The sequence below is a fragment of the Gossypium hirsutum genome, chromosome D04 (genome assembly GCF_007990345.1).
Source record: "Gossypium hirsutum isolate 1008001.06 chromosome D04, Gossypium_hirsutum_v2.1, whole genome shotgun sequence".
NCBI classification, from domain to species: Eukaryota; Viridiplantae; Streptophyta; class Magnoliopsida; order Malvales; family Malvaceae; genus Gossypium; species Gossypium hirsutum.
In genome coordinates, this window is record NC_053440.1 from 37,554,453 (window position 1) to 37,626,541 (window position 72,089).

General features: G+C 33.5%; 1 protein-coding gene, 1 long non-coding RNA gene and 2 other non-coding genes across 38 annotated transcripts; 2 read left to right on the forward strand and 2 right to left on the reverse strand.

Annotated features, from left to right (window-relative positions):
• Positions 1–7,114: 7,114 nt before the first annotated feature.
• On the reverse strand, positions 7,115–10,467 carry LOC121216170 (vacuolar protein sorting-associated protein 27). 21 transcript variants are annotated; one of them, XR_005912223.1, is made up of 6 exons: positions 10,135–10,466; positions 9,335–9,382; positions 8,670–8,770; positions 8,167–8,256; positions 7,902–7,930; positions 7,115–7,340 (listed from the first exon to the last, which is right to left on the reverse strand). XR_005912223.1 is itself a non-coding variant. In XM_041091518.1 (4 exons), exons 1-4 carry the CDS (start codon positions 10,402–10,404, stop codon positions 8,244–8,246), a joined length of 432 nt encoding a protein of 143 aa, XP_040947452.1. In that variant the 5' UTR covers positions 10,405–10,465; the 3' UTR covers positions 7,115–8,243. The 21 variants fall into 21 exon arrangements, 5 of the variants coding, with proteins under 5 accessions (XP_040947452.1, XP_040947448.1, XP_040947449.1 ...); XR_005912224.1 differs by having other exon boundaries at positions 7,115–7,337; positions 7,902–7,943; XR_005912226.1 differs by having other exon boundaries at positions 7,902–7,943.
• A 15,294-nt stretch (positions 10,468–25,761) lies between these two features.
• On the forward strand, positions 25,762–25,868 carry LOC121216444 (small nucleolar RNA R71). Its single transcript, XR_005912626.1, has one exon. It is a non-coding gene; the product is annotated as a small nucleolar RNA R71 (small nucleolar RNA).
• Positions 25,869–36,003: 10,135 nt separating this feature from the next.
• On the reverse strand, positions 36,004–36,106 carry LOC121216632 (small nucleolar RNA R71). Its single transcript, XR_005912812.1, has one exon. It is a non-coding gene; the product is annotated as a small nucleolar RNA R71 (small nucleolar RNA).
• A 14,254-nt stretch (positions 36,107–50,360) lies between these two features.
• On the forward strand, positions 50,361–54,648 carry LOC121216171 (uncharacterized). 15 transcript variants are annotated; one of them, XR_005912239.1, is made up of 12 exons: positions 50,377–50,545; positions 50,656–50,722; positions 50,802–50,863; positions 51,007–51,101; positions 51,257–51,292; positions 51,431–51,472; positions 51,575–51,619; positions 52,519–52,661; positions 52,862–53,248; positions 53,331–53,396; positions 54,120–54,258; positions 54,351–54,648. It is a non-coding gene; the product is annotated as an uncharacterized lncRNA (long non-coding RNA). The 15 variants fall into 15 exon arrangements; XR_005912231.1 differs by having other exon boundaries at positions 50,361–50,479; positions 51,575–52,661; XR_005912238.1 differs by having other exon boundaries at positions 50,372–50,545; positions 50,973–51,101; positions 51,575–52,661; positions 54,132–54,258.
• Positions 54,649–72,089: the final 17,441 nt, after the last annotated feature.

Here is a 72,089-nt window from a genome sequence, read left to right on the forward strand (position 1 = left end):
TTCCAAATAATTTAAGTCATAAAATATTTTGAAAAAAACCCAACAATGTGCATAAAATTATTTGAACACAAAATTAATACAAGATAGTAATACCTAGTTCTATCCTAAGTTTCCCAAATCTTTCTTTATTCAATGGTTTTGTACAAATGTCAACTAATTGATGCAAAGTGACTACATACTCTAGAACAATATCACCTCTTTGGACATGATCTCTAATGAAATGATGTCTAATTTCAATGTACTTAGTCCTAGAATGTTTGATGGGATTTTTAGTGAGATTAATAGCATTAATATTGTCACACTTGATAGGAATAATATTTATATACATTTCAAAGTTCTTAAGTTGTTGTTTCATCTACAAAACTTGACGACAACAACTACTAGTGAAAATGTATTATGCTTCGGTGGTGGAGAACACAGCACTATTTTTTTGAAAACCATAAAATAAGTATGTTGCCTAAAATTTGCCAAGTACCAGAGGTGCTCATCTTATCTAGCTTGCAACCTCCAAAATCTACATCCGAGAAAGCATGCAAGCAAAATGAAATGTCTTTAGGATGCCAAAGGCCTAAATTAGGAGTGTCTCTACGGTACCTAAAAATTCTCTTAATGGCTTGTAGATGTGATTCATTAAGACATGATTGATTTCTACCACACAAGCAAACACTAAACATAATATCTGGTCTATTTGCAGTAAGATAAATCAAGGAACCAATCATAGACTTATATAATTTTAAATCTACACATTTACCTTCTTCATATATGTTAAGTTTTGTAGAAGAGCTCATGGGTGTAGCTTGCGGTTTGAGATTGTCCATCCCATACTTCTTGAGTTTTTCCCTTGTGTACTTAGCTTGGTTGATGAAGATGTCATCTTTCATTTGCTTGATTTAGAGTCCTAAAATGAAATTAGTTCTCCAATTATGATCATCTCAAATTTACCTTGCATCAGCTTGAAAAATTCTTGACAAAGAAGATCATTAGTAGCACCAAAAATAATATCATCAACATATATTTGAACCACTAATCAATCTTTGTCTTTTCTTTTGATAAAAAGTGTTGTGTCAACCTTCCTTTTAGAAAAACCTTTTTCAACAAGAAAATTTGAAAGTCTTTCATACCAAGCTCTAGGAGCTTGTTTCAAACCCTGTAATGCTTTTGCTAATTCAAAAACATGGTTTAGAAATTTTGGATCTTCAAAACCATGTGGTTGTTCAACATAGACTTCTTCATTTATAAAACTAGTTAGAAAATCACTTTTTCCATCCATTTCATATAATTTAAAATCATTAAAGCATGCAAAATATAATAGCATTCTAATGACTTCCATTCTAGATACGAGAGCATAGATTTCATCGTAGTCTATTTCTTCTGGAACGACGTAAATGTGCAAGTGTACACAATCGCAACAAGTAATAAAGGGACAAGTAAATATCGAGTTATCGTACCCACATGGACTATGAAAAGAATTATTTATGAATGCTATTTAAAACACTTTGGTGAAAAAAATATTTTGTTTGAAGAAGGTGATTAAAAACTAAGATTTTAAACTAAGTGAACTAAATAAATAAATCTCAAATGCACGATTTCAAAATATGATTTTAATCAAGATGACATAATTGTGTTAGATTAATTACATTTCTTAACTTAGAATTATTAAACTCATGTTTATATTGTCACAAATAAGTTCACGGAAACTTGGTAATTTGCTAACTTATGAACACTCACTTACCAAAATCCATTTATCTCTTGACTATATCCCTATGTCAATTCAACCGATTAAACAAATCTTAATAGGCAAATATGTTATTACACATACATACTTATTAAATCGAAATAATCTCTTGAACATATCCTTATGTCAATTCAAACAATTAACTTGATTTAATGAGCACACAAAAGACTATGTAAGGTAACAAAGTATCATTACCTTGAAACAGTTTAATCACAATAATCTTGCAATTTATGCTAGGCAAATGTATTGTCAGATACCGTTGCTAATCTAACCCTTAGCTACCTTAGATGATTAAACATGCACTGATTAAATACTGTGTCCACTAATTACAATTCCAATCCATTTAAATAAGTAATTCATTAGTTACCTAACAATTGTAATGCAAGAATAACATAGTCATGATTTTTCTTAATCAAGCATCTTACCGAGGCCTATAACAACATAAACACAATTTCAATAATTTTAACAAACGAAATGCAATCAACCTAACATGAATTAAATTAAAGCTAAATTGATTAAATTAACCATTCCAACAAAATAAATATTCATAGATATGTTCAGCATAACAACAACAAAAATTAAAGAGATAGGGAACAAGAATCAAATCCGGTGTTTTTCCGTGGCTTGACTAGTTGCTCCGTTCTTCCTTCTCCATTGTCCTCATCTACCAAGGCTACTATGAACACTTAATTTCTGCTCCAAATAGCTGATGAATGCCCCTTTCCCAAGAGGAGAAATTGGCAAGAGAGCAAGTGAATTTTGGAATGGAAAAGAAGAGAGAAAGTGGAGAGAAGAGAGGAAAGATGTGAATGCTTGAGGTGTGTTTAAAATGACCAGCCTAAGGGGGTTTTTATAGCTGAGGAAGGCTACTAAAAATAGCTAAAATTATCAGCCAAAGAGCCCTCCCTTGGTCGACCACACATGTGGCAAGGTTGATAGTTTCAACTTTACTAATTTAGGCTTGGGGAAAATCTATAAAGCCACCAATTGTGGAGGGGTTTGTATGCAACTTGATCAAGTCTTCAAGGGCCTCTTTGCAAGCTCAAATAATCAGCTAATAATCTAATTTGGGTTAGCTCTTGGGACATATTTTTGGGCTGTCCATTTCTTGGTCGGTTCGGTTCACTCAGTTCAATTCAACTGACCACTTTTTCATAATTAAGTAATTTTATTAACCCAAATTAAATTGGATATAAATTAAAATTAATTATATTATGAATTAATACATATAATTTTGGACCGTCTTAGGCTGAAATTTAGTTCACCTCGATACTTCAAATTGCTTCTCAGTTTTACGCTTCTAGTAGTGTCTGCCGAGCCATTTTTTGCCCTTTGTGCAAATCTGTCGAAAATAACTAAAATTCATCAAAATTAATTATAAAATTAACTAAAATTCAACATGTTCATATTTTAAGTGCACTTTAATTATTTTGTAAAAATTAATTATTTTTTCTACAAGAATTTTATCGAAACTGTATGATTTTAAGTTAAAAAGGTATATAAAAATGTGTAAATTTCTATATTTCCACACCCCCAAACTTAATTCATTGCTCGTCCTGAGTAATGAAAAAATTAAAAAGAATTACTCAGAAAACAACTTTGAAAAATTCCTTCAGAATAACATTCTTCCCAGAATTATGAATTTAATATACTTATGCTCAAAAATAAGAAATTTGATAGTTATACTACTTAAGTATACATATCGTTCAAAATAATCTCAACAACTATTATGATAGCACAATTAGACTAAATGCTTCCTTAACAAGACATGTTAACCCTTACCAATTTGATTTTATTTCCTTATTCAAGATTAATGTAACGCCCCAAATTTTTAATTTTTGGTGTTGTGAATGTGTGACACAAAATATCTATCTACTTTAATGGTTATGTGTTTTGGGTGTGTTTGGGAGGTCCCAAGTTCAAGTCAGGACTTGGGAAAATTTTGGTATTTTTATGAATAAGCTCTATCTTTGATCAGTAGGCTTTTAAGTAAAATTTGGCAAATAATTAACAGAATGGGCTTGCTGGTCTAGTGGATAAGTAAAGTGTTGGTCTGAAGGAGGTCCTGTGTTCGAATCTTGGCATGGGCATTATTTTTGTTCGTGCGTCCACGAGACTTTGAGATGGACTAAAAATCGATGTTGTAACACCCCTAACCCATATCCATCGCCAAATTAGGGTTAAGAGACATTTTCGAACAAGACATAGTTCAACACAGTCATTTATCACCTTTCATACACCAAAGAATAACAAAACATTTATAACATTATCAAAATTGAATATCCTTAATTCACTTATTTTAAATTCAAATATATATATAAGTATTTCACAATTCAAATCAATCATACCTTACTAAGCATGTGTCACAAATAACACATTTCAAAATTCAAACTAATTCAATTCCAGCATACATCTAAATTCGAACCAAACTTGTATACATTAGAGTCATCTTCAATTAAATAATACTTTCAATATTTGATTCCCTAAATCCATCATATTAATGACATTTTCATAATTAAATCATATTAAAGCATATAACCTCACTTTTCAAATACAGAAAATAGGTTCGTACATAATTTCATTATATGAATATCAAACATTTCATTTTATAACTTCTTTATATGTACATAATTAAACAAATATGTATACAACTTAATGTACAATCACATATGCAACATTAGCAGCATTATAATATGGTCATACATACCTTTGATGTCATTATATTGTACACATATGACCATTTCAATAAAATCATACAATCATAAACTATACACACTCAATACAAATCAACTTGTCCTTTAATTGACTAATCCAATAAATTTATAGAGGCTAAATTCAAACTTGTATTACTCACTTAACTATCTTTACCCGAATTCGTCTACATCTTAATCATTAATTTTAAGCCTACTTTAAAGTCATTTATATATCATTTAAAAGACCAAAAACATGCATATTTATCTATTACAAGTTTGCGCATATGAATACACCACTTTAGCCATATCCAAATATCCATACAATTCGTATCATTTTACAAATACAAAATCAAATATTAAGTCCACTTGTATGAGCAAATCGTACTTTTATTAAATACTCCACATTACTAATTTATTTCATAACAAATTGGTATCCATAAATAACCTCATAAATTGTACAAGATTTAGCCATTAAATCATAAGTCAAAATATGCCACTTCCTAATCAAACCATATCAATTCAAATAATAAAATCATACCTATCACTTTACATTTTCCAAACCTATATCCATACACAAATTTATAGCATAAAACACACTTCCAAAACAGGTCTAGATCATGACCAAAGATACACATGTTCTTCCATACCTTATAACCGAACATACATATTCACATTACTAGTTTCTTTCAAATCAATTTATCAATATAAATATACTCTTACAAACCAAATTTAACTATCATTTCATCTATGATTTACTTAGCATTTCACTTATATGTCATAAATGAGTTCACTTAATTACTAAATTACATAATAATACCTTAACAAAGCATATCAAACATAATCACATAAATAAATATGCCATGGCCGAAATACAAAAATCAACATATCTATCACTTGATTAAAGCATAAAAACCATGCTTAACAAAATAAAAAAGCCATTTTCGCATGGCTCATATTTACATACCCAAAAATCAAACATATTAACTAGACTATACATGCCATAAATTCAAATTCAACTTAGTAAAATACCGAAATCAGTTGATAGTGCGATAGACTTCTCTGACGATCCCTGAGCTTGTAACCAACTTCCAATTCTATAAAACGGAAAGCAAATACACACAGTAAGCTATCAAAGCTTAGTAAGTCATAAGCAAATAAACATTTAATCATTTACATAAATTAAGCTAGACAATTAGTAATAAACCATTATAATTTCAGATAAAATTCAACTTATCAAAACTTATATAATTTGTAATAACTTTCCTCTTTGCCAAATAATCAATTGAACATTAATATAATTAATCATCAATTTCCTCAATACACATATACATCAAAGACCGAATACATTTATATTCAAATATGCAATCACATAATTCATATTTCACATAATTTTATATCATCAATTCATGTATACCACTTACCTTATTTTCACATAGGTAATCAACTATAACATACCTGGTCACTTAGCCTGATTTATACATCGTACATAACTTATCTTTGCCCGTTGAATCGTTCGGAATTAAAAAGGATACGCGGATAATTGGAATGCTTGTACAACACCAACGTCCCAGATGTGGTCTTACATCTAATCACAAATCGATGCCATTGTCCAGGAAGGGTCTTACACGTATACGAAATTCGAAGCCAACGTCCCAGACGTGGTCTTATACGAAAACACATATCGGAGATCCTATGTCATGACATATGTATCCTAACTATTTCTAGGGTTCGTACACTACACCAAAACGGGCTTTTAGTGGTGCTTTTTTAGGCCTTTAGCGGTGCTAAAAAGCGCCGCTAAAAGTATTTGCGGCGCTTTGAGAAGCGCCGGGAAAAACGCCGCTAAAGAACGCGTCGCTAACTTTAGCGGCGTTTTTTTTCTAAAAATGCCGCTAAAGATCAAGACCTTTAGCGGCGCTTTTCCCATAAACGCCGCTAAAGACCAAGACCTTTAACGGCGCTTTTCCCACAAACGCCGCTAAAGACCAAGACCTTTAGCAGCACTTTTCCCACAAATGCCGCTAAAAACCAAAACCTTTAGCGGCGCTTATACCACAAACGCCGCTAAAGACCAAGACCTTTAGCGGCGCTTATCCCACAAACGCCGCTAAAGACCACGACCTTTAGCGGCGCTTTTACCAAAAACGCTGCTAAAGACCAAGACCTTTAGCTGCGTTTTATCACAAACGCCGCTATAGACCGTGACCTTTAGCGGCGCTTTTATCGCAAACGCCGCTAAAGAACAAACCTTTAGCAGCGATTCTAGCAAAAACGCCGCCAAAAACATAATCTTTAAAAAACATTATTTTAATCAAATAATATTTATTTTTATGATAAATATTATATTATCTTTTATTTTTTATATTTGAACTTTAAATTTTTATGATAAATATACTTTTTAAGGATAAAAAATATTATTTAAATTAAATTTTCTATGAAAATTTTAACTTAAACTAATATATAAAAATTAATGAATTTAGTTTTAGAATTTAAAATAATAAATTAATAACACAATTAAAGTCAAAAAGTTAGAACTCAAGTTGTCGTAAATATTAAAGTAAAAATAAAAATTTAGAATCAAAACTAAAATAAAAAATGAAAAGATAGCTCAAATGTAGGTTTTTGCTGCAAGTTACACAGACAATAACGAAAAATTAAACACCACACATAAAATTTATCAAACAAGTTAAGAAATACATGGTGTAGCCATGCAGTATAAATACAATAAAATCATAGGGTAATTTTGCATAAATATCTTCAGAGTACCAAGAACAATTTGTCACAAAATTATAAAACATGATAAAAAAAATAAAGAACAGGTAGCAGACAAGCTATTTGTTACTTTTTGTTTTGCTTCCAAGGCTTCCTCAGCTGCCTTCATCTTGGCAACAGAATCATCTTCATCATCCCTGCTTAAGAAAACAAAGAACCTATTGTTAAACAATTTAGAACTTGAAAAAGAAAAGAACCATGTTACTCGAACTCAGGTATGAGTGTTAGGTGTCAGTATAAAGACATGTCAGATATGGGTATGAAGGCATGTCTGAGATGAGTATGTTCAATTTTTTTTCCAAGTTTTCCCACATCCATGGGTTTCGGACACTGGTACTTAAATCATAAAGAGTCGGAATAAAAAGCATAACCATAATAATAAAGTACGAACCTAAAAGAGCAAGTACATTCAACAACATATTTTTCTTGAAATCCCATAGAAGCAAGATAGCAAATCATGTGACAACTCTTATCATATAAAAAATAGAGGAACTAATAGATCATAAAACTATAAAGACAGCTAAAGGCAAAAGTGGACATTAGAACCAAAAAAACAAAATAAAGGCACTAATATAATAACTTAAACTTTTAGGTTCAATGATTCTTTGACATCAACAAAATTAATAATACAATTTCTATATGTTAAGAAACATCCTGGCTGAAGGTTAAATGAATAGGCTTAAACTTAAGAAGCAACTTACCTATGTTCGGCACCTCTTGAATTATTTACCTAAAACGAAAAGCTGTTTTTCAATAAATCATGTACACATCAACTCAAGATGAAGAAAAACAGAAAATATTAGTCCAATGTTATAACTGAAAATTGCATATCCTTGTACAGCTTAATGTGCTTGTTAGCATGAGAATTTAAAAAAAAAAAGAAACTCTTTATACTTGAAGGGACAATGGAAATTAGAACAGAATAAAACTAAACAGGCAAGAAATAAAACGGATATCAATGGACACCTCATCCCGAGATCTTGAATTTGAAGCAGGTGAGCGAGATCTATGCCTGCTCCTGTTGAGCGAGAACTTCAACAACATTACAACATAAGCCTAAGACAAATTATAATTTTAAGTGTCAGCTAACCTTGAGGTAGGCACAAATGTGTTACTAAAGACAAAAATAACAACATAAAGGCATAGAAAATAAATAAAAGTTCAAATAAAATAAGCAAGAAACAGAACTGTCTAAGTTAGAACTCTGAAGGACCAATCGGAATAAATAAAACGACTAAAATAGGCAAAAGAAAGAATACACAGAACGGGAAATATATAAAAATGTTTAGAAAAAAATAATTTATTCGAAAATAATAGCAATAAGAACTGATTTTAGACTGCCCCCCCCCCCAAAAAAAAATTCTACCCTTAGCATCCACAAAGGTAAAAGGAAAACGGATAAATAGTTCGAAACTAAATAGACGGATAAATAGTCAAACTAGTAGAGTTAGTATATTCATGTTTATTACGCTAAAAAAAATGTTCTGGGTATAGGTGTTGCAGAGAGTGTAAGAACATCAACTGAAGTCTTAAAAGATGCAATCTTCTCCTTTTGCTTGACACCGAGCCTCTGCATAAACAAACAAATAAGAAAATCAAGCATTTCTCTACCAAATGAGCACAACTTGTATTAGCTAAAAGTGCAAATCAACGGTTCAAGTTCATGTATTTACCAAAAACCGGACTAAATTCAGACTTACACAAATAAGAGGATGGAAGTCTAACAAATTAAAATTTCCAATTAAATTCAGACTTACACCATTAAATAAATAAGAGTTTTAAACTATCGGAGATCAAAACAAATTAGCAAAAACCAACTGTTCAAGTGCATGTATGCACCAAAAACAGGATGAAATTTCCAAATTTTGCAAATTAATATGATCAAATTCTAACAAATTAAAGGTTCCAATGAAATTCAAAATTACACCATTAAGTAAATAAGAGTTTTAAATTACTTGAGATCAAAAACCCATTTTGGGTATAAACTTTTGTAACTATTTATTAAATCTGCAACGTCGTTTTGATGCTTTTGTTCAATATTAGCTGATTCTCTAAGTTCCTTCCATGGATTTGTAGCGTTAGTAAGCTCATCTAAACTTAAAGCTAGCTTCTCTTTTAAAAGAACCCAGTACACCTTAAACAAATACTCCCAGCTAGTTTTATCATCAAAATCCACTTGAACCTGCATAGCATAAAGTAAAAGGCCTTTAAGGTAGAAAAAATCCTTACTCTTCAGTAATCTAAAAAGTGCCAATTATAGTAGTTATAAAAAAAAGCACAACTAATGAGGAGAAAAAGCTATGAGACATTCAAAAAGAAATCATCCATTGCATGAAGATAAGAATATCAAAGATAAGATAAGAATATCAACAGCCCTTTATGTGACAAAAATGAATGATAAGAATATCAAAGATACTCACCAACAAATTCAACAGGAAAGACAAAACATTTCTTAGCAATTGTAACATTTTTATCTGGTACCGACAAAATTGCATTTGGAATCATGTGCCGAGTTCTATGTTTTATCACAAAACGCACATTCGATTCCAAAAAAACAAATAATGAAAGAAAGATCGAAGAATAGTGAAAGGGTATTAAAAGCAACAAAGAAATAACAATTAAATTCAATTACATTTCATAGACTATAAATAAGGAAAAAAAACAGAGTGAAGATATTTCAGATAACCCAAAAAAAAAAATCAGAAACCCGCTCAAGGTTCATCATTAAGCGAAAACTATCAAATTCCCAACTAATTTCAAACCCAATTTTGTTATGAAATTGAGATCAACTTCCATACAGCAAAAATGAAAGCAATTTCGTAATCATCTTGTTTTGTAGGGTAAAAAAATAATAAAACCCTAGAAAATCAAACAAAATGAAACAATATAAGTGAATAGGGAGAGAAAAAATTTCGGTTTAGTGAAGGGACTAACATCTCTGGGGATCGGGGCCGCCGTCAGTGCCAAGGGACTCGAAGTCGCGGGAGGCGAGACAGGAGGGCGGTCAGCATCGCCCTCACGGAAGCCACGACCCTTGGTCTTCTTATGAGTAGAAAGAGAGGTGGAAGCGGTGCCAGTGATGGTGGATTTGAGCATAGGCAAGGGAGCTTGAGGGGAGGCATCGCCGGCGGCATTTGAAGTGAGGGAAAGCGAAATTTTGAAGTGAAGGATTTTGTTTTCAGAACTTGGGGGGGTTGGCGGCATTTGGTAATAAAACCCACCGCTCAATTTTAAGTTTTTTTAAGTCAAATCTGATTTGGGGAAGAAAACGATCCCGTTTTGGTATTGTAACATTTGCGGCGCTTATAAAAAACGCTACTATTGTATAATTTTTGCGGCGTTTTTATTAAAAACGCCACTAAAAATTAAATTCTTGTATCAAACGACGCCGTTTTGAAAAATAAAAATTCTCATAGTTGCGGCGTTTTTGGTCCAAACGTCGCTATTGCTTACCTTTAGCGGCGTTTTTCTCATAAGTACCGCTAATGATTGACTTTTTTTGCAATTTTATATTTAATTATTATATAATTCATATTAATTTTAAATAAATAATTTTTGAAAATTTAAGTAATATTTTAAAGAATTAGATAAATTTTAAAATTTTTATATAATTTTTGAGGTAAGAAAACAAAAAATTTTAAAATATGAATAAAAAAAGCTTTAAAAAACTATCCATATCAATATCTTTATAAATTTTAAAAGCTTTATATAATTAATATTATGATTTATATTGAATTAATTCAATATTGATTAATTATCATTATGATTTAAATTAGGGGTTAAGGGTTAGGGGTTTTAGGGGGAAAGTTGGGCCTTTTCTTTAAAAGTATATAAATATTATAAAAATAAAAGTTAAAATCTTTTTTAAATTTTTAAAAAATTTTAAAATCTTTTAAAATTCATTTTAAAATTTTAAATCACGAAAAATATAAAACCTTTCAAAATTGAGAAATATATATGTTATTTACTCTTTAAATGATAATTAGAAATGTTCACTACCCATACAACCCACCTAGTGCAAAATATGGTTAGGCTTAGATTTATATTTTTTATTGTTTTTAAACAATGAAATGGGTGATTCGGGTAAAACGAGCTTGAAGTTGGAAAAGCATTTAAAATTTAATAAGTATTTGCGGCGTTTTCTTACAAAACGCCACTAAAATATTTCAATCCAGGACATAAACAGCGCCGCATTGATAAAATGTCAAAAATACTTGCGACGCTTTCAGTAAAACGCCACAAAAATATTTCATTCTTTATGAAAACGGCATCGTTTTGACATATTTAAAATCATATTTCCGGCGTTTTTTCGAAAAACGTCGGTATAAAATTTTTATTCCTCAAATTAAACAACGTCATATAGAAAATTTAGAATATAAATTTGCGGCATTTTTTGGCTTAAACGCCACTATAAAATATAATTATTCTAATGAAACGGCATCGTTTACAAAAATTCGAATGTATATTAGCGGCGTTTTTTGCTATAAAAGCCGCCAAATCTCAATTTTTTATATTCAATTAGTCTAAAAACTTATATAAAAATTAATAATGTTTACAATTTTTTTATATCTTTTACACTTATATAAAAACTTATTTAATATATAAATTAAAAAATACTTACCCTAAACCTTAAACCCTAACTCGACCCCAAATCTCTAAACCTTAAACCTCTAACTCTAAACCTCTAATCCCAAACTCATAACCCTAATTACCCCAATTAACCACTAACCACTAACTACTAATCCTTATTATTTAATATATATAATTTAAAAACATAAATTAAATCAAATACTATACTCAAACCCGACCCTCAACCCCTAAATCCTAAACCCTTAACCCTTAACCCTGAACTTTAAAACCCTAAACTCATAACCCCCAGCCCCTAACCTCTAACCCCTAACCCCTGAACCTTATTTCACATATAAATTAAAACACACTAATTAATCTAGACCCTAAACCCTAACCTAACACCGAACCATAAACCGTTTAAATCCCTAACTAGCTCTTAACCTCTAACCCATAACCTTTATACCCCATTACCCTTAAATCACAACCCTTAAACTAGAATCTCTAATCCATATATAATCCCTAAATATTCCGTAATCTATAAACCTTAAAATTGGGACTCCTAAACCGGCCTTAACTACTAAATTAACCATATACCCTAAACCATATATATATTAAACTATATATAATGATAATTATACAAAATAAATATTTTAAAATTATTACTATTGTATCCTTTACAATTATATATGAAATTATTTAATATATAAATTAAAAAGCAATCAGTCATGTACCCAAAAAAAATTCAAATATTTTTAATTAATAGTATTTTAATTTTTTTCATATTTAAAAAATATTTTGCTATGTTTTTTAATTCAAATTATTTCAATGTCTCATTATTTCAAATTTATCCATTTTTAACAATATTCAATTAAAAATATATTGAATTTTAATTAATATAAACAAACAAATTAAAAAGTAAAAAAAATACATAATATGTTTTTGCGGCGCTTTACCAAAAACGCCGCTAAAGGTCTGCGCATTAGCGGCGCTTCTTGAAAAAACGCAGCTAAAGGTCTGCCCATTAGCGGCTTTTCTTTAAAAACGCCGCTAAAGGTCTGCGCATTAGCGGCGCTTATTTAAAAACGCCGCTAAAGGTCTGCACATTGCGGCGCTTCTTGAAAAACGCCGCTAAAGGTCTGCGCATTAGCAGTGCTTCTTGAAAAACGCCGCTAAAGGTCTGCGCATTAGCGGCGCTTCTTGAAAAACGCCGCTAAAGACCCACAAGGTTTGAAAACGACGCCATTGGGCTTAGGTTTTTTACGGCGTTTCCTTAAAAAATGCCGCTAATGCTCATTTTTAGTGGCGCTTCTCAGAAATCGCCGCGATTGATCGATCTTTTACGGCGTTTTATGTAAAGCACCGCTAATGCTCAATTTTTAGCAGCGTTTGTCTAACAAATGCCACTAAAACCACCGCTAAGACCCTGATTTGGTGTAGTGGTGCGAGGCTTTCGGACATTGATTCTCAATTGGATCGAACTTAAAATACAGCTCTTTTACCCAATATACATTCGGCCATACACAATTTAATTCAAAAAAATTCTATTCATCGTGTAACATATATATATTATCAAATTTAACGACATTTATATGTTTAAAGACTTACCTCGGATCTAGTAGACGAAATCGACTATTCGTCTATTTTCGACTTACCTCGGTCTAATTCCGTTTTCTTTCGTTCTTGATCTAAACATATTCAAATTAAACTTATTTAATCATAATTTACTTAATTTAGTCTAAAAACATATAAATGGACACATTACCATTTTCCCCCTGACATTTTACAATTTTTTGCAATTTAGTCCCTATTGCATAAAACACAAAATAAACAAAATTTGCATATACCATAGCTAGGTCGAATCTTCCTATAGTGCATCTAAGTCCACACATTCTATTTATTTCATATTTTAGTCCCTAAAAATATTATTTTTGTAATTTAGCCTTCAATACTCAATTTCATCAAAAATTCCAATACAAAACATATTAATCTAAAACATATATTTCATTATTCATCATTAAACATCACAAAACACAATTATTCATTAATGTCATCACTCAAAATATTCATCAAAATAAAAAATTCAAGCATGGGTTGGATAGTATTCGAAGCAACGATCTCAAAAACGTAAAAATTATCAAAAATCGAAACAAAAACTAACCTTAATCTATCTAAATAAGTGCTGAATGTTCAAAGTTTTTTCTTCTTTTATTTCTTTTGTATTTTTTGTGAAGAAAAGATAAACAATTACATGGTTCTTTTATTTTATTAACATATATTAACATTATTATTTTACTAAATTAACCTTTACTTAACAATATATAAAACATATAATATAAGGTCATTCTTGACCATTGCCATCCACTAACTTATATAGTGGACTAATTGCATCATAGAACCTCCAAATTATAAAGACAATAACAATTAGACACTTTCATATTTAACCATTAATTTTTCATTTTACACAATTAAGCCATTTTATCAAATTAAGCACCCAAACAATAAAATTAATTCACGAAACTTTCACACATAAAAATTCACACATAATAAACACAGAAATAAAATTTTAAAATATTTTTAGACTCGGATTTGTGGTCCCGAAACCACTGTTCCGATTAGGGTCAAAATCGAACTGTCACAACTCTCCCCCTTAGGGATTTTCGTCCCCGGTGAATAGGTTCGGATAACGCTCTTTCATTGTATCCTCTGGTTCGCAAGTTACTTCATCAACTCTGTGTTTATGCCATAGTACTTTAACTAACGAAATTTTCTTATTTCGCAATTCTTTAACCTTACGAGCCAGGATGAGAATCGGTTCTTCTTCATATGTCATATCGGACTTAATTTCAATCTCTGTCGGACTAATCACATGTGAAGGATCAGACCGGTACGGAGTATTGAAACATGGAATTCATTGTGAATCTTTTCCAACTCAGGTGACAATAGCAATCTATAAGCAATTGGCCCGATACGCTCTATGATCTCATACGGCCCAATAAATCTCAGACTCAATTTGCCTTTACGACTAAAGCTGAGAATTTTCTTCCACAGTGATACTTTCAAAAAGACTTTGTCTCTGATCTGAAACTCTATATCTTTTCTTTTCAAGTCTGCATACGATTTCTGACGATCCGATGTTATTTTCAGACTATCGCGTATCACTTTCACTTTTTGTTCAGTTTCTTTAATCAAATCGACCCCGTGTATCTTTTTTTCACTGAGCTCAGTCCAATACAATAGTGTACGACATTTACGACCATACAAAGCCTTGCCATTTGATACTAGATTGAAAGCTATTATTATAAGCAAATTTAATCAAAGCTAAGTAGCATTCCCACGTACCTTCAAACTCGAGTATGCAACATCTCAACATATCCTCAAGTATCTGAATGATTCTTTCGGATTGACCATCTGTTTACGGATGGAACGTTGTGCTAAAGTGTAGTTTCGTACCTAAAGCATCTTGCAGTTTCTTCTAAAATCGCGATGTGAACCTCGAGTCTCTGTCTGAAACAATAGAAATAGGCACTCCATGCAACCTCACAATCTGAGAAACATACAATTCAGCTAGCTTATCAAGCGAATAATCTGTAAAAACTAGAATAAAGTGTGTCGATTTAGTCAATCTATCCACAATAACCCAGATTGCATCTTTCTTGCTCGGTGTCAACGGTAAACTAGATACAAAATCGATCGTAACTCCATCCCACTTCCACTCGGGTATCATAATCGGCCGAAGTAGCCCAGAAGGTACCTGATGCTCGGCTTTTACTTATTGACAAACTAAACATTTTGAAACAAAGTCAGAAATTTCTCGTTTCATACCATGCCACTAGTAAAACTGTTTCAGATCATTATATATTTTTGTACTACCCGGGTGAACAGATAACCGACTACTGTGAGCTTCATTCAAAATTATCTTAATCAACTCTGAATTCCTCGAAACACATATTCGATTTCTGAACCTCAAACAATCTTTGGTATCTTTGTTTCAACACTCGATTCACATTAAGCTCACTTTTCTAACAAATCATTATCAACTTTCTGAGCATTACAAATTTGTTGAACAAATAACGGTCTTGCTTTCAATTTAGCAATTATCAAACCATCATTAGACATAGTCATATGCGCATTCATTTTTCACAAAGCAAACAATGATTTTCGACTTAAAACATCAGCAACAACATTAGCCTTTCCCGGATGATAGTTAATTACGAGCTCGTAGTCTTTTAACAACTCTAACCATCGACATTGTCTCAAATTCAGATCTTTCTGAGTCATCAAATATTTAAGGCTTTTGTGATCAGAATAAACATGACATCTCTCACCAACCAGGTAGTGGCATCAAATCTTCAATGCAAACACAATAGCTGCCAATTCCAGATCGTGTGTCGGATAGTTCTTTTCGTACAACTTTAACTGTCTCAGGTGTCTTAGTTTGTGTGGGAATTACTGTTCATCGGTTGAAGGTAAGGTTTAATCGTTTATGGGTTAAAACCTCGATACGAGTTTAATTTGGGATCATGTTATGTGAGATTAAATTAGTGTTATTTTTTCAATTATAAGCTTTGGAGTGCTTGGAGACTATTTTAGCATCAAACAAAACTAGTTGTGTACCCAAAACACAAAAAAAAAAGGATTCGGCAAAAAGCTAAAATTGCTTGTTGTTTGGACAGCAGTAGGAGGCTAAATTTGAAAAATCCCTATAACTTATGGAAATCGAATTAGAGGATGAACAAAATATGGAATTAAATCTTATTGAGTCTAGTTTCTCATAGAAGAAACGGTGTAATTAGGAATTGTAAATCATGAGGTATAATAAAATTTGTGAGAAAAGGTCAGATTGAATTCGGGTTCCTCCATTCTGACTTTGGAAAATCATCAAAAATTGGAGAAAAATAATTAAGGGTTAAAATTTACATGTTTAAATTATTAATGAGTCTATTTTCAATAGAAACAAATGAAAACATCATCCAAACAGAAAGGTATTTGAGTCTAGTTTCAAAGACATCAAGTGAATCTTAATTCGGAATTCTGTAGCTCAAGATATAAATAATTTAGTAACAGTGACTTAAGTAGATAGCTTTGAAGGAACATATAAGTAAATAATGACAATATATATGAATAATTAACTACCATGGGTTACATTAAAAATGGATCACGTGGCCAAGGCCAATTTGGGCCTAGTGGGCCACATGGGTGTGTGAGCCCATTTTTTTGAAAAGTTCAGTAAGGTTGCACGAGTTGCCTAAGTCGACTGTGGACCTACTGTAGGGTCAGTAAGCTTTACTTAGACATCTATATTTGATCTATCTGTCTGATTTCTATACTGAGCATGACTTATGATATCTGAATGTATGTACTATTAAATGCATAATGACATGACATATTTTATATGTTGCATTGCATCCGGGTGGGTTGATGATATTTGGAGGAAGTGTCTGAAAGGCTATTAAGCCTGTTATCTAGCAGCTCAGCTGCAACCTTCTGATTATGCGCCGCATTTCGGTACAGCATGGTGTGTAGGGATGGGTGGGTTGATTTAATCCCCACATGATGTGTAGGGTTGGACGGAGATGGTGTGTAGAGGCTGGTGGGTAGGATTCTGATTTACTATATATGCATTCTGTATCTGATATGGGCCAAGCCCTAATGTATTTTCTAAGACTGTATCTGAATGGGCTAAAGCCCAAACTGGTTCTATGATGGGCACAGGCCCCAGACTGTATCTAACTAAATTCTGTTGATTATCTGTATGCATGTTTTCTGTGAAGATTACACACTGAGTTTGCGAAAACTCACCCTTTCTCTGTTTAATCTATACAGGTAATCCCCAGACTTGACGGGTCGGTACAGCGGAGGACTCAATGGTAGCCACACGTAAATTTTAGACTTTTTTCCGTTAATGCCTAGAATTTATTACTTATTTGGGGTTTTTGATGTATCTTCTGGACTATGGATGGGTTGGCTTTAAATTTGGGACTTTATACTATTTTTTATGGATTTTCTTAAACTGTAACTCCTCAAAATACAGTTTTTTTTTCTAAAAACTAAGGTTTTTCGTAAATAGAAACAATTTTCCCTAAATTAATTGGTTACAAAAGCTTCCGCTAAGAGACAAGTTTTAAAGTAAATGAACTAGTTTTTTTTCGAATTAAATAAAAGCTAACTTACTGTAAAGGTTTTTAAACTCAACAATTTTGTCTTCAAATCCCTTTCCATGTGACATCGCTAGATTCGGCCAAAATGTCTAGGTCGAGTTTGGGGTGTTACAATTAAGCTACAATCATTAAGTTTAACTTATGCCTTCATATGTTGAACATAGCAATTTCTCTCCACTAATGTAGGTAGTATAGAAAACTTGAATCAATAGGTCTTTGAAAAAGTTGTAACATAGTTAGGCTAGAGGTAGGTAAAAGATAGATAAATTTAGGCTTTTAAACCCTAGACTCAGCTTCAATCGAACCTTTGCAATAATTTCCCTCAATACACCAACTTACTTTGCTTTCACATGCTCTTTTGTACATCTATTTTCTTTCAAGTACATGTGCTCTATTTTTTTTGAGCATTTTACTGTATGTACTACAATTTAGAGCATTTGATACTTCTTTCAACTCCCCCAAACTTGTTTTTAAAGAATATTCTGAATAGTACTAAGTCTAGTGTTTGGGACAATTTAAAGATAATTAAGATAGAAGTGATGGCTAAATATTGCAAGGGTTCAAATAAAATTAGGCCATATAGTCTCAAAGTTGGGTTTCAAAGGATAAAATTTCATCAAGGTTGGCTTGAAAGGCTCAAACGGTCCAAACAAGAGTTGCCTAAATCATTTTCAACATTCCATGCTTCCTAGGATTTCGCCTCAAAAAACTACTAAGTCAATTCTAAAGACTTAAACTTTCATGCATGCCTACCTTTCTTAAGGAACTAAAAAAATTTTATGGTACGATTTGCATGTTTTATTAAAAATACATTTATATCATTATTCAGCTACCATAACAATTTATTGAAATAATAGAACTTTATTTATACTGAAGTTTACCATACTTAACAAAAGTTCAAATTATTGAGCAAAATATATCCTAATCATAATTAAAAGAACTATTTATTTTGAGTGGAAATAATTTCAATTTTTCGGTCCCCTTACTTAAAATGAACAATGTCCTCATTGTTTAAAGTGAATAGATACTATACACTAGGTAGGATTCTAGAAAAGAAGAGGTGAGTCAATTTGACTGCTTAAGTTCCAAGCTCTTTCTAAATCCAATACTAGACATGTATATATCTATTGCCACACTTTATACTTCGCGACTTGTTCAATTTTATTAATGATTTCCATCTCTTGTTTTATTATGCAAAAATTCCTAATTAACTTTATCCTAAAATAACCTAAGAACATTAATAAAATAAAGTCGAGATCCCCCCTTTATTTATTTGCAGATCCTTCCGAATTCGACTCATCTTTTGCTCCATCATTATTGTCTTTGCATGAATCGCTTTGCTTCTTTTTCGATAATGGGCTCCATGGTTCAAATATGTAATCTAGAAACTTAGGCACAAAAATAAATGTGTCATTGTAAATTTTCATAAGAGCACTTCTCATCGAGTCATCCCATATTTTTGAGTATTTCCAGTAAGCTTGTTGCTTCCACTGCATAAGTTGCATTATGTCTATAACTTTGATAGCTCATCTTGAAGATTTGGACGAGGCGGTTGAGCTTTAAACATTGAAGTCTCGATATCAGATTCAACTTCTGGTTCCATTGGTTCCACCTTATCAGGGACTTCGGCCGATTGCACTGGCTCGATCTCTGTGGGATCTTCTTCTTCTTTTTCGGGATCCTCACTTTCTTCAACTCGTTGCTGTAGAATAGAGTCTCCAACTATTCGATAGAGGTCCCAATCTGTGATTGTGCCCTGGCTATAGCCTGTCTTCTTTACGTTTGCAAGAATTTTAGCTTTCAAGCATAGAATTGTTATCGTAAAGGGAAAGTAAGCTGGGCCAGAACGTGAACGTCTAACGGCACAATTCCGCATTTCCCTCAGGATGACTTTTCTCACATCAATGGTCTTCCTAGTTAGAATCGAGTATAATAAGACCATTCACTCTAATGAGATTGTAGTCCAATGTGAGCTAGACATAAGGCTGAATCGGATGAAGTGGAACCATACCTTTGCGAGTGGTGTCAAATATTCTCTTCGACAAGTGTGGATTCCTTACTTTGACACAACCCACTTAGAACCTGAAACTATAAGTTCCTCGAGAATTTCTTAGAAATTTTCAGACTCTATATTGCTCATCAAGGAGGAATATTCATCGTTTTCGAAATCAGGCAATTCAAAGAACTCATTAATAGTGTTTGAAGTTATTGGTACCTTTATTCCGCGAACTGGAACTTCCGTCAACTCGCTTGAGGTTAAATTCACATAGAGTTTGCGTACTAACTCCTCATCCACACTAGGTCTCTTTTCACAAAACAACTCCCAATTAAGAGTTTCAGCAACCTAACGAATACGCGCCATAAAACCAATATAGTTGCTTTCTTTCAATGTGAATGTGAAACCTTGCTCTGGATGCATCTGTTGATTCTTGAATATGCTCTTGTATCTTGCTTTGGCTTCTTCACAATGGAACTTGTTTTGTGATTCATCAATTTGGGCAGATGCACGAGTTCTCTTGCTAGGCATGATTAACCTGATCATAAGATGCTAACAATTATTTTCTCAAAAATTTAATTAATATAAAATATTAATAATTCAATAAATTTAAAAATTAGATAATTAAATTAAAATTTAGGATAAAAATTGGTCTTACCACTTATTTTGTAAAAATTAAGAGCTCTTAAGAAAAATAATTTTGAATCAAAAAATGGCAAGTTGAAGGGCTTTTTGGCTAAGGATGGGTGAAAGGGTGATGTACCGCTCAGGTATGCAAGGTAGCAGCGCGCAGTAAGGGATGAATGTGAGCAGCGTACGGATCGTTGAGTAGGCCTGGTGTGGGCGCGCTCGGGGTGCTGCTGACCGATCAGCTGGGTGATGCTATGGCTAGAGAATTGTTAGGAGGTGTCGACACTTAAGGGTTTTGGTGTTTTTGGAGGGAATGGTGTATGAATGATAAAAAAAGAATAGATGGGTGAAATTTATAGTGAAAGGAGTAAGAGTTAGAGTAGAATTCTTAAAAATTCTAAGTTCTAATTTTACTTAAAGTAAATAACAATTAATAATTAATATAATGTATATTAAATTATTATTTGCTATTAATTTATTAAGATAAAAACTTATCGAATAAAATATGATTAAATTAAAACTAATTCTAACTCTAAATAAAGCTGATAATAATTAATATATATTATAATGGATATAATTATATATTAATAATTATCATCTTTTCTTTTTTTCTTTTTTTTTACTGAACTAAAAACATTTATTCTAGATGCTTTTTGAAAATATTTACAAAAAGAGGCATCTAATTTTTAATATTTACAAAAAGAGCAACTAAATTTTTAAAAATAATTTAATTAAGTTCCTAGACTTAATGCAAATTCAAAATTGAGTTGCAACATAAAACTTGGATCAATATTGACCCTTTTATTTGAAAAACTAAAAATTTATTTTGTCATTTAGGGAATAATTTCTTGGAAAATTATGTTAAAATCAATTCCCAGGAAAGATTGGAGAGGTCACAAGCGGTCCCGCTTAAGTTCCAATCTCCTAGACAGAATTTATATAAACATACTAATCCCGAAAATATACCCTAAATCATTTATTCAATTAGAAGAACAAGAAAAATTAAATATCTGATAAAATGAAGAGATTTGATTCTGTTCAATTTTATCTCCCCAGTAATGTTTCAAGCGTTGAGCATTAACTCAAAAATTACCTTATTTACCTTGAAGTTCAACAACTCCGTATAGATAAACTCGATGAATCATAAATGGACCGGACCAACGTGATTTTAACTTACCTAGAAAGTGCCTTAATTTGGAATTGAATAACAAGACTTGCTAACCTGCTTCAAATTCTTGAACTCGAATGTGCTTGTCATGCCATTTCTTGAGTCTCTCCTTAAGTAATTTGGCATTCTTGTATGAAGACATTCGGAATTCTTCTAACTCGTTAAGTTGAAGCAACTGTTTCTCTTTGGCACTTTTAAGATCCAAGTTGAGTCGTTGGAGAGCCCAGTAAGCTTTGTGTTCTAACTCCAAGGGTAGATGGCAGGCTTTCCCAAAGACTAACCTATAGGGTGACATCCCTAAAGGTGTCTTGTATGCTGTCCTGTAAGCCCATAAAGCATCATCCAGTCTCTTGGACCAATCTCGTCGGTTCGGGCAAACTACCTTCTCAAGTATGCCTTTGATCTCTTTGTTTGCCAGTTCAGCTTTCCCATTCATCTGCGGATGGTAAGCTATAGCGACCTTGTGTTTCACTTCATGTTTATCTAATACCCATTTCAACCACTTGTTCACAAAATGGGACCCTTCATCACTGATGATGGCTCTTGAGGTTCCAAACGTTGTAAACACATGTTTTTGCAAAAACTTTATTACAACCTTAGCATCGTTTTTCGGATATGCCTCTGCCTCAACCCACTTAAACACATAGTCTACTGCCACTAATATGTACTTGTGACCAAAAGACGGAGGGAAAGGACCAAGAAAGTCAATACCCCAAACATTGAATAATTCTACCTCAATGATGTTTGTTTGAGGCATCTCATTTCTGTTGGTGATATTTCCGACTCTTTGACATCTATCACAACTCTTTACACAAGCATATGCATCTTTGAATAGTGTTGGCCAAAAGAATCCGACTTGCAATACCTTGGCTGCAGCACGTGTACCTCTGAAGTGTCCCACACTCGGAGCTGAGTGACAATGCTATAAAATCTTATGTACTTCATCTTCTGCCACACATATCCTGATCATTTGATCTGCACAGTTTTTAAACAAATACGGTTCTTCCCAAAAATAGTACTTCACATTGTGAAGAAACTTTTTCTTTTGATGATACGTCTTACCAATCGGCATCAAACCATAAGCTAAAAAGTTAGCAATATCAGCAAACCAAGAGGTATTATTGACATGATTTACCTTCAGTATGTGTTCATCTAGAAACGTCTCTCAAATTGGTATAAGAGGAGAGTTCCTTTCTTACGGCTTCCAATCTAGACAAGTGGTGTGCTACTTGGTTTTCCACTCCCTTTCGATCTTGAATTTCTCGATCAAACTCTTGAAGTAGAAGTACCCATCGGATCAGTCTCGGCTTAGTGTCTTTCTTGGCAAGTAAATACTTAATTTTTGAGTGGTTCGTATAAACAATCACTTTGGTACCTACAAGATAAGATCGAAACTTGTCAAAAGCAAACACAATAGCAAGTAACTCTTTTTCTGTTACCATATAATTCGGTTGAGCTCCTGTCAGATTCTGACTCACATAGTAGATGGGATGAAAAACTTTGTTCCTTCGCTGACCCATGACAGCTCCGATCGCGAAGTCACTTGGGTCATACATCAATTCAAATAGCAAATCCCAGTCTGGTATGACTATTATGGTGCCGAGACAAACCGACTCTTCAAATCATTGAAAGCTCTTAAGCACTCCTCATCAAATTTAAACTTTGTGTCCTTCCCCAATAATTTGCATAAGGGTTTAGCAACTTTGGAGAAGTCCTTGATGAATCTTCGATAGAAACCGGCGTGGCCCAAAAAGCTCCTAACACCTTTTACAGATATTGGAGATGGAAGTTTCTCAATAACATCTACCTTTGCTTTATCTACCTCGATTCCATGTCTTCTTATCTGATGTCGTAGAACAATACCTTCTCGTACCATGAAATGTCACTTTTCCCAGTTAAGTATAAGGTTTGTTTCTTCGTATCGCCTTAGTACCTTGGCTAGATTGGCTAGGCAATCATTATATGTATCTCCGAATACTGAAAAATCATCCATAAAACTTTCAAATATTTCTCAACCATGTCAGTAAAAATAGATATCATACATCTTTGAAATGTAGCAGGTGCATTACATAAACCAAATGGCATACGCCTAAATGCAAATGTACTGTATCGACAAGTAAATATTGTCTTGTGTTGATCTTCCAGTGCTATTGTAATCTGATTATACCTCGAGTATCCATCAAGAAAATAGTAATAGTCTCGCCCTGTGAGTCTATCCAGCATTTGGTCCAAAAATGGCAAAGGAAAGTGATCTTTCCTAGTTGCCTTGTTCAGCTTCATATAATCGATGTAAATTCTCCATTCCGTAACCGTTCTAGTCTGTATCAACTTGTTATTCTCGTTTTCAATGACCATGATACCTCTTTTCTTTGGCACGCACTGGACTGGACTTACCCATGAACTATCTGAGATAGGGTAAATTATACCCACATCTAACCACTTGATAAGTTCTTTCTTGACTACGTCCTTCATGATGGGGTTCAATCTTCGTTGTCCATCAATCGTTCCTTTTTCACCATCCTCTAAGATAATCTTGTGCATGCATACAAATGGACTAATTCTGTGAATATTGGCTATGGTCCATCCTATAGCCTTCTTGAATTGTTTCAACACCAAGATGAGTTTCTCTTCTTCCTCAGTAGTTAATTCTACTGAAACAATCACAGGCAGAGTAAAAGAGTTACCTAAATAAACATATTTCAAATGTGAGGGAAGTACCTTCAGTACCTAAATCACATAGTGCCTTACCACAATATGTTGCTCCAATATTGCAAGGTATTGTATAACATCCAGGATCCTTCAATTTTAGGGGTAGTTTGTCTTGAAGATATGCACTGCATTCCTTCGTTATGGATACCGTCTCAAATTCTCCAAGCCTTCATTTTTTAGACAGGGTATCCTTCATGAATTTGACGTAGTTTGACATTTGTTCAAGTGCTTCAACCAATGGGATGTTGATATGAAATTGCTTGAGTATGTCTAGGTACTTCTTGAATTGAATTTCCTATTTCTACTTCTGAAGTCTTTGAGGGTAAGGTGGTGGAGGTTTCTTTACTAGAACTGGTTGATTCATTTTCTGTGGAAATTTTGCATCTAACGGAGTTATTTGTTTATCAGAATTAGCTAGTTCAGAAATTACCTTGTCGAATTTTGTAGATTCAATTTTCGGTGAAACTGGAATTTCAACACTAAGGTGAACTTCCTCTGAGTCTTGAGCATAAGCTGGCTCCTTCTCAACTTCAACAGAATTGGGCTCTAAAGTCTTTCCTATCCTCAATATTAACGCTTTACAATGCTCCTTCCCTAGATTCCTTAGATTCTCCATATCACTAGGTAAAGCACCTTGTGGTCGGTTTCGGAGTTCAGTTGCAAGCTGGCCCACTTGATTCTCCAAATCCCTTAGAGAGCCATCAGCTTTCGCCATATATGCCTTCAATAGATTCTCTAGGCTATTGGATGGTTTAGCCTGGGTTGGTTTCTAAGCTTGTGAGGAAAAACTAAGTGGTTGGGTCGATCTAGGTTGGACATAATTGTTACTGGTTCCTGCCCTTTGACTACTCTAGAAAAAATTCGAGTGGTTTCGCCATGATGGGTTATAGAAATTGGATTGTAGTCCTTTCCTTCCTCGATTTTGGTTCTGGTTACCCATGTAATACACAAATTCTAGGTTTGATGGACATTCTTTGAACAAATGTCCTTCCCCATAATAAACACAGGCTACATTTTCAAATTGATTCAGTAGCTGTGCTGCAAAACTATTACACCCATTAGAAGTAAGATTTTTTAGCATTGAGGATATTGATGATACTTGAGATGTGAGTGAAGTAAGAGTGTCTACTTCATGTATTCCAGCGACTCGTCTTCCTGACGGTGCTCGATTGGTTGGCCATTGATAATTTTTGCTGGCAATCCTCTCAAAGATTTCATAAGCCTCATTATAAGACTTAGAAAGGAGAGCACCATTAGCAGAAGCGTCCACTACCGTCCTCGTGTAAGCATTGAGACAATTATAAAATGTCTCAAGTTGTACGCAACATGGGATTCCATGATGAGGGCACTTCTGTAATAATTCTTTGTACCTTTCCCATGCCTCATACAATGACTCATCATCCATTTGTTGGAAAGCAGTGATCTCGTTCCTCAACTTATCATTCTTTCTAGGCGGGAAATACTTTATTAGGAATTTTTCTACTAACTCTTGCCATGTTGAAATTGAGTTTGGTGGTAATGAGTTCAACAAAGCTCGAGCTCTATCCCTTAGTGAATATGGGAACGACTTCAATTGTAATGCATCTTCGGGTACTCCGTCTAACTTGAAAGAATAGCTCACCTCCATAAACACTCTTAAGTGTAGGTGAGGATCTTCGATAGGTATTCCACTGAATTAGCCAACTGTCTGAAGTATCTGGCACATGACTGGGTTCAACTCAAACTCTTATGTTTCAATTTCGAGTCTCCTAATACCCGGATTAAGATCATGAAAGACTGGCATGGTATACTGACTTAAAGCTCTATCCCTATCATCAGCAATAACGATAGGATTTTGAGCAAGGTTTGCTCTATTTTCTTGATTCAGACTTTCGAAGTTCATCTCTTTAGTCCTTCTCTGACTTGCTTATCTTCTTCGCTATCGAAAAGTTCGTTCAATCTCAAGGTCTATAGAGAGTAAATCGATGATTCGGTCAATACTCATAAACACCTGAAATAACACAAAAAATTAACTAAGTTAAAATTTGAACAGAAAAATAAAGAAAAATGCAAAACTAATAACTTCACAAATAATGACTTTTTTAAAACACAGTCCCCGGCAACAGCACCAAAAACTTGGAACAACGGGAATGTGCAAGTGTACACAATTGCAACAAGTAATAAAGTGACAAGTAAATGTCGAGTTATCATACCCAGAGGGACTGTAAAAAGAATTATTTATGAATGTTATTTAAAACACTTTGGTGAAGAAAAAATATTTTGTTTGAAGAAGGTGATTAAAAACTAAGATTTTAAACTAAGTGAACTAAATACATAAATATCAAATGCACAATTTCAAAATATGATTTTAATCAAGATGACATAATTGTGTTAGATTAATTACATTTCTTAACATAGAATTATTAAACTCATGTTTATATTGTTACGAATAAGTTCACGGCAACTTGGTAATTTGCTAACTTATGAACATACTCACATACCAAAATCGATTTATCTCTTGACTATATCCCTATGTCAATTCAACCGATTAAACAAATCTTAATAGGAAAATATGTTATTGCACATACATACTTATTAAATCGAAATAATCTCTTGAACATATCCCTATGTCAATTCAAACAATTAACTCGATTTAATGAGCACACAAAAGACTATGTAAGGTAACAAAGTATCCTGACCTTGAAACAGGTTAATCACAATAATCTTGCAATTTATGCAAGGCAAATGTATCGTCAGATACCATTGCTAATCTAACCCTCAGCTACCTTAGATGATTAAACATGCACTGATTAAGTACTGTGTCCACTAATTACAATTCCAATCCATTTAAATAAGTAATTCATTAGTTACCTAACAATTGTAATGTAAGAATAACATAGTCATGATTTTACTTAATCAAGCATCTTACCGAGGCCTATAACAACATAAACACAATTTCAATAATTTTAACAAACAAAATGCAATCAACCTAACGCGAATAAAGTTCAAGATAAATTGATTAAATTAACCATTCCAACAAAATAAATATTCATAGATATGTTCAGCATAACAACAACAGAAATTAAAGAGATAGGGAACAAGAATCAAATCTGGTGTTTTTCTGTGGCTTGACTAGTTGCTCCGTTCTTCCTTCTCCGTTGTCCTCGTCGACCAAGGCTGCTATGAACACTTAATTGCGGCTCCAAATATCTGATGAATGCCCCTTTCCCAAGAGGAGAAATTGGCAAGAGAGCAAGGGAATTTTGGAATGGAAAAGAAAAGAGAAACTGGAGAGAAGAGAGGAAAGATGTGAATGCTTAAAGTGTGTTTAAAATGACTAGCCTAAGGGGGTTTTTATAGCTGAGGAAGGCTTCTAAAAATAGCTAAAATTATCAGCCAAAGAGCCCTCCCTAGGTTGGCCACACATGTGGCAAGGTTTAACTTTACTAATTTAGGCTTGGGGCAAATCTGTAAAGCCACCAATTGTGGAGGGGTTTGTAAGCAACTTGAACAAGTTTTCAAGGGCCTCTTTGCAAGCTTAAATAATCAGCTAATAAGCGGATTTGGCTCAGCTCTTGGGACGGTTTTTTTGGGCTATCCATTTCTTGGTCAGTTCGGTTCAGTCGGTTCAGTTCAACTGGACCACTTTTTCATAATTAATTAATAATAATTTATTAACCCAATTTAAATTGGATATAAATTAAAATTAATTATATTATGAATTAATACATATAATTTTGGACTGTCTTAGGCTGAAATTTAGTTTGCCTGGATACTTCAAATTGCTTCTCGGTTTTGCGCTTCTAGCAATGTCTGTCGAGCCATTTTTTGCCCTTTGTACAAATCTGTCGAAAATAACCAAAATTCATCAAAATTAATTATAAAATTAACTAAAATTAAACATGTTCATATTTTAAGTGCACTTTAATTATTTGGAAAAATTAATTATTTTTTTGACAAGAGTTTTATCGAAACTGTATGATTTTAAGTTAAAAAGGGTATGTAAAAATGTGTAAATTTCTGTGTTTCCACCTTCCTCTTGATTGTAACCTTGAGCAACAAGCCTATCCTTCTTCTTCACTATACTATCACTCTCATATGCTTATTCCTAAAATCTCACTTAGTACCTATAGTAGATTTATCACTTGGTCTTTCTAGAATGGTGCATACATTGCTTCTCTCAAATTCATTTAATTCATCTTGCATTGCCAATATCCAATATTCATCATTTAATACTTTTTTGATATTTTTAGGCTCAATGTCTGAAATAAATGCAACATAACTTCATGTATTTATAAGAAAATATCTAGTAGTTACCCTTTTGGACGGATCTCCCAAAATCTTACCATCCTTCACATAGTTAAACTCCATTGGATGAATGACTTCCATATCCTCTAATGTAAGATCCTTTAAAGCATCTTGAGTTTGTTCTTGTATTTTCTCACTTGATGATTGATCCACTTTATCATCATTACTAAAAATTTCTACATCATCATCATCGTCAACACAAGAATCTTTTCTATGAGGAAGGTTAGAGTCATCAAAATAACTTGTATAGACTCTTCTACTACTAAAGTTCTTTTGTTAAATACTCGATAAGCTTTTGAATTTAAAGAATAACCAAGAAGATTTTCCTTCATCACCTTTTGCATCAAATTGCCAACATTGTTTTTGTCAATATTAAAACAAAACACTTGCGTCTAAAAGGATGCAAATAGCTAATGTTAGGTTTTTTGTTTTTGAAAAGTTCATTTGGATTTTTCTCTAAAATAGGCCTCATCATTACTCTGTTAAAAATATATCAAGTGGTGTTTGTCGCTTCCGCTCAAAAATATTTTGTTAAATTGTTTTAACAAAGCATAGTTCTAGCCATTTCTTCTAAAGTTCTATTTCTCCTCTCAACAACTCCATTTTGTTGAGGGGTTCTAGGTGCTGAAAAATTATAACTAATTCCATTTGAGTTGCAAAAATATTCAAAACCAAGATTTTGAAAATCGAATCCACGGTCGTTGTCACATTCCAAAAATCGGGAGTTAGTAGAATTGGGCTTGTGAACCGAGAGAGAGAAAGAGGACATGCCCTAAGTTTTTAGATTATTTGTGTGTTTCTAGGAAAAAATGAGTTACTAGTCTGTTGGTTTAGTGTTGCTAAAATTATCCTTGAAACCCAAGTTCAAATTCCTTTCCTTACACCATTTTTATTATTTCGCAAATTTTTCTTCAAACTTGTAACATCCCAAATTTTTAGTTTCAAGATTATAAAATTATTTCAATAACGAGTAATTGATTTAGTGGTTAAGAGAAAACAAGGAGACAGTGCAATTCGCTTAGAAACCTGAGTTTTATTCCCTTCTCTTCTAAAATAGCTTAATTTTGCTAATATTTCTCCTTCACCCTATTTTTGTGTCACCCATTCCTTTTAAACTAGGTATAAATATCACTTTTTCACTTACTTTTCAGCCTTAATTCAAATTTTCTCCTACCCTAGTTGTTCTCCTCTCCTTTTTTATTTTTTTCCTCAAAGTTTCTTCCTTTCTTTGGAATTTCATCACAGTTGTACTGCTCCATTGTTAGAGTTTTTATTTTTATTTTATTAATAATTAACTCAGATATTTCATCCTAATTGAGTAATTAACTTAGACGTTCATCCGAAAACTTAAATCTGGGTAATGGGTAGTGCAAAGGGCAAATTTGTGTGAGATCTTACAGTGTTTTGTTTTGTTAATAATTTCTAATTTGGCCAATTACTTTAAAGTATGAATGGGGGGTTTTGGGTTACTAATTTTTGGGGGTTAATTATGTTTAGGTGTTATTCGAACTTCCCAGGTCAGCAGTGACTACATGCATACCTTTTGCAGCAAACCTATGTAAGCAACCTTGTTGATTTGGATCTGAAAATTATTATGGTAACATTGATTTGATTGAAGCTTTAAGAGAGTGTTTTAGGGATGATTTGGCATCATTTTAAATTGATAAATATTGTATTTAGATTTAGGCTTAGTTTATGTCTAAAGGAGGAATTGCGGGTTTCACAAGTAGTGCTATGGTTGTGCGAAAATAAGGTGTGGGTTCTAACCTATAAAATTTAAATGTTAAACAATATTTTTAATACTTAAAACGATGATTAAGCTTGCTATTCAAACTTAGTTAAATGGCTAAGTAAGTGATTTTATGGTGGTCGAATCAGGTACGTTTCGAGCCCTAATTAAATTGCTTGTTTGTAAGGTTGCATGAGTGATTGAATGTTTGAATGTCTAGTATTGGCAAGAGTTAATGTAACACCCATAACCCGTATCTGTCACTGGATTAGGGTTACAGAGCATTACTGTACAATTAGAAACATTTAAATGATATCTCAAACATTAATATAAACATATTATATATCAATCATACATACATATTCCATCCCTAAATCGAGCCCTCGAGCCTTTAGAAATACCTTAGAAACAATTCAAGACTGAATTGACGACATTAGGAAAATCCAAGAAAAAGTTGGAAAATTTTGAATACAAGGGTCACATGGCTGTGTGGCCAGGCCGTGTGACTCATATGACTGAAACAGATGCCCATGTCCTAGGTCATGTAACCTTTGAACTAGGGACACACAACCGTGTCCCAGCCCGTGTGTCAGGCCATGTAACTCTCAAAATAGCCCCACACGCCCATGTGTCAGGCTATGTGATAGGCCGTGTAACTCACTGACTTGCATACAAAGAAATTCTCAAATGACACATGGCCATGTCGCTAGGCCTTGTGCCACAAACGGCTAAGACACACGCCCGTGTCTCAGGCCGTGTGGACCCAAAATGAACCTTAAACAACAAGTTTACCATTTCAAGCTTACTTGTAACCTAAGTAAATCATTTTCCAACCAAAAGACCTATTTAAAGTGACCAAAATCAAGCCTAAAAAAAGCTAATTCATCCATCTAACATTAAACCAATATGCCACTCATAGGCACCTCAGACACATACAAATAATGCTTACTTAAACATGCCAAAAACCTACCACAGATTCAAGCACTATATCTCATTACATACTAAGCTTAAAAACACAACATTATTGAAACATTCTTACTCCAACACTTTGCACCAAAAGGCTTTATATATTTACTAAATAAAAGTGTTCCAAAAGGACTTAGTCATGCAACATAAGTCCAATACCATTCATTAAAAACATGCATAAAAATACCAACTTTTAACATTTACATATTCACCAAAACATCATAATACCAAGGACCACTCCTAATACATGCCACTTTAGCCAACTACAACAAGTAACAAAATGACTACCGAGATGATGATGATAGTGGGTGAGCTTCCAAGTCGATCCAATCAAAGCAACGATTCCAAAAGTCATAAAAAAAAGAAATCAAACTAATAAGCACAAAGGAGCTTAGTAAGTTCGATAATAAACTCATTTGCTATCAACTATAACATTTCCAAAGGATGTTAACTTTTAATACACCAGCACTAAGCATATTAGCCACAAAGCCTGCTAGGCAAGAAGCCCGAATAACACTGGTATTAAGCCTACTAGGCACAAAGCCTAAATAACACTAGCACTAAGCCTGCTAGGCACAAAGCCCAAATAACAATATAATTCAACATTTAAACATCATTTCATAATAGAATTTAAAGATTTAATCACTAAAAATGTTTTTAATTCAACTAAAAATAAACATAAAATGAACTTATTGGACTAGATTGTAGTAATTGCAAAGCATAGGGACTACATCTAAATCTTTCCTTTTCCACGGTCATCAACTTGTTCGTGATCATGCAAGAAGAATTAGAAAGCGAAGCTCTCTCCCTCTTCCTATGGTGATTTTGGCATGAACAAGGTGAAAATAAAAAGATGATAGCTTGTTTTCATTATTTTCTTAACTTAATTTTCCTTTTAATTACTAATTTACTATTTTAACCTTTAAAACTTCCATAATTACATTAATACCTTGCCATGCATATCCACTAACTCATACATATGATCTAATTACCATTTAAGTCCATTCACTTTAAAGTTTCAAAACCAACTGACCCATTTAGCTAATAGAACTCTACTTTTACACTTTTCACGATTTAGTCCTTTTTACTTAATTAATAATGCAAACATCAAAATTTCTTAACGAAATTTTAATAAAACCTTAATAATCTCCTATAGACATTAAAATAATAATTTTCACTGAAAATCGGTTGTTACAACTTCCCCCTAAAGGAATTTTTGTCCCCGAAAATCTTACCAAAAAATATATTTGGGTACTGTGATTTCATCAATTCTTCTGTCTCCCACGTAGCCTCTTCAACCCCATGATGATTCCACAATACTTTAACCAACGATACCTTTTTGTTTCAGAGTTCCTTTACTTCAAGTGCTAGAATCTTAATCGGTTCTTCAAAATATGACAGACCAGGCTAAATCTCTACTTCACAAGGAGCAACTATATGCGAAGGATCTGATCTATATCGTCTCATCATAGAAACATGAAAAACAATATAAATCTTTTCAACTTCTAGGGGTAAAGCTAACCTATAAGCTACAGGACCAACTCTTCCAATGATTTCATACGGCCCGATAAACCTTAGACTTAACTTCCCTTTTTAGCCAAAATTTAGAATCTTTGTCCATGAAGAAACTTTTTAAAACACTCAATCGCCCACAACAAACTCAATTTCCTTACACTTCAAATCTGCGTAAGATTTTTTGTCTGACTTTGTCTCTAGTATCTTGAACTAAATCAACCCCTTCCAACTTCCTTTCATTCAACTCTGACCAACATAACAGACTTCTACGTTTACGCCCATATAAAGCCTCATACGGTGCCATTTTTAAGCTCACCTGATAGATGTTAATATAAGCAAACTCAACTAATGACAAATATTTCTCCCAACTACCCTCAAACTCAACAATGCAACATCGAATCATGTCTTCTAAAATCTGAATTAATTGTTCATATTGACAGTCCATTTGTGAATAAAAAGTCATACTAAACTTCAATTTTGTACCCAATACCTCGTGTAACTGCAAAAACGAAAATATACACATTTTTATGCCCCTTTTTAACTCAAATTCATGCAATTTCAATAAAATTCTTGTTGAAAAATATATACTAATTATAAAATAATTAAATTGCACTTAAATTTTTAACATGTTGAATTTTAATTAATTTTATATCAAATTTTGATTAATTTTGATTTATTTTCGACAGATTCGCACAAACGGCAAAAAACGGCTTGGTAGACACTACTAGAAGCGCAAAATCGAGAATCAATTTTGAAGTATCAAGGCAAATTAATTTTTTGGCCTAAGACGGTCCAAATTATGACTATTAATTCATAATATAATTAATTTTAATTTTAATCCAATTTATTTTGGGTTAAATAAATTATTATTAATTAATTATGAAAAGAGGCCTAGTTGAGCTAAACTGAGAAAACTGATCCAATCGAGCACTGGGCAGCCCAAAACCGTCCCACATGCTGACCCAATCAGCTTGTTTGGATAACTATTTGGCTTACAAAATAGCCCTTGAAGACTCCTTGAATTTGCATTCAAACCTCTCCACTATTCATGCCTTTCTAGATTTACCCCTACCTTAAAATAGCAAGTTTGAAACCCTCAAACTTGCCACATATGTGGCCGACCATGGGGGGACTCTATGGCTTCTTATTTTTGCTATTTTTCGAATCCTACTCAACCTATAAAAACCCTCCTTGGATGCTCATTTGACATACATCTCAAAACCTCTCAACTTTTCACTTCTCTCTCACTTTATCTTTTCAATCCCTTTCCGTTGTTCTTCATTTTCTTCCCCATTCTCTTGCCAATTTCACCTTTTGAAAAATAGTCCTTCAACCACCATTTGGAGCAGCATTCAAGTGTTTGTGGAAGCCTCAGTTTAAGAAGAACAAGCGGAGAAGAAGGAGCGAATCAAACTAGTCAAGACTCGGAGAAACACTGGATTTGATTATTGCTCCCTATCCTTTTAATTTTACTGTTGTTGTTATGAACATGTCTATGAATAATTTTAATGTTGATATGTTTAATTTAGTTAATATGGCTTAAATTTATTTCATGTTAGGTTGATTGCATTTTGTCCATTTAATTTATTAAAATTGTGTTTGTGTTGTTATAAGCCTTGGTATGATGTTTGATTAAGTAAAACCATGACTAAGTTATTCTTGCATTACAATTATAAGGTAACTAATGAATTAATTATTTAAATGGACTGAAATTGTAATTAATTGACACAATATATAATCAGTACATGTTTAATCATCTAAAGTAGCTAATGGTTAAATTAGTAACGGTATCTAACAATACATTAGCCTTACATTACTTGCAAGATTATTGTGATTAAACTGTTTCATGGTATGAATACATTATTACGTCACGTAATCTTTTATGCGCTTATGAGATTGAATTAGTTGTTTGAATTGGCATAGAGATATGTACAAGAAATTATTTTAATTTCATAAGTATGTATGTGCATTAACACATTTTCTTATTAAAATTTGTTTAATCCGTTGAATTGACATAGAGATATAGTCAAGAGATAAATAGATTTTGGTAGGTGAGTCTGTTCATAAGTTAGCAAATTACCAAGTTGCTGTGAATTTATTCGTAACAACAGGAACATGAGTTTAGTAATTCTAAGTTAGGAAACATAATTAATCTAGCATAATTATGTCATCTTGATTAAAATCATCTTTTGAAATCGTGCATTGGAATTTTTATTTATTTTATTTAGTTAAAATCTTAGTTTTTAATCACCTGCTCAAATCAAAATATTTTTCTTCACCAAAGTGTTTTTAATTGCATTCATAAATAATTCTTTTCACAGTCCCTATGGGTACGATAACTCAACATTTACTTGTCACTTTATTACTTGTTACGATTGTGTACACTTGCGCATTTCTATCGTTCCAAGTTTTTTGGCACCATTGCAGGGGACTGTTTTAGAAGTCATTATTTGTGAATTTGATTTTCCATTTTGGTTTTTTTTGTTTAATTTTAACTTAATTAATTTTTCTATGTTTGTTTTAGGTGTTTATGAGTATTGATCGAATCATCAATTTACTCCCCGTAGACCCTGAGATTGAAAGAACTTTTCGACTACAATAGAGACAAGCAAGTCAGAAAAGGACCGAAGTGATAAACTTCAAAAATCCAAATCAAGGAAATGGAGCAAACCCTGCTCAAAATCCTATCCTTATTGCTGATGATAGGGATAGAGCTCTAAGAAAGTATGTGATACCAGTGTTTCATGACCTTAATCCTAGTATTAGGAGACCTGAAATCGAGGCACAACAGTTCGAGCTGAAGCCAGTTATGTTTCAGATGCTTCAAACAGTGGGCCAATTCAGTGGAATGCCTACCGAAGATCCTCATCTTCACTTAAAACTGTTTATGGAGGTGAGCGATTCTTTCAAGTTAGCCAGAATAACCAAAAATGCGCTACGATTAAAGTTGTTCCCATATTCGCTAAGGGACAGAGCTCGAGCCTGGTTGAACTCATTGCCACCAAATTATATTTTCACATGGCAAGAGTTGGCAGAAAGATTCCTCATGAAGTATTTCCGGCCTAGAAAGAATGCTAAGTTGAGGAACGAGATAACTGCTTTCCAACAAATGGATGAAGTGTCCTTACATGAGGCATGGGAAAGGTACAAAGAATTATTACAGAAGTGCCTTATCACAGAATTCCTCATTGCATCCAACTTGAGACATTCTATAACTATCTCAAAGCTCACACTAGGGTGGTAGTTGACGCTTCTGCTAATGGTGTTCTCCTCTCTAAGTCTTATAACGAGGCTTATGAAATCATTGAGAGGATTGCCATCAACAATTATCAATGGCCAACCAATCAAGCAGCATCAGGAAGGCGAGTAGCTGGAATACATGAAGTGGATTCACTCACTTCACTAGTATCTCAAGTATCTTCAATTTTCTCAATGCTTAAAAATTTTACCACTAATGGGTTTAATGGTTTTGTAGCACATCCACCTAATCACTTTGAAAATATAGCCTGTGTTTATTGTACAGACAAACATTTGTCCAAAGAATGTCTATCAAACTCAGAATCTGTGTATTACATGGGTAATCAAATTTCTACAACCCATCTTGGCTAAACCATCATAATTTCTCTTGGAGTAACTAAGTGGCTGGACCCAGTAACACTTATGCCAAACCTAGACCAACCCAGCAACCTATTTTTACCCAACAAGCTCAGAAGCAACCTCAAGCTGAAACTTCCAATGGCTTAGAAAACTTGTTGAAGGCATACACAGCCAAAAATTATGGAAACCGTCCACAAGGTGCTTTGCCTAGTGATACAAAGAATCCAAGAAATTCGAGGAAGGAACATTGTTAAGCATTGACATTGAGGAGTTGAAAGACATTAGAGCCCAACACTGTTGAAGTTCAAGAAGAGCTAAGTGATGCTTAGGACTCAGTGGAAAGTCAACCGAGTGTTGAAATTCCAATTTCACCGAAACTAGAATCTGCAAAATCTGATAAGGTAACTTCTGAACTAGTCAAAATACTAACAACTACATTAGATGCAGAATTGCCACAAAAGATGAATCAACCAGTTCTAGTAAAGAAGCCTCCACCACCCTACCCTAAAAGGATTCAGAAGCAAAAATAGGAAGTCCAGTTCAAGAAGTTCCTAGATGTACTCAAGCAACTTCATATCAACATTCTGTTGGTAGAAGCATTTGAACAAATACTGAATTACGTCAAATTCATGAAGGATATTCTGTCCAAGAAATGAAGACTAGGAGAATTTAATACGGTAGCCTTAACGAAGGAATACAGTGCATATCTTCAAGATAAACTACCCCCAAATTTGAAGGATCCTGAATGTTTTACCATACCTTGCAACATTGGAGCAATGTATTATTGTAAGGCACTATGTGATTTGGGTGCAAGCATTAACTTGATGCCTATGTCCATATTCAAAAAGTTGGGGATAGGTGAAGTTAGACCTACTACGGTTACACTTCAATTAGTAGATCAATCCTTAGCACATCCAGAAGGAAAAATCGAGGATGTATTAGTACGAGTAGACAAATTTGCTTTTCTTACTGACTTTGTTCTTCTAGACTTTTAAGCAGATAAAAAGTTACCAATCATTCTAGGAAGGCCTTTCCTTACAACTGGAAGGACCCTTATCGATCTGCAAAAGGGCGAGCTTACTATACGTGTTCAGGATGATCAGGTAACATTTAATGTTTTTAAGCCTATGCAATTTCCTGCCACAATTGATGATTATTCTGCAGTATCCAATTTAGAGGAATTAATCATGGAAAGGGAACTTAACTTTGGTGAGGACCCATTAGAGAAAATTTTGAAACCAGACCCTTCAAGTGATGAAGAGGAGGATGAATACATAGCTTTGCTAGAAGCTAATCAAATGGGATTTAATCTGTAATCCTACTTTGAATCTTTGGAGTTAGAGAATAGGGATTATGCCCAACCAAAAGCGTCAATCGAGGAGCCACCTAAATTAGAACTGAAGGTACTTTCCTCACATTTAAAATATGTTTATTTGGGTAACGCTTTTACTTTGTCTGTGATTGTTTCTGTAAAATTGACCGAAGAGCAAGAGGAGAAACTCATCTTAGTGTTGAAACAATTCAAGAAGGCTATCAGATGAACCCTAGCTGATATTCGTGGCATTAGTCCGTCTATATACATGCACAAGATTATCCTAGAAGATGGCGAGAAAAGGACGATTGATGGACAACAAAGACTGAACCCCAACATGAAGGACGTATAAAGAAAGAAATCATCAAGTGGTTGGATGAAACTATAATTTACCCCATCTCAGATAGTTCGTGGGTAAGTCCAGTCTAGTGCTTTCCAAAGAAAGGATGTATTACGGTCATAGAGAATGAAAACAAAGAGCTAATGCCGACCATAACAGTTACGGGATGGAGAATTTGCATCGATTATCGGAAGTTGAACAAGGAGACAAGGAAATACCACTTTCCTTTATCATTCTTGGACAAAATGCTGGATAGACTCATGGGGTGAGACTATTACTATTTTCTCGATGGATACTCAGGGTATAATCAGATTACAGTAGTGCCAAAAAATCAACACAAGACAACATTCGTATGCCTGTACGGTACATTTGCATTTAGACACATGCCATTTGGTTTATGTAATGCACCTGCTACATTTCAAAGATGTGTGATGTCTATTTTTATTGACATAGTTTAGAAGTATTTGAAAGTGTTTATGGATGATTTTTCAGTGTTTAGAGACACTTATGATGATTCTCTAGCCAATCTATCTAAGGTACTAAGGTGATGCAAAGAAACAAACCTCGTACTTAACTGGAAAAAGTGTCATTTCATGGTACGAGAAGGTATTGTTCTATGGCATCGGATAACGAGAGATGTAATCGAGGTAGATAAAGCAAAGGTAGATGTTATTGAGAAACTCCCACCTCCAACATCTATAAAGAGTGTTAAGTGCTTTTTAGGCCATGCCAGTTTCTATCGAAGATTTATCAAGAACTTCTCCAAAATTGCTAAACCCTTAGGCAAATTATTGGAGAAGGACACGATGTTCAAACTTTAAGAGGATTGCTTAAGAGCTCTCAATGATTTAAAGAGTCGATTAGTTTCGGCACCCATAATCGTCACACTGGATTGGGATTTGCCATTTAAACTGATGTATGACAGAAGTGACTTCGCGATAGGAGCTGTGATAGGCCAGCGAAGGAACAAAGTCTTTCATCCCATCTACTATGCAAGTCAGACTCTGACGGAAGCTCAATTGAATTATACAGTAACAGAGAAAGATTTACTTGCTATTGTGTTTGCTTTTGACAAGTTTTGATCTTATCTTGTAGTTATCAAAGTGACTGTCTATATGGGCCATTCAACAATTACGTATTTACTTGCCAAGAAAGACGCCAAGCCAAGATTGATCCAATGGGTACTTCTACTCCAAAAGTTTGATCTAGAAATTTAAGATCGAAAAGGGGTAAAAAACCAAGTAGCAAGCCACTTGTCCAGATTGGAGCCGCAAGAAGGGAATTCTCCACTTATACCTATTCAGGAGACATTCCCAGATGAACACATACTGAAGGTAAATCATGTCCATAATACCCCATTGGTTTACTGGTATTGCTAAATATTTAGCTTGTGGTTGGATGTCGATTGATAAGACGTGTCATCAAAAGAAAAAGTTTCTTCACGATGTGAAGTACTATTTTTGGGAAGAACCATACTTTTTTAAAAAGTGTACAGATCAGATGATCTGGAGATGTGTGGAAGAAGATGAAGTACATAAGATTCTATATCATTGCCACTTAGCTCCAAGTGGGGGACACTTCGGAGGTACACGTACTGCGGACAAGGTATTGCAAGCCAAATTCTTTTGGCCAATACTATTCAAATACGCGTATGCTTATGTAAAAAGTTGTGATCGATGTCAAAGGGTTGAAACATCACCAACAGAAATGAGATGCCCCGGACAAACATCATTAAGGTATAATTATTTGATGTTTAGGGTATTGACTTTCTCGGTCATTTCCCTTCGTTTTTTAGTCACAAGTACATATTGGTAGCAGTAGACTACGTGTCTAAGTGGGTTGAGGTCGAGGCGTATCCGACGAACGATGCTAAGGTTGTGCTGAAGTTTTTGCAGAAGCATGTGTTCATAAGGTTTGGAACCCCGAGAGCTATCATCAGTGATTAAGGATCCCATTTTGTGAACAAATGGTTGAAATGGTTACTCGACAAACATGGAGTAAAACACGAGGTTGCCACAGCTTACCATCCACAGACGAATAGGCAAGCTAAATTGGTAAACAAAGAGATCAAAGGCATACTCGAGAAGGTAGTTTGCCTGGACTGATGAGATTGGTCCAAAAGACTGGATGATGCTTTATGGGCCTACAAGATAGTATACAAGACACCTTTAGGGATGTCACCTTATAGGTTGGTTTTTGGGAAAGCTTGGCATCTGCCCTTAGAGTTAGAACACAAAGCTTACTGGGCTCTCCAAAAACTCAACTTGGATCTTAAGCTTGCTAAAGCGAAACGGATGCTTCAACTCAATGAGTTAGAAGAATTTCGAATGTTCTCATATGAGAATGCCAAACTATTCAAGGAAAGACTTAAAAGATGGCATGACAAGCACATTCGAGTTCGAGAATTTGAAGCAAGCCAGCAAGTCTTGTTATTCAATTCCAGATTAAGGTTCTTTCTAGGTAAGTTAAAATCACCCTGGTCCAGTCCTTTTACGATTCACCAAGTTTATCCATACAGAGTTGTCGAACTTCAAAGTAAGGGAGGTAATTTTCGAGTCAATGCTCAGCACTTCAAACATTACTAGGGGGATAAAATTGAACGGGATCAAATCCCGTTCATTTTATCAAATATTTAATTTTTCTTATTTTTCATTTTAAGTTTAGGGTATATTTTTGGGATTAGTATGTTTAAATAAATTTTGTCTGGGAGATTGGAACTTAAGCGGGACCGCTTGTGACCCCTCCAATCTTTCTTGGGAATTGATTTCAACATAATCTTTCAAGAAATTATTCCCTAAATGGCAAAATAAAGTTTTAGTTTTTCAAATAAAAAGGTCAATTTTGATCCAAGTCTTAATTACAATTCAATTTTCAAATTTTCTTTAAGTTTATGTACTTAATTGAATTATTTTCAAATTTTGGTTGCTCTTTTTTGTAAATATTAAAAATTAGATGTCTCTTTTTGTAAACATTTTCAAAGGCATCTAGAATAAATGTTTTTAATTTAATTTAATAAATAAGATGATAATAACTAGTATATAATTATATTTATTATAATATATTAATTGTTATCAACTTTGCATAGAATTAGGATTAGTTTAAATTTGATAATACTTTATTTAATGGTTTTTATTTCAATAAATTAATAGCAAATAATAATTTAATATGCATTATATTGATTATTAATTGTTATTAAATTTGTGTAGAATTAGAGCTTAGAATATTTTAATTATTAATTTGTTCTAAGAATTCTAATTGAACACCAACCCTCTACCCTATAAATTCCACCAACCTTCTCCACCTTTCACATCACCTTAACCAATCACCTAAACACCCAACTAGTGTCGTAGCTCCCATCACAACACCGCCCAGCAGCTTTCCTTCGGCAAGCAATCACACACGGTCATTGTACGCACTTGACTCAACTGCCCAACTCCAAAACTGCTAAGGCTCGCACCTACTTACTGACCCAATTGAAGCACCCATCGCAACACCCCTACCTTGCACGTCTTTCACCACGCGCATCATGTCGCTCCTAGCTCCAACACCCCACACTTAGTCGATAACCCTTCCAACCATCCTTCAATTACAATCTTTTCCTTCTAATTTTATTTGAGTTCTTAATTTTTATATACAAGGTGGTAAGAAAGTTTTCTTCAAAATTTTAATTCGTTTTAATTATTTAACTTTTCAATTTATTGTGAATTGTTAATATATTATTTTTACTAATTAAATTTTTGAGAAAATTTATTTCCATCTTATGTTTAGGTTAATCATGCCTCACAAGAGAACTTGTGCCTCTGTCCAAATTAACGAATCCCAAAATAAATTTCACTGTGAGAATCCAAAGCAAGATACAAAAGTGTACTCAAGATGGAGTGTATATGAGGAATTAGTTCGTTAGTTTTATGCAAATTTGACTTCAAATGAAATAACAAAAGTTTCTGTCCGAGGAATCAAGGTATCGATAACCTCAAACACTATTAATGGATCCTTTGAATTACCTAATTTCGAAGAAAATGAATACCCTTCCTTGATGAGAAATATTGAGATTGATCTGCAATAAATTCTCAAGGAACTTACAGTTCCATGTTCTAAGTGGATTGTGTCAAAGCAAGGAATTCACACTTGTCGTAGAGAATATTTGACATCACTAGCGAAGGTATGGTTCTATTTCATTCAGTTTAGCCTTATGCCTATTTTATACGGGACTACAATTTCATTAGAGTGAATGGTCTTGTTATAATTGATCTTAACTGCAAAGACCATTGATGTGAGAAAAATCATCTTGAGAGAAATGTAAAATTTTACCGCTAGACGTTTTGGCCCAACTTACCATCCCTTTACGATAACAATTTTGTGCTTGAAAGCTAAAATTCTTGCAAATGTAAAGAAGATAGGTTATAGCCAAGGCACAATTACAAATTAGGACCTCTACCGAATAGCTGGAGACTCTATTCTCCAGCAATGAGTTGAAGAGAGCGAGGATCCTGAAGAAGAAGAATAAGAAAATCCCACAGAGATCGAACCAATACAGTCAGCTGAAATCCCTAATAAAGCAGAACCAATGGAACCAACAACTGAACCTGACATAACAACCTCAATGTTCAGAACGCAATCGCCTCACCCAGATCTTTGAGATGAGGTGTCAAAGTTGATGGACATAATGCAACATATGCAGTGGCAGCAACAAGCTTACTGGAGATATTCAAAAATATGGGATGACTCGATGAGAAATGTTCTTACGAAAATATACAATGACCCGTTTATTTTTGTGCCTGAGTTTCCAGATTTCATATTTGAACCATGGAGCCACTATCGAAGAGGGAGCGAAGCGATTCATGCAAAAACAAAGATGATGGAGTAAAAGATGAGTCGGATTCTGAGGGATCTGCAAATAAATAAAAAAGGGGGGATATTAACTTTATTTTATTTTCATTCTTAGGTTATTTAATGTTTTAAGATTAGATTCTATTAGGATTTTTTATTTATCGCATAAATAAAACAACAAGTGGAAATCATAAATAAAAATCTCTTTTCTAGAATCATACTTGGTGTATAATATCTATTCACTTTTAATAATGAGGACATTGTTCATCTTAAGTAGGGGGACTGAAAAATTGAAATTATTTCCTCTCAGAATAAATTTTACTTTTAGTTATGATTAAGTTATATTTTGTCCAAAAATTTGAAATTTTGTTAAGTATGCTAAACTTCAGTATGAATAAAGTTCAATTATTTCAATAATTGTTATGTTAGTTGAACTATGAAATAAATGTATTCTTAATTAAGCATGCAAATCATACCATTAAATTTTAGCTCATTAGGAAAGTTAGGCATGCATGAAAGTTTAAGTCTCTAGAATTTACTTAGTAATTTCTTAAGGCAAAATCCTTGGAAGCATAGAATGTTGAAAATTATTTAGACAACTTTTGTTTGGACCGTCTAAGCCTTTCAAGCCAACCTTGATGGAATTTTATCCTTTGAAACCCAACTTTGAGACTATATGGCCTAATTTTATTTGAACCCTTGCAATATTTAGCCATCAATTTTCTCTTAATTATCTTTAAATTGTCCCAAACACTAGACTTAGTACTATTCAGAACATTCTTTGAAAATAAGTTTGGGGGAGTTGAAAAGAAATATCAAATGCTCAAAAAAATTGTAGTACATATAGCAAAATGGTCGTGAAAAAAAGAAGAAGAGCATATGTACTTGAAACAAAATAGAGGTACAAAAGAGCGTGTGAAAGCAAAATCAGTTGGTGTATTGAAGGTAATTATTCCGAAGGTCCGATTCGAGCTGAGTCTAGGGTTTTAAGCCTAAATTTATATATCTTTTACTTACCCCTAGCCTAGCCACGTTACAACTTATTTAAAAGACCTATTGATTGAATTTTCTATGCTACCTACATTAGTGGAGAGAAATTGCTATGCTCAACATATGAAGGCATAAATTACACTTGATGATTGCAGCTTAACTTCAATAAGGGAATAAAATCAAATTGGTAGGAATTTAGTATGTCTTTATTGAGAAAGCATTTAGTCTGTTTTTCTATCATAAGAATAATTGAGATTAATTTGAATGATATGTATACTTAAGTAGCATAAATCTCAAAATTCTTGTTATTGAGCATAAGTATACTAAAATCATAATTTTGGGAAGAATGTTGTTTTGAAGGAATTTTTCAAAAATGTTTTCGAAAAATTCTTTTCAATTTGTGCATTACTCAAGACGAACAATAAATTAAGTTTGGGGGTGTGGAAACACGAAAATATACACAGTTTTTCATGCCCTTTTTAACTCAAATTCATGCAGTTTCAGTAAAATTCTTGTTGAAAAATATATAATAATTATAAAATAATTAAATTGCACTTAATTTTTAACATGTTAAATTTTAATTAATTTTATATCAAATTTTTATTAATTTTGATTTATTTTCAACAGATTCGCACAAAGGACCAAAAACGGCTCGGCAGACACTACTTGAAATGCAAAATCGAGAAGCAATTTTGAAGCATCAAGGCAAATTAATTTTCAGCCTAAGACGGTCCAAATTATGAATATTAATTCAAAATATAATTAATTTTAATATTAATCCAATTTACTTTGGGTTAAATAAATTATTATTAATTATTTATGAAAGTGGCTCAATTGAGCTGAACCAAGAAAACCGATCCAACTGAGCATTGGGCAACCCAAAATCATCCCACATGCTAACCCAGTCAACTTGTTTGGCTTATTATTTGGCTTGAAAAATAGCCCTTGAAAACTCCTTGAATTTGCATTCAAACCCCTCCACTATTCATGTCTTTTTAGATTTGCCCATACCTTTAAATAGCAAGTTTGAAACCTTCAAACTTGTCACATGTGTGGCCGGCAACGGGGGAACTCTATGGCTACTAATTTTTTCTATTTTTAGTAGCCTAATCAATCTATGAAAACCCCCCTTGGCTACTCATTTGACACACATCTCAAAACCTCTCATCCTTTTACTTCTCTCTCACTTTCTGTCTTCAATCCCCTTCCGTTGTTCTTCATTTTCTTCACCATTCCTTTGCCGATTTCATCTCTTGAGAAAGAGTCCATCAACCACAATTTGGAGCAACATTCAAGTGTTCATGGAAGTCTCAGTTGAATAAGAATAGGCAGAGAAGGAGAGCGGAACAAACTAGTCAAGCCTCGGAGAAACACCGGATTTGATTCTTGTTCCTTATCCTGTTAATTTTATTGTTGTTGTTATGAACATGTCTATAAATAATTGTGATGTTGATATGTTTAATTTAATTAATATGACTTAAATTTAATTCATGTTAGGTTGATTGCATTTTGTCCACTTAAAATTGTGTTTGTGTTGTTCTAGGCCTTGTATGATGTTTGATTAAGTAAAACTGTAACAGCGTCGGATACGGGTTAGGGTTGTTACAAAAACCATGACTAAGTTATTGTTGCATTACATTTGTAAGGTAACTAATGAATTAATTATTTAAACAGTTTCAAAATGTAATTAATTGACACAATCACTACAGGAAAACAAGTTTTTAGCGGCATTTTTAGCGGAGTTTGGATAAAAAAAAGCCGCTATAGATCAAGCACTAGCGGCGCTTTTTGAAAAATATTGCTATAGATCGAGCATTAACGGCGCTTTTTGAGAAACGCCACTATTGATCGAGCATTAGCGGCGCTTCTTGAGAAACTCCGCTATTGATCGAGCATTAGTTGCGCTTTTTGAAAAACAGCAAAAAATTCAGTAAGATGTAGTCATTTTATGTTGAGCTTTAGCGACGCTTTTTGTAAAAAGCCGCTATAGATCAAGTTTTAGAGGCGCTTTATCAAAAACGCCGTAAAAAACATTTTATCAGTCTATTTATTATTTAACTAGTTTATTTATATTAATTTAAATGCAATTTATTTTTAATTGAATATTTAAATTCTTCAAAACAAATAATAACACGTAGAAAACATTTGAAAGTAAAAACATAGAAAAATATTGGTTAAAAATAAAAAAATTTAAAATACTATTATTGTAATACCCCCTACCCGTATTCGTCGCCGAAATAGAGTATGAGGCATTACCAGATTTTACTGAATAAATATTTTTTTGACTTTAAATTCAACATAACCCCTTTATAAATCTCTAATCTTCCCTGCAAATTTTAAATCGAGACCAATCCGACACAACCAATCCATTTCAATATATTTTCAAGATAGATTTATCGTATTCATAAGATAATCTCATCACATACCAAAACTAAAATTTGTTAGCCATACCAATGGCTAACTATACATTCATTTCATATTAACATCTACTTTACTAGCTTATACATGCCATTGATTTCCAAAATAAAGTTTCTTTATATACCGAGATCTTGAGGTTGATAGTGTGATGCGTCTCCGACCAAATCCGACCTCTGAGCTCTTAACACTACAAAATAGGGGAAAAGGAAATAGGGTAAGCACTTTGTGCTTAGTAAGCTCATGTAACAAGAATTATACTTACCTAATATTTTCAATACAATGTAATAAACATTCATACATCCATTCAATATATTATTCCCCTATCATGCAAAAACTCAACATTCAAATTAGTCTAATAATTTCCATGTATCAGCAATTTATACCATGATTGATGAGCTCATCAATTCCATGATTTCCATTTCCTTGTTATTTTTCCATATTTATCCCGTTGAATTTCTCGAAATTTCGATGGATTTTCAGAGGTACACTTTAGTATACAAATCCGGGTCCGTCAATTCATATTCATATGCGCACATTTTCATTTCAGAGAGCACACTCCCGCGAACCTCATCCTTACAGCTGGATTACCAGTCCAGGCTAAATCCCCTGTAATATAAACTCATAGAGTATTGTCGGGATTACCAGTCCAGGCTGAATCCCCTACAACGACAATTACTCTAATGAGCTTGGATCTAAATTACCAGTCCAGGCTAAATTCAGACCCTAATTCGGAATACCTGTCCGGGCTAAATCCATTTTCCACATATTCTTCGGGAGGGCTATATCAGAATAGGATCACCCGTCCGGGCTAGATCCTTTTTACCATCAATTCCTTTTCAGAGATCCATCGAATTTTCCTTCCATTCAACCGGGATTTCTTCCCCTTTTTATCAAATATATCAATGTTTCATCAATTTTCATATAATGAACATTCAACTCATATTCACATCAATAACAAACATTTCAGGCATTTAAGCATATAATTCAAGTTACACGAACTTACCTTGACACTTGTTCGTAAACAAAAATCTACTAATCCCGAACTTTTTCTTTTCCTCGATCTAGCTTCGTATTTGAATTTTTTGGATCTAAATAAATAAATTTAATCATTAATCTAATACATTTCATGTTCATATGTAACATTCTCTATAATTCCATTATTACTTATAATGCATTCAAAGTTGTCTCACTGAGTCACAGTCACTAAATTATTTATATATTGAGCTACAGAACTCAAAATTAAGCTCATTTAATTTTCCCTAAAAATAGACTCACATATCTTATTACCATAAAATTTTCAGAATTTTCGATTTAGCCAAAAAGTATAGTTTATTCTTTAAAGTTTCCCCTGTTTCATTGTTTCACAGTTACGACCCCTCTTCGCTAAAAATTAATTATCTCATTATAAAGAATTTTTATAATGTTTACATTTATTTATTATGAAAATAGACTCATTAAGGATTCTAACCATATAAATTATAACTCATAATCATTTTTTTCCAATTTTTAATAATTTTCGAAAGTTATAACAGGGGAACCCGAATTTATTTTGACCTTGTCTCACAAAACCTATTATATCTCATGATTTACAATTTTATTGCTTACACCGTTTCTTTTATAAGAAGCTAGACTCAATAAGATTTAATTTCATATTTTATTCATCCTCTAATTCGATCTATACAATTTTTGGTGATATTTCAAAGTTATAGTATTACTGCTGTCCAAAACTGTTTTAGTGTATGATGTTAATTACCATTTTTCCCTAAACTTTCAATAAATGATAATTTTAGCCCTGCTCAATTAATCTCTCAATTGAGTTGATTTTTCTCAATTAACACTTTATCCCATCACTTTAAACTACTTTATAAGCTTTGGGAATCAGAATTTTAGCACTAGACTTTAATCCCAAACATTTTCACAATTAAGTCCTACAAATCAATTTCTATTGAAATTACCTAATAAAATCATCTCATAAACAAATTAAAACTTCAATTTCATCCTATTTCATCATAAACTTCCAGCACATATTCATAGCAACTTTCAAATTCATTCATAAAACCTATTTGTAAAAGTCTTAGAAACACAAAAATTACAAGAAAAAGGCAAGGATTAACTCACTTGATGCAAAAATTATGAAAAACTAGCTTGAAGAAACCCTTATGACGTTTTTTGGCTGATGAGAATGTAGAAAAATAAAGAGAATTCCAGATATTCCACTTTAGTCCTAACTTTTAATTTAAATTTTGCAATATTCCAATTTTACCCTTAATTCTTCAATTCTCCTGATTTTTCTCAACGTATGCCGCCCAAAATATCTTTTTTTGGGCTTATTTGCAATTTATGTCCCTCCTCATTTAACGATTGAGCTATTTAATCCTTCTAGTAACTTTTATACCTTTTTCAATTTAGTCTTTTTCACTTAATTGACTACCCAAACATTAAAATTTTCTAACGAAATTTTAATACCATATTACTAACACTTCATAAATATTTATAAAAATATTTGTGACTTGATTTTATGAGATCGAGGTCTCGATACCTTGTTTTTACCCAATTTCTTCAATAATTTATTTTTCTAACTAATCACTAAATCGGTAAAATTCTTCTATCTATATTTTCATACGATTTTCCTATCATATCAATATTCATGCAAAAATATTAAAATAAATTTCTCTTTAAATCGGATTTGTGGTTACGAAACCACTATTCCGATAACCTTGAATTTGGGTCATTACAATTATTTAAAATAATTTTAAAGTTTTTTGGGTACATGACTGATTGCTTTTTAATTTATATATTAAATAATTTCTTATATAATTGTAAAATAGATAGTATTAATTTTAAAATATTGAATTAATTATCTTTATAGTTTAGGGTTTAAGGTTTAGGAGTTACTATTTTAAGGTTTATGGATTATGGGTTTAGAGATTATGATTTATGGTTTATGGTTTAAGGGTTGGGGTTTGAAGTTTAGGAGTTGCTATTTTAAGGTTTATGGATTATGGGTTTAGAGATTATGATTTATGGTTTATGGTTTAAGGGTTGGGGTTTAAAGTTTAGAGGTTATGGGTTATGGGTTAGGGGTTTAGGGTTTATGGTTCATGTTTTATGTTTAGGGGATAGAGATTAAGGGTTTAGGGTTTAGATTAATTAATATTTTTTAATTTATATATTAAATAATTTCTTATATAATTGTAAAAGAGATAATATTAATTTGAATATATTAAAATTATGATTATATTTTAAATTATTTAAAAGATAATAGATAAGCTTTATATATATTAAATGGTTTAGGATTTAAAGTTTGCATGAGATTTTTTAAATGATGAAATTTTATAAATCAATTAATGCTTTTATATTTAAAAATATTTAATCTAAACCATTTGATATATTAAAAAAACATTGATAAATAAATAAATAAAGTAACATGATTGATATGGATAGGTAACTATCTATTTTGGATAGGACCAAATTATAACAAATAAAAATAAAATACAAAAACTAAAATCATTCCACATCGAACATCTAGCAAAATAGTTATATTTTAGTTAGGAAGAAATATCTCTAATAAAATAGAGATTAGATCGGAAAAGAATAATATAAAATCATGATTAACGTCTCAATCTTTAATAGAAATTTGATATGTGAGAGATTGATTGCTTACATTGGATAATTCTAACTTAATAATTAATTACAACCATTTAATCATTTGTTTTCTTATTAAAATATACTATATTTATTTTGAGAGTACTTAGATTTTTTTAATAATAATCCAATTTATAAAAAATAGTAATAATAAATATTTTATAAAATCATTTAACTAATCATTTTTAGCAGACAAAATAAAAGAAAAATAATTTTTTACGGCGTTTTTGTAAAAAACGCCACAAAACATAAGCAAACCTCAATTATGAAATCACCTCTCTCCTACGAAATGCACCATTGTTAAACGCCGCAAAAGGTAATCAAAATCCCGCTCACTCCCAAAAAATGATTGTTGGTTACCCGCTCGTTACTCCCTCTTCTTCTCATCTCCGTCGCGCGTCCTAAGTCCCCCAAATAAAAGTTTGTACTTAGTTTTTTTTCCCTTTTAATCTCAAAATTCCATGAGTTCCTTAGCCCCAACATCTCGTAATACCGTTCAAATCCCTAAACCTTATCTTTTTCTCTTCATGAATTTATATATATATGCATATAACAAATGATCCATTGATTTGGGGTTTTGTTTCTTTCTGAATTAGGACAAAAGGGTTTTTCGATCTATACCAAAAGACCACAGGGATTGATCTATGGAATTCCCATTATGAGGTCTACAATTTAGTTTTTAAGCTTTGTGGGCTTCTTTTTATTGTTTTTCTTTATTCCATTTTTGTGTGTGTTTTTGCAGAGAATGGAAGAAAATTACAGGAGGTTGAAGGAGATAAACAAGAAGATGAGAAGGGAGATTAGGTATAATGAAAATTATATCCCTTTCCTATGGTGTATATATATATAAACCAAATCTAGGGTTTATTTGTCAATGAAAAAAGTGTTCATGCTTTTTTTTTTGTTGATTAAGGGAACGGGGTTTTTATTTATTTATTTGCCGGCAGAGAATGGGGGAGACTTGAATGAACTTAACATTAAGGAACTGCAAGCTCTTAAAGCTAAAATGGATTCTTCTTTGCTAGCTATACGTGAGAGGAAGGTTTGAAATAATTGGAACTCTTTCTTTGTACCAAAAGGGTGTGTATATATATATGTTGTGTGTATGTGTGCATTATTATATATATTGGGTTTTTGTTTCTTTCATAGTTTATATATATATATATTATCTTTCTGCTAATTTTAACTCCATTTCAGCCTCCATTGAAAAGACTCCTGACAATGTTTCTAAGGGTAAGTAATTATATGTAATTACATAAAGCTTAGAAATAATAAACCCTAAAATCTGATTTAATTTATCTTCAAAATCACTGCAACTGATGTTATAAATCAAATTATGAAACTAATTAATATGAATTGATTGTTTCACAGTACCATATCATCAAAACTCGAACAGACAAGCACAAGAATAAGGTAAGTAAATTGAACAACTCAAATTATCAACCTTTTTCTAAAAAAAAAGGGGTTTTATTTGATTCAAAATTTGGAGAAATTTTAAACCTTTTCTTGTTGCAGGTAAGGAATTTGGAGGAAAGACATGCAAATCTTGTCATGGACTTGGTAAGAATCTTTAGGGGTTGAATTTCAGAGTAATTTGTAATTTTCTTAATGTTATGATCATCCAATAGTTGAATGAAATTTAGGGTAAAGTAGGTTTCGCACTTTTTTAATATAGAAATTTGTTTTTTTTTAAATTTGGTACACTTATTTAGTAAAGTTATATATTTTGGTTCTAAAAAGTAGTGATATAAATTTTTTAATGTTTAATTCTGGTTTTAAGGTCAATTCAATGAAAGTTAATTATTAGTATTACTAGTGTTGAATTTTCATGATTTTGTTAATAAAATAGATTTAATTTTAATTGTGAATTTGTTTGATTTTGTGTTTAATTTGTTAAAAAAGTATGATGCTTGTGTTATTTTGGGTTATAGAGTTGAATTGAAGAAAGCTAATTGTTGATATTATTAGTTAAGGGTAAATATAATTTTTTGTAGTTGAATTTGGATTCAATGTTCAAATTGATACTTATGACTAAAAAATGTCAGATATGACCAGCACCAAATAGGGCTCAGCCTTTTCAACTCCAATCTTGTCATTTACCATCTCAGCGCATTGCTTCTCTTTATGGCAGTGATTTTTTGTTAGACATTTTGTGTTTTTCGCTAGTTGCTGCATTGTACCTGAAGTGCAATTGGCCTTACAATTTCGCTTTATGTTTTGTTTGGTTGAGAAGCTATAAGAAAACTAACGAACTTGGAATCTTGCAACACAAATTCCAAACTTAGTCTCTACATTTTTAAGCTATGCAACTAAAAAAACTTATTTGTGCTAATCATGCTATGAGACTGTGCGACACGATTAGACATTATACCGGCAGTTGCCTTGCTTCCAAGCCTTTCTGTTAGTAAGTAAATAGTAACAAGTTTATCAAGTATTCCTTGACCATGTTGCACTCTCAGAGAATGTGAAGAAAAATTGCAGCTTCTGAACTCACCTGATGAACGGCACCGTAGGCTACATGAAATTCTTGGCATACACCGTGATCCAAATAGGAATCTATTTTCTGATGATGCTTCTGGAGAGTTGGATGAGAAGAAAAAAGGTAGCATGCACTTTTAAACATAAAACATTAACATAAAACATTTTTTGTATTGTCGTTTATCCTATGTTCTTCATCTTTTAGTATGGGCCATATCGATGTGTAAGGGTAGGCAGGTAGGGGTCTACATGTATATGGATTTTTTTATGTATCTTTATGCTAATTAGACTGGTTTCTTTTTTTTATTTCACTGCACTCTACAGGAATGGAGCTATCTGTAAAGAGTGTCGAGGCAGATAAAATATGGCACTATCAAGACCCACTTGGGAAAATCCAAGGGCCATTTGCTATGGCAATTTTACGCGGATGGAGCAGTAGTGGTCATTTTCCTCCTGAATTGAGAGTATGGAGAGTAAGTGAAAAGCAAGAAAACTCTATTCTTTTAACTGACACTTTGGTTGGGCAGTACAGCCAACTGCAACAATTGGTTCAGCACAGTCACATGCCAACTGAGGATGCAAGTATGGCCATCGAGGATGGATGTTGGAACAAGGATGAAGATGCTAGGGAGAGTAAGGATCAGAAGGTGAACCAGATGGAAAGTAAACAGCCCGAAGGAAGCTTGAACCTAATGCAGAATGATATAAGTGGTCATTGTCAAATTTTGGAAGTTGTTTATATTTCATGTGAATTTGGGCAGTAGAGTATACTTATGGTTTACTTGTAATTTAGGATTAATTATGCTTTATATGAGGAACTTGATGCTGGGGATATGGAGCGGATGAGAGATGTGTACAGGTATCTTTATGTTCTTGCAATGGATTTATGGTTCTGTTGGTTGTTACTGTTGCTAAATTGCAAGTGAAATAATTGCTTTACTAATAAATCTTGTCAACTGAACTCTGCAAGAAATTTGCCAGTTGCCTACTATTTGAATGTTTGCATGTTTTGGTTTCATGTTCTGCTAACAGTCCATTTCATTACCATGTAATGTGCCGATAAAAAGGGAAAAAGGAAGGAAGAAAATCTAAAATTTAGCATTTGATGTTAGCTTTGTTGCACCTTTTTTCTCATTGAGTGTTCTATTTCTTTATGTTATCAGTATCTTCGTTCCTTTCATGGTAGTGTTTTTGTTCCATATTTCCTTGTTTTGTATTGGTGCCTCTCTTCTGGTTTATTTGTAAGACAGCTCATTATATCTAAAATGTCATGAGAAATGATGTTGTTTAAAATAGAGAGAACACATTTCAGCATTTGCATTGTTTCTCTTTGACATGAGTTAATGTATTATCTTGTGATTATATGTTGGTGGTTTTATAGTAATCAGTTGGTAGTGAATTATTGTTACATTTATAGCATGCATCAAATGTTATTTTGATTTTTATCTTGTCTCCCTCATCCATAGGCATATGGTGTATTCTAAAGAATCATTCAGTTTTTGGGTGTTTTTCACCATTCATATTTGTGGTTGGTTATAATAGACATTGAAATGGTTCCTCATTAATTTAAAAATTTTCCAAGGAGTGCCTTAAGCTTATTCCACACGATAAGTTTTCTTTTGCAAAGGTCTGGCTTCTTACTGCACAGTTTGAAATAAGACAGCTCAATCTCAAGGGTGCGCGGCAAATTTTGGGAATTACTATTGGAAAGGCACCTAAAGGTAACGTAAATGTTTAGCTTATGCTGAAAGTTTATAAATTTGACTACTTTTAACATGAACTTTTCTCATTTTGTTGTTTGGGTCAAATTCAGATCTTTAAGAAGTATATTGAAATTGAGCTGCAACTTGGTAATATTGACTGTTGCCAAAAACTGTATGAGAAGTATCTAGAGTGGGCACCTGAGAATTGCAATGCATGGAGCAAATATGCTGAGTTTGAAAGATCATTAGCTAAAACAGAGTAGGCAAAAGCTATTTTTTAGTTTGCCATCTTAGATATTTGTTTTCTTATTGTAAGAATATTTTTAACATTGTAACTTTTAATATTATTGTAAGAATATTTTGAATTATACTTCAGTTATCAATTTATATTATATATCTTTCGTTGAATTTGAAGTATCATTTAGATTTGTTGTTTTTGGTTGGATTTCATGCTACAGGATGAAAATTGAATGTTATAAATCTGCCAAAATTAGTGGCATTTTCTCATAAACGCTGCTAAAGTACGGTACTTTTAGTGGCGTTTGTGATAAAAACGCCGCTAAAGGTCATGTTCTTTAGCGGCATTTGTGATAAAAATGCCGCTAAAGGTCATGTTCTTTAGTGGCGTTTGTGATAAAAGCGCCACTAATGGTCATGTTCTTTAGTGGCGTTTTTCCACATAAACGCTGTAAAATTTAGTGGCATTGTCTATAGCAGCGTTTTTTGCGGCACTTGTGAAAGCACCGTAAATAGTTTTAGTGACGCTTAAAAGCGCCGCTATAGGCCTAAAAAATGCAGCTAAAAGCCTGTTTTGCTACAGTGAATACTTAATCAGTGCATGTTTAATCATCTAAGGTAGCTGAGGGTTAAATTAGCAACGGTATCTAATGATACATTAGCCTTGCATAATTTGCAAGATTATTATGATTAAATTGTTTCAAGGTAGGAATACATTGTTACCTCATGTAATCTTTTATGTGCTTATGAGATTGAATTAATTTTTTGAATTGGTATAGAGATATGTACAAGAGATTATTTTAATTTCATAAGTATGTATGTGCATTAACACATTTACTTATTAAAATTTGTTTAATCGGTTGAATTGACATAAAGATATAGTTAAGAGATAAATGGATTTTGCTAGGTGAGTATGTTCATAAGTTAGAAAATTACCAAGTTGCCGTGAATTTATTGATAACAACATGAACATGAGTTTAGTAATTCTAAGTTAGGAGATGTAATTAATCTATACAATTATGCCATGTAACACCCCTAACCCATATCTATCGTCGAAACAGGGTTACGGAGCATTACCCGAATTTACAGAACATATAATAGATATCTTATGTTATTTAACATTCATAATGAATCATATCGTCCCTTATATGAGCCCTCGAGGCCCAAAATATGCATTAAAAACAAGTCAGGACTAAACCAGGTACTCAAAGAATTTTTCGTGAAATTTCAAATTTTTCCTAGGTGCAGAGGACATACGCTCGTATGGCCAGGCCATGTAGGAATTCGAAATAGGACACATTACCATGACCCAGCCCATGTTAGTACCCGTGTAACTCTCTGACTTGGGTCACACGGCCAAGCCACACGCTCGTGTGCTAGGCCATGTGAACATCATTAAATAAGTGCATGGGTCACACCGTCAAGCCACACACCCATGTGCCAGGCCGTGTGATCAAATCTGAGCATTTTGTTTCGAATTTTAAAGATGCAGGGGACACACGGCGAGATCACGCGCCCATGTGCTAGGCCGTGTGTCACACACGGCTGAGACACACGCCTGTGTGGACAAAAATAGGTCATTTCCAAGGCCACTTTTCTCACCCAAATTGCCTTCCACCTATATCAACACTTTAACACATTCACAAGACAATTCCAATTATTCAAATCAAGCTAAAACTAAGTTTGGTACATATTATAACATCCTATATATCCAAGTATTCAATTTCCCCTAATTGAACCATTTCACATACATGCATATCTTATCAATTATACTAACTCAAATTAATTAATAATGAGCCTATATAATTTCCATCATTTAACCAATTCAAAGACTCATAAAACACATTAAGATCATATATAAACTCATCAAAATATGTCATTCACAAGCCATTCCAATGGCTAGTTACAACCAAACATTTACATTTTCATCATTTTTCATATTTAGCCTATACATGCCATTATATCCAAAATTAGTTTACTATATATATACCGAAAAGTTCGAGGGATAGTATGATGTGACTCCGACCAACTTCCAACCTTTACGAGCCTCCGAGTACTATAAAAACTGAGGAAATAAAACAGAGTAAGCATTTAATGCTTAGTAAGTTCGTATAACAAGAAATTAACTTACTATTTAATTCATATTTAAGGTAAGCAAATAAACATGCTCAAGCCAATTTGGCCATTTGCCAAAACACATATCGTCATCAAACACATATCGATGGATACACAGTCAATTCATATTCGGGAATACTCATTAGAGCACATAATCAAAAAGCTCTCTCTTGAGCCATATAACGGGAAGCTCATATGAGCCATTTAATGGGAAGCTTATCTGAGCTGTATAACGGGAAGCTCATAAGAGCCACAATCAAGAAGCTCATGCAAGCCAATAACGGGTAGCTCCGAAAAGCCATTAATCAGGAAGCTCCGGATAGCCATATATCGAGAAGTTCAAGTGAGCCATATCGGGAAGCTCCGGAGATCCATTAATCAGGAAGCTCATAATGAGCCTTTAATCGGGAAGCTTCGAAGAGCCATATATCGGAGCGCTCATAAGAGTTGTGCTGTGTCTACAACACATGTAGAATCACAACCAATCGGGATGCTCTAAAGACCTATTAACGGGAAGCTAACAAGAACCATATAACGGGAAGCTCAAGAGGGTCAAATATCAGGATGCTCATGAGATCTAATGACGGGACGCTCTTTTGAGCTATGGTGTGTTCGCAACATATGCAGGACTACAACCAATTCGGGAACCCTGTATCCATCCAATCTCATTTATCCAAACGAGACTTATTATTTCTCAGGTATTATCGGATATGTGATGAATTTTATACATATGGAATTTGTACAATTCACATATACAACATCCAATTCAAACATATAAATATATGCAATTTAGTTACACGAACTTACCTCGACAATTATTCGTGTACACAAAATCTACTAATCCGACACTTTTTCTTTTCCATGATCTAACTCTGTATTTAGTCTATCCGAATCTATAGAGTAAATTTAGCTCAATTTAATACAATTCATATTCAATTCAATTCAATTCACATCTTAGAAAAAATTACCATTTTGCCCCTATACTTTTATTTAATTACAATTTCGTCCGTAGGCTCAGAAAATGAAATTCATGCAATTTAATCCTTATTCCAAGTAGATTTTACATGTAACATTAATAGCCCATGTATTTCACAATATTTATAATTTTTCCATGAATTTTACATCTTTACAATTTAGTCCCTAAATCACTATTTCATCAAAATTCACTTTACAAAAGTTGCTTATCTAGCAACAACCTTTTATTTTCTACCATAAAATTTCATAATTCAACTATATTCATCCATGGAAAAACCCTAATACTTTGATAACTTTGTAAATTAATTCCCAAGATAGCTAAATTAAGTTATTACGATCTCGGAAACATAAAAATTACTAAAAACGGGACTTGAATAATCACTTAATTGAGCCAAATAAGCTTGCTACCTTCAAGCTCTTCTAACTAGGGTTTCCATGTAAAATAATTTGGGAAAGATGATGAAAAAGATGATATTTTTATTTAATCATTTATCATTTTTTATTATTTCCACTTTATAATTTAGTTCTTTTTTATTTCATTTTCCATGGATGAATCATCATACTTATCTGTTAACTCTTCTAAATGGTCTATTTGTCATATAAGGACCTCAAATTCTGAATTCCATAGCTAATTGATCCTTTTAGCTACTAGAATTACGCTTTTACTTGTTAAGCAATTTGGTCCTTTTCTCAATTAAACATGAAATCGATAAAATTTTCTTAATAAAATTTTCATACGATATTTCTATCATAATGTAGACCATGCAATAATATTAAAATAATTTTTCTTTCAAACTCGAATTTGTGGTCCCGAAACCACTGTTCCAATTTCACTGAAAACGGGGGCTGTTACAACTCTCCCCCCTTTAAAGAATTTTCACTCTAAAAAATCTTACCAGTAAAGAGGTTCGGATAATACTTTCTCATAGTTTCCTCAGGTTCCCAGGTAGCTTCTTCTATATCGTGTAGCTGGCAAAGGACTTTTACTAAGCTGCATTTTTATTTCTCAATTCTTTCGTCTCACGTGCCAGGATTTTGATCGGTTCCTCACTGTAAGTCATGTCAGGCTGAATCTCAACCTCTTTCGGGGAGATAACATGTGAAGGATCTGACCAATACCATCGCAACATAGTCACATGAAAAACATTGTGAATTTTGTCAAGTTTTGGCAGTAATGCCAATCAGTACCGAATAGGTCCGATCCTTTCATTGATCTCATATGGCCCAATAAATCGTGGACACAATTTTCCTTTACGGCCAAACCGAAGAATTTTCCTCCAAGGCGACACTTTCAAGAATACCTTGTCGCCAACTTGAATTTCTATTTCTTTTCATTTAAGATTTGCATAGGATTTCTGACGATCAGAAGCTACTTTTAAACTATCTCGGGTCACTTTCACTTTTTCTTCAGTTTCCCGGATCAAATCAACTCCATGTATCTTTTTCTCACTGAGCTCAGTTCAATACAACGGAGTTCTACATTTATGACCATATAGAGCTTCATACGGTGCCATTTTAATACTTGACTTATAACTACTATTGTATGCGAATTTGACTAACGGAAAATATTTTCCCAATTGCCTTCGAATTCTAAAATACAACACCGAAGCATATCTTCTAGAATTTGTATTACCCGTTCAGATTGACCATCAGTTTAAGGATGAAATGCGGTACTAAAATGTAATTGCGTACCGAAGGCCTCTTATAACTTGTTCCAGAATCAGGATGTAAACTGCGGATCTCTATCAGAAAAATGGAGATTAGCACTCCATGTTACCTGAAAATCTCTGAAACATAGAATTCTGCTAATCTATCCAGAGAGAAATCCATACGTACCAGGATAAAATGTGCAGACTTTGCCAAATGGTCGACGATTACCCAAATAGCATTTTTTTTCTCAAAGATAGGGGCAACCCCGATACAAAGTCCATACTAACTCTTTCCCATTTCCATTCTGGTATCGTTAGTGGCTGTAAAAGTCCCGAAGGTACCTGATGTTTAGCTTTAACTTGTTGACATATCAAACATTTATATACGAATTCAGAAATATCATGTTTCATTCCCGGCCACCAGTATATTTGTTTCAAATCATTGTACATTTTATTAGTACTGGGATGGACAGACATAGTACTACTGTGAGCTTCGTATAAAATCTTCTATAGATGTTCTGAATTCTTTAGTACACAGACTATTCCTTGAAATAATAGACAATCATCGAGTCCAATCTGAAATTCTGATTCAGAAGTCGATTCACATTGTACCGGTTTAGCTTTCAACTTACTATCACTTTTTTGAGCTTCACAGATCTGCTACAGAAATGTCGGTTAGCTTTTAGCTCAGCCAAGATTGAACTATCATCAGACAATAACAATCGAGTATTTATTGTTCGTAAAGCAAACAGAGACTTTCTACTCAGAGTATCTACAACTACATTTGCTTTTCTTAGATGATAATCAATTACCAAATCATAATATTTTAACAGTTCAAGTCATCTCTATTGTCTTAGATTCAAATCTTTTTGCGACATTCAGTACTTTAAACTTTTGTGATCAATGAATATATGACACTTTTCACCGAAAAGTAGTGTCCTAAATTTTTAGCGCAAATATAACAGCTGCCAATTCTAAATCATGTATTGGGTTATTCTTTTCATGTGGTTTAAGTTGTCTAGAAGCATAGACTATTACTTTACCTTCCTGCATCAAAACACAGCCTAAACCATTTAATGATGCATCGCTATATATCGCAAATTCCTTACCAGATTCAGGCTGAACTAGAATTGGTGCTTCAATCAATAGAGCTTTCAAACAGTCAAAAATTTGCTAACATTTATCAGTCCATTCAAATTTAACATCTTTCTGTAGTAGCTTTGTCATCGGAGAAGTTATCATCGAAAACCCTTGTGCAAATCTCCGATAATAACTAGCTAATCCCAGAAAGATTCTGGCTTCAGACACATTTTTTGGTGGTTTCTAGTTATCAATAGCTGAAATTTTACTGAGATCAACTCTAATACCTTCAACCGACACTATATGTCCTAGAAAACCAACTTCTCGAAGCCAGAATTCACACTTGCAAAATTTAGCATACAGTTGTTTCTCATACAGAGTTTGTAGAACAATTATCAAATGATTAGAATGCTCGGTTTCATCTCAAGAATATACCAGAATATCATCAATGAATACCACCACAAATTTATCCAGATACGGTCTGAAAATCCTATTCATTAAAGCCATAAATACCACAGGTGCATTAGTCAAACCAAACGGCATCACAAGAAATTCATAATGCCCATACCTAGTTCTGAAGGTTGTTTTTGGCACATTCGAGTCTTTTACTCGTAACTGATAGTAGCTAGAATGGATATCTATCTTCAAAAATATTGTAGCACCTTTCAACTAGTCAAACAAGTCATCAATACGAGGCAGTGGATACTTATTCTTAATTGTGACTTTACTGAGTTGTCTGTAATCAATACACAATCTTAATGATCTGTCCTTTTTCTTAACAAATAGAACCGGTGCACTCCATGGTGAAAAACTAGGTCGAGCAAAACCCTTATCAGTCAGTTCTTGCAACTGTGCTTTTAACTCATTTAATTCTGTAGGGGTCATTCTGTAGGGTGCTATAGATATTGGTGTTGTGCCCGAAACAATATCTATAGAAAATTCCACTTCTCTAACCAGCGATAATCCGGGTAATTCTTCCAAAAAAAACATCAGGATATTCACATACCACTGGCAATGATTTAATCTTTGATTCAGACACTTCAGTATCCAACACATAAGCAAGGTAAGCATGATACCCTTTTCTGACATATTTCTGTGCGAACATGGTTGATATCACATTAGACAAACCATCCAAATTACCAGATTCAGTACAGAGTAATTCTCCATTTTAACATTTCAACACAATATGCTTCTGTTTACAATTTACTACGGCATCATGCTGAGTCATCCAATCCATACCTAGAATTACATCAAATTCGTCAAATGCTAATAACATTAAATCAGCTGAAAAATAGAAACCCAATATCATTAAAGGACAATTCTTGCAAATTTTATCCACTATCATATATTGGCCTAGGGGGTTCGATACTTTAACCACAAATTCAGTGGACTCAACAGGAAAATTTTTATTTAGCACTAAATTCGTGCAAATGTATCAATTTGTTGAACCGTGATCAATCAAAGCAATTATATAAGTATCATGAAGAGAAAAAGTACCAGTAATAACATCAGGTGCAGAAGCATCCTTACGTGCACGAATAGCATATGTTCTGGCTGGTGCTCGTGCTACAGATCTAACTGTTGAATCTTTTTTTGTACCCCAATTACCACTCACATTAGCGGGATTACGAGGTGGTCTACCTTTCATGGTGGGATTGCTCGGCCTTGCAGTTTGAACAGTATCTTTCTCAAGCTTTTTCAGGCAGTCTCTGAGATAGTGTTCAAAGGAACCACATATAAAGCAAGCTCCGCTTTTCATGCGGCACTTTCCAAAATGTAGTTTATTACATTGCTTGCATCTAGGTTTGATATTTCTAACACTGCCCGAACTTGCCATAGATGGAGCCTGAGATCTTGAACTGAAATGTTGAATACCTCTATCTCTCCAAGAGTACCCCGCGGAGGTAGTAAAACGATCAAAAATTTTCTTTGATTTCTTTGATGCCGACTAATATAACTTTCCCGTAAATCTTTTACTTATAGCTCTGGCTTCCATCTCAACCTGTCTTTTCTCTTTACTAAGCTCTTCGACTTTACATGCCTGATCAACTAGTATAACAAATTCTTTTATTTCAAGAATCCCAACTAGCAATTTTATATCTTCATTCAGACCCTCTTCAAACCGCTTACACATTGCGATTTCAGTCGGGATACATTCTCTAGCATACTTACTCAGTCGGACAAATTCTCTTTCATACTTAAATATAGTCATATGCCCCTTTTTGAGCTTCAGAAATTTTTTCTATTTCTAATCGAGAAATCTCTGACTGATATATTTCTTTTTGAACTCAGTTTGGAAAAATTCCCAAGTGACCATCTCCTTCGGTACAACAGAAATTAAATTGTTCCACCACTGGTAACCTAAGTCTTTTAGTAGTGATATAGCACATTTTAGACATTCAACTGGTGTACAAGACAATTCATCCAGAACCCTGATAGTGTTTTCTAACCACAACTCAGCTCTTTCAGGATCATCTCTGGCTGTAGCTCAGAATTCTTCAACCTCATACTTACAAATTTTATCTACAGGAGGCTTACCAGATCTAACAAGTTCTATACCTTAAGGCATATTGGGAACCGGTTGAGAAACAAGAGGGGGTGGAGGTTGTTGTACAGCCGGGTTTGTTCTTACAAATTCTATAAACTATTTGTTCATCATTTGGAAGAAGCCTTCTTTAGCCTCTCCTCCTCGGCCCTCAGATACGGGCCTTTTACTACTTGAGACTGCTCTTTGAACTGAAGCTTGAGCATTGCTCTCAGCTTCTTCAGATTCAGCTTGGTTGGATGATATTACTATATGAAAAACATGTTTAAAATGGTCAGGAGATATCACAGTATCACAGGTTATATAATGGCATGTGTAGCTAGACTCATAGTTGCTACGTTAGTCCGAGAATCAACTAAACTGTAGCTCTGACACCAATAAATGTAACACCTCTAACCCGTATCTATCGTCGAAATAGGGTTACGGAGCATTACCAGAATTTACAAAACATATAACAAACATCTTATGTTATTTAACATTCATAACAGAAATCATTCATAATGAATCATATCGTCCCTTATATGAGCCCTCAAGGACCAAAATATGCATTAAAAACAAGTCGAGACTAAACCAGGTACTCAGAGAATTTTGTGCAAAATTTCAAAATTTTTCCTAGATGCAGGGGACACACGCCCGTGTTGCCAGGTTGTGTGGTTCACACGGCCAAGAGACACACCTGTGTCTCAAGCCATGTGGGCATTCGAAATAGTGCACACAGCCGTGTCCCAGCCTGTGTTAGTACCCGTATAACTCTCTGACTTGAGCCACACGGCCAAGCCACACGCCCATGTGTCAGGCCGTGTGATCAATTCTGAGCATTTTGTTTTGAATTTTAAAGATGCAGGAGACACACGACCAGATCACACGCCAATGTGTTAGGCCGCGTGTCACACACAGCTTAGGCACACGCCCGTGTCTCTGCCCTTGTGGACGAAAATAGGCCATTTCCAAGACCACTTTTCTCACCCAAATTGTCTTCCACCTACATCAACACTTTAACAAATTTACAAGGCAATCCCAATCATTCAAATCAAGCTAAAACCAAGTTTAGTACATATTATAACATCTTATATATATTCAAGTATTCAATTTCCCCTGATTGAACCATTTCACATACATGCATATCTTATCAATTATACTAACTCAAATCAATTAATAATAAGCCTATATAATTTACATCATTTAACCAATTCAAAGACTCATCACGTTAAGACCATATATAAATTCATCAAAATATGTCATTCACAAGCCATTCCGTTACAACCAAACATTTACATTGCCATCATTGGTCATATTTAGCCTATACATGTCATTATAACCAAAATTAGTTTACTATATATATATACCAAAAAGTCCAAGGGATAGTGTGATGTGCCTCTGACCAACTTCCAACCTTTACAAGCCTCCGAGTACTATAAAAATAGGGGAAATAAAATAAAGTGAGACTTAAATGCTTAGTAAGTTCGTATAACAGGAAATTTACTTACCATTTAATTCACATTTAAGGTAAGCAAACAAACATGCTCAAGCCAATTTGGCCATTTGCCAAAACACATATCGTCATCAAGCATGTTCGTCACATAATTCACATAAATATCAAGAAACATGTATAAGCTCATCAATATTCAATTTCCACATACATATGTTTATCACATCAAGTGTCCATGAACATGCACATATCATATCTTGTATTTCAAGTATATATTCGTAACAATTCGTCTCAATTTCATAATTTCTCATGGTAGAACTTTGCCCGTTGAATCATTTAAAATATTGATGGCTACACGGGTAGTACACACGAAGTGTACGAATCTTTAATCCGTCAATTGATTTTTGGAAATGCTCATTAGAGCACATAACCGGAAAGCTCTCTCTCGAGCCATATAATGGGAAGCACATATGAGCCATGTAATGGGAAGCTTATCCGGGCTGTATAATGGGAAGCTCATAAGAGCCATAATGAGGAAGCTCATGTGAGCCAATAACGGGTAGCTTCGAAGAGTCGTTAATCAGGAAGCTCCAGATAGCCATATATTGGAAAGTTCAAGCGAGCCATATCGGGAAGCTCCGGAGAGCCATTAATCAGGAAGCTCCGAAGAGCTATATATCAGGACGCTCATAAGAGTTGTGGTGTGTCTACAACATATGTAGAATCACAACCAATCAGAATGCTCCGAAGAGCTATTAACGAGATGCTCGCAAGAACCATATAAAGGGAAGCTTGAGAGGGCCAAATATTGGGATGCTCATGAGAGCTAATAATGGGACGCTCTTTCGAGCTATGGTGTGTCCGCAACATATGTAGGTTTACAACCAATTTGGGAACCCTGTATCCATCGAATCTCATTTATCCAAACAGGACTTATTATTTATCAGGTATTATCGAATATGTGATCAATTTCATACATATTACATTTATAATATTCACATATACAACATCCAATTCAAACATATAATATACGCAATTTAGTTACACGAACTTACCTCGATAATTGATCTACTAATTCGACACTTTTTCTTTTCCATGATCTAACTCCGTATTTGGACTATCCGAATCTCTACAATTAAATTTAGATCAATTTAATACAATTCATATTCAATTCAATCCAATTCACATCTTAGGAAAAATTACCATTTTACCCCTATACTTTTATTTAATTACGATTTTGTCCTTAGGCTCGGAAAATGAAATTCATGCAATTTAATCCTTATTCCAAGCCTAGTCGATTTTTACATGTAACATTAATAGCCCATGTATTTCACAAAATTTAGAATTTTTCCATGAATTTTACATCTTTACAATTTAATCACTAAATCACAATTTCATCAAAATTCACTTTATAAAAGTTGTTTATCTATCAACAAACTTTCAGTTTCCACCATAAAATTTCATAATTCAACTATATTCATCCATGGAAAAACCCTAGTACTTTGATAAATTTGCAAATTAATCCCTGAGATAGCTAAATTAAGCTATTACGATCTCGAAAACATAAAAATTACTAAAAACGAGGCTTGAATACTCACCTAATTGAGCCAAATAAGCTTGCTACCTTCAAGCTCTTCTAGCTAGGGTTTCCATGTTAAAAAAATTGGGAAAGATGATGAAAAATATGATATTTTTTATTTAATCATTCATCATCTTTTATTATTTCCACTTTCCAATTTAGTCCTTTTCTTTATTTAATTTTCTATGGATGAATCTTCATACTTATCTACTAACTCTTCTAAATGATCTATTTTCCATATAAGGACCTCAAATTTTGAATTTCATAGCTAATTTATCCTTTTAGCTACTAGAATTCAACTTTTACTTGTTATGCAATTTGGTCCATTTCTCAATTAAACATGTAATCGATAAAATTTTCTTAATAAAATTTTCACACGATATTTCTATCAATGCAAACCATGCAATAATATTAAAATAATTTTTCTTTCAGACTCGAATTTGTGGTCCCGAAACCACTGTTCTAATTTAACTAAAAACGGGCTGTTACATGTCATCTTGATTAAAATCATTTTTTGAAATCGTGCATTAGAACTTTTATTTTCCTTTTATTTATTTTACTTAGTTGAAATCTTAGTTTTTAATCACCTCCTCAAATCAAAATATTTTTCTTCACCAAAGTGTTTTTAATTGCATTCATAAGTAATTGTTTAAATAGTCCCTGTAGGTACAATAACTCGACATTTACTTTTCACTTTATTATTTGTTGCGATTGTGTACACTTGCACATTTCCGTTGTTCCAGTAACTTACCCAAAAATCTTGAGGTAAACATTGGATCACGATATGAAATGATTGATAATGGAACACCATGTAATCTAACAATTTCATTAACATAGAGCTCGGCTAATTTTTCCAACAAATAATCCATTCGTATAGGTATGAAAAGTTCAGACTTCGTTAGTCGATCTACAATAACCCAAATTGCATCTTTCTTTCCCGGTAGTAACGACAATCTTGTGACAAAATCCATTTTAACTTGGTCCCATTTCCACTCTGGAATCATAATCGATTGTAATAACCCAGACGGGACTTGATTCTCAACTTTTACTTGCTGACACACCAGACATTTAGATACAAAATCAGAAATTTCTAGTTTCATTCCTGGCCACCAATAAAACTATTTCAAATCAGCATACTTCTTCGTACTTCCCGGATGAATAGAGTACATACTACTCTGAGCTTCTTTTAACAAATTTTGTCTAAGTTACAGATCATTAGGTAGACACAACCATTTACGAAAGTACAAATTACCACCATCATGAATGTTTAATTCAATATCCTAACCAGTCTCAACCATCTTCCGTTTGGCTACTAACTTCAGATCAACAAGCTGCTATTCTTGTATACTTCGTAAAAGGAAAGGCTTAACCTTAAGCTCAGCTAAGATAGAACCATTGCACTTCATCTGTAATTATGTATTCATCGCTGGAAGGGCGAAAAGATATTTATGGCTCAAAGCATCGACAACCATATTTTCTTTCCCAATATGGTAATCAATCACAAGTTCGTAGTCTTTTAACAATTCCAACCACCTTTTCTATCTCAAATTCAATTCTTTTTGGGTCATCAAATATTTCAAGCTCTTGTGGTCAGTATACACATGGCACTTTTGACCATATAGATAATGACGCCAAATTTTTAAAGCAAACACAATCGATGCTAATTCCAGATCATGCATCGAATAATTCTCTTCATGAATTTTTAGTTGCCAAGAGGCATACACGATGACCTTTCCTTTCGGCATTAAAAAGCACCCCAAACCATTCAAAGAGGCATCACTATAAACAAAAAATTCCTTCCCCAGTTCAAGTTGCATCAACACTAGAGCTTCTATTAATAAACTCTTTAATATTTTGAAACTTTGTTGACACTTATCTGATCAGACGGAACAAACATCTTTTTGCAACAGTTTCATCATAGGTCAAGCTATAATCGAAAAATTCTTTACAAAACGATGATAGTACTCAGCTAACCCTAGAAAGCTTTATACTTTAGATACGTTTCGTGGGTTTTTCCAATCCAAAATACCTAAAATTTTGCTCGGATATACTCTTATACCATCTCTCGAGATCACATAACCGATGAATTTGACTTCTAGAAGCCAAAATTCAAATTTACTAAATTTACCATACAGTTTCTTTTCTCGTAAAGTCTGCAATACAATCTTCAGATGTTGAGCATGCTCGTCTTCACTTTTAGAATAAATCAAAATGCTGTCAATAAAGACAACAACAAATCGATCAAGATGGGGTTGAAAAACTCGATTCATTAAATCCATAAATGTTGTTAGAGCATTTGTCAACCCAAATGGCATAACCAAGAAATCATAATGTCCATAGCGAGTTTTGAATGTTGTCTTCGGCACGTCTACATCTTTTACTCACAATTGAAAATATACCGATCGAAGGTCAATCTTTGAAAACACCGAAGCTCCTTTTAATTGATCAAAAAGGTCATCAATGCGAGGTAACTGAGACATATTCTTTATAATCATCTTGTTCAATTTCCTATAGTTAATACACAACCTCAACAACCCATCTTTCTTTTTAACAAACAGCACAAGTGCATCCGAGGGCGATACACTCAGTCTAATAAAACTTCTGTCTATTCGTTCTTACAACTACACTTTAAGTTCTTTAAGTTTAGCTGGAGCCATATGATATGTTGCAATCAAAATTGGAGCAGTATCGAGCACTAACTAAATGAAAAATTTAACCTCTCGTTCTGGTGGTAAACCGATAATTCCTCAAGGAAAACATCTGAGAATTCACAAACAATCGACACTTGATCCACTTTCTTCTCTGACACTTTGGAATCCAAAATGTAAGCCAAAAATGCTTCACAGCCTTTTCGCACTAACCTATATGTTCTTTGCCGAGATTATATTTGAAATACCATCTGATCTACCAGACTCAATATAAATTATTTCATTTGAACCTTTCAACTCAACTCTTTTCTGACGACAACAAACCACAGCATCATGCATATTTATCCAATCCATACCCAAGATGACATCAAACTCATTAAAGGGTAACAACATTAAATCGATAGGAAAGTTATAGCCCTGAATTTTCAGTTGACATTGCTTGCAAGCCAAATCAACTATAACCTTATGGCCTAAGGGATTCGTGACTTTAACAACACAATTGGTTGACTCTACAGGTAAATTCTTTTCTATCACTAATGTAGTGCATATATATGAATGCGTCGACCCTGGGTCAATTAATTCATACACACTAACGTTAAAGATAGAAAAAGTACTGGTACTAACGTCAGGAGCCGAGGCTTCCCCTGGCGCACGAATGGCATATGTTTTAACAGGAGCCTTAGTTTCAGATTTGATCGCTACCTCTTTAACCCCATCTCTATTGACCCTAGCCGAAATGTTATTTCCAAGTCTTCTACCTTAGGTAGGAGTGGTCACTGATTTCTCATTGTGCTCTTTATTGAGATCTTTCCGATTTGGACACTCTCTTTTAAAATGTTTGGAGATCCATATATGAAATGCGTCTAGTCGTTAACTTTCCAAACACCAAGGTGAAACTATCCATAGTGCTTGCACTTTATTCTATTTGTATTTCGTATATTTCTCACACTAGCTACTGAAGGAGTTAGAGCTTTTTGCTACTCTGCTTCGGTTGATCCCTTCTAAAAAATCCTGATGGAGTAGAGAACTTATTACTAGAATCCTTCCGTTTCTTTTGTTGAGAACTCAATAAAGCTTTAGACCCACTACGTTTGCCGAATTCACGTCTTTTTTCTCCATTTCATTTTTTGGGCTCGATCAGACAATGCTAAAAATTCACGGATCTCTATAGCTCCTACTAACAGCTTGATCTCATCCTTCAGCCCGTCTTCAAAATGCACACACATATCTTATTTGATAGGCACTATCTCACGAGCATATTTGCTAAGCTGAACGAACTGTCTGTCATATTCTGCTGTTGTTCTACTTCCTTGCTTCAACTTAAGAAATTATTTATTCTTTCGTTCAGATAGCGTTTCCTAATACACTTCTTTCGAAATTCAGACTTAAAGAAGTCCCAGCTGATTCTTTCTTTCTGTACTACTGCCGTTAATGTGGACCACCGTTGAAATGCTTCCTCCTTTAACAACAATATCGTACACCATAAACAATCTTCAGGGGCACACAACATTTTGTCAAGCACCCTTTGAGACTTCCTATGATCATCAAGCCTAGGGTTTAAGTTCTTCTTCTCCCGAATAGCTAATCCGCTAAGAAAACCTTACGTAACAATTAATCAATCACACCTCCATTCATTAATCCCCCATAAGAGGATTAGTTCCTCATGGAATCCATAAACATAGAAAACTTGATAATAAATATATGGATGAAAAATAAATTAAGAATAAAGTTTAGAGAATCCTGATTGTATTCGACTGATAAAGCACAAAAATCCTCAACTGTTTGATTGCGTCAACAAATCAAGTTCTCCAAATAACACGAATTAAAAGAACTGAAAATAAATCTAAACCCTAAGAGAAAGAAAAAACTTAAAATTAAATTACAAAGAAAAACTTAGAATATCAAAAGTTGTCCTTTAACAAGTGTTTAAGAGCCTATTTATAAAGTTAGGGTTGCTGTCGTCCTCAACCCTAGGTTAGCTGATGCTCTCGTGTTTAACTTTTAATTATACAGATCAAAATGCCCCTGGCTCATAATTATCACCAATACAGGGCCGGTGTTGCATCATGGTAGTTCCTGTATTGCGACATTGAGGGTAGTATGTGTTGTTCAGGGATGGCTTTAGGGGTGTGTTGTGACACCAAAGGTAGTATGGTAATTCTTGCATTCTACTCCCTATTTTGCAACCTTGAACTCCCTTTATTGTAACACAACAACTAGTATTGAGTTCTTATTCATTTGCATGATCTTCTGCACAATAACTAGGTATGTTAGCTCGCCTTTAGGCCTCATTCGGCCTTTAAGGTCAATAAAAGACTCAAAATACACTTTTTATTGAATGTAAACTAAACTAGAAAAACTCGACTAACACATAATAAAAGTGCTTATATTCAAGCTCCTCAAATGCGAAAACTAGTTTAATCTGCTACACCGTATTACTTCATATCAAACTCCCCCACACTTAAGTCACTGCTTGTCCTCAAACAAAAAATAAAAATAAAAATAAAAATAAACAATTAAGAGATGACCCTTGAGCAAGTATTATACAACATTGGATTTGGAGTACATAACTAGGTATTTCATATTTACGCATAATCTTGACATGATATGCAGACGACTTACCATTTTTAATATCAAACACCTAAGTTAGGTATATTACAAAGTATACAAACATTAAGGTTTTCAAATGAATAGATCCATCAATAAATAATTTAATTCTCCTAGTAGAATACAAATAGTCATAAATGTAATTATTTGTTATAATGTCAATTATGAATAAGTCTACCTAGATCACATAGGGCTTTTCGGCTTGTAACATTCTAAGGCTTAGGACAGGTATGGAATTCAAAAATAGTAAGCATCAAAATAGTTTCAAGCACGAAAATAGTTTGGCACAACATATTGTTCCCTATTATTCCCCTTAGTGACCCTTACCCGCTCACTATCTTATTTCTCTTTCTCTCACCTTCCTTATTTCTCCATATAGGAAGTCACGGCATAATATAGCAACTATGGCTAGCTCATGAGTTTTTGTGCACAAATGACTGAGTTTTTCAAATTTTGTGACTTTGTCACTTTTTGATCTTTTTCACTACATCTCACTCACAATGCATTATTTTTTTTCAAGTACTTTTTCTACTCTCTTTGATACAGCTTTTAGGTGGTCGTCGTTCTTAACCCTAGGTTTGTTGACGTCCTCGAGCTTTAGGTTTGGTTGTGCAGACCAAGATGCCTCTGCTTCATATTTAATTTCTACCACAGAGTCATTGTCGTGACAGAGGTGGCAGTATACTCCTCCTTGAGACGTCTTTAGGGGTATGTTACAACACCCTCAATCTGTGTCGCGACATCGAAGGCAGACTCGAGTTTTCTCCATTCTATTCCCTATGTTGCAACATTAGGTTATTTGTGTTGTGACATAGTGATTTATATTCATTTAACACGTCTTCTAATGGTCTCTTGCACACTAACAAAGTGTGTTAGCTCACCCTTGGGCCTCATTCGGCCCCTAAGGTCAATAAAAGACTCAATTTGCACATTTTATTCAATGTAAATTAAACTAAGAAAACTTAACTAAAACATGACGAAAATG

Bases quoted from the DNA above. Each gene is read 5' to 3' on its own strand.
- LOC121216170 (XM_041091514.1), bottom strand. From the start codon at position 10,404: ATGCCGCCAACCCCCCCAAGTTCTGAAAACAAAATCCTTCACTTCAAA. The intron at 9,383-10,134 runs GTTAGTCCCTTC...TATGCTATGCAG, and splicing joins CGGCCCCGATCCCCAGAGAT to GTTCAAGTGGATTTTGATGA. The intron at 8,771-9,155 runs GTAATTTAAAAC...TTGTTTATGCAG, and splicing joins AAATGGGTTTTTGATCTCAA to AGGCTCGGTGTCAAGCAAAA.